Source organism: Apodemus sylvaticus, chromosome 1, assembly GCF_947179515.1.
Source record: "Apodemus sylvaticus chromosome 1, mApoSyl1.1, whole genome shotgun sequence".
Taxonomy (NCBI): domain Eukaryota; kingdom Metazoa; phylum Chordata; class Mammalia; order Rodentia; family Muridae; genus Apodemus; species Apodemus sylvaticus.
In genome coordinates, this window is record NC_067472.1 from 206,231,401 (window position 1) to 206,303,489 (window position 72,089).

The 72,089-nt window shown below is 41.2% G+C and overlaps 1 protein-coding gene across 1 annotated transcript; it reads right to left on the reverse strand.

Annotated features, from left to right (window-relative positions):
* Window positions 1-37,660: 37,660 nt before the first annotated feature.
* LOC127683994 (carcinoembryonic antigen-related cell adhesion molecule 3-like) lies at window positions 37,661-44,435 on the reverse strand. The gene is made up of 4 exons (XM_052181006.1): window positions 44,372-44,435; window positions 42,597-42,956; window positions 40,629-40,988; window positions 37,661-37,668 (listed from the first exon to the last, which is right to left on the reverse strand). The coding sequence occupies exons 1-4, from the start codon at window positions 44,433-44,435 to the stop codon at window positions 37,661-37,663; spliced, it is 792 nt and encodes a 263-aa protein (XP_052036966.1).
* Window positions 44,436-72,089: the final 27,654 nt, after the last annotated feature.

Below are 72,089 nucleotides of genomic sequence, written 5' to 3' on the forward strand. Positions count from 1 at the left end.
GCTTTCTCTCCAATTCATTTCTGTTCTGGTCAGCCATCAAGTCATAATAGGTTGAAGGGGGAAAAAATTGGGATTCTGAGGACCAACTCGTCCATCAGACCCTGTCAAGTTGTGGATCACTCTTGAGTAGTTTGCTATGCACCTGTAATGCATCCAGTTGCCCGCCATCTTCACACAACCTACTGGAAAGATGGCACAGATCATCTGTGGCAGCAGTGCAGCCCAGAAAAATACACAGAATGGAAAACAATGAAATCAGGTTCCAGAGCTTTACCTCACCAGAACTGCCACTAATGCATTTCTTCTCTGACTTCAGAGAAAAATTAAGTGCAAAAAAGAAAATGGAGCTCTTAGACAATAACGTTAGATGCTGCCACTGAAGTGTCAGACCCAGTAAATTGTTCCCTGTAAAATAGAGTTGTCAAGCAGAGTTACTGACTGGACAAGAACACTCAATGTGAAATGCCCCTAGAAAGCCCCAGTGTAATTAAAATTCAGACACATGTCATTCTGACCAATCTCCTTCACAGAAAGATGTAGCATATTTATGTAAATCAACTGGAAAGTTTAAAATAAAAAGAAAGGAGCATTCTACCAGATCTGTGTACCACACAGATTTTAAACGTTCCCACCAGCCTAATGTGCACCTATTTTGTTTATTTGGTGGCACTTTCCCTGCTAGGGTCTGGAAGATTCCAGAGCTTCTGTGGTTTAAACTAATTCAGCCTCTGATTTCACAAGCCCTGGAGTTTCAGCCTCTTGTGCTCCTGAAACTCAACTCCATTTGCCAGGGAAGGACAGAATACTTTCTCATTTCTTTTTGAAACACCTTTATAGACTCAAAAGTTAAAGGTGATTCCAAAGAATTAACATGCTCTCTAAAGCAATAAAATCAAGCCAAGGGCCATGAGTCTGATGTCATACCTCCTATGCAATAAGGTACTTTGCTCACTTTCCATACATATATTCACTATATTTAGAGAAGCCATCTGTGAGCATCTATACTCTTAACAATTCTTCACTATTCAAATTTTCTTCTGAAATACAGTATTTTCTTCTGAAATACAGTATCATGTGTGGTATCAGACTTTGTCCTTACCCTTAATAATCCATTAATGTTTATGATACTCAGCAAAGCAAGTCTTTGGTTTTGCTCATTTTTTTCTTATACTGAAAACAGATTCTTTTCTCATACCTTTAATCATATCCTTATTATAGTTTACCCTCTCTCTACTCCTCTCAGCTCCTCCCCACTGCATATACTCCATTTCTGTCTCTAATTAGGAAAGAATAGGCTTCCAAAAGACAACCACCAAATAAAATATTTGACAAAATGAAATATAATAAGATGAAGCAAAAACTACCATATCAACCTTGGACACAGCAACCCAACAGGAAGAAAAGAGTCCTAAGAGCAGGAACCAGAGTCAGAGACCCATTCATTCTCACAGTTAGGAGTCCCATAAAAACACTAAGCTAATAGCAATAGTATATATGCAAAAGACCTCTTGCAGGCATGTGTAGGCCCTATGCTTCCGGCTTCAGTCTCTGTGAGATCATATGTGCCTTACTTGATTGTTTCCAAGGGCCTTTTCTCATGGTGTCCTCCATGTTCTCTGCACCTGAGAGGAGAGATTCGATGGAGACCTCCAATTTAGACACTCTCTCTGCATATGTCTGGCTGTGGGTCTCTGCATCTGTTCCCATATGCTGACAGAAGAAGCCTCTCTGATGATGACTGGACAAGACATTTATCTACAAGTATAGCAGACTATCATTAGAAGTCATTTTATTGATTTTTCCAGTAATGTTTGAGTTTACCCCAGATCTCTCCACTATCTAGTTTTTGATTCTTGGTCACTTGAGCTGTGTTGGGTATGGGTTCCTTCTCAAGAAGTGGGTCACCGATCAAATCAGACCTTGATTGGCTACTCCCACAAGTTATATATATATATATATATATATATATATATATATATATATATATATATATATATATTTTATAGGCAGGACAGATTATAGGCCAGAGGTTCTGTGGCTGGATTGGTTTTATTTCTCTTTCAGTAGCCTGCAGAACACGTTCCCATACCAAAGAGACTAGAACATAGGAGGGAGGATCCCAGATACATACCAGCTTGATTTCTCCAAGTTCAATGAGTTGTACAGGTGTTGTCCTCAGCAATGGGGTCCTGCTGTCAGTTGGTGGAGAGCAACCTTTTGTATTAGCATTAGCCTGGGTTGTTTGGGGATGTCCATGGGACCCTCTTAGTCAACAGCTCAATTGAATGCAGTCTGGTCCCACCAATAGAAGCTTTGCCTGGCTGCAAAAGATGACCAGTTGAGATTCCATACCACCCATTGCTAGGACTCTTCATTAGTAATAATAGGTGTTACAAGCCAACGGGAACAAGAAACAAGCTGAAGTAGCAATTAAAATACTGTATAAAGTTTACTTTCAAACTAGAGTAATCAAAAGAGATGGTGTAGGACATTTCATACTCATCAAAGGGAAAACTCACCAAGACGAAGTCTCAAGTCTGAGCATCTATACCCCAATTACAAGCATACAAATATTTATTAAAAAAAAAAAAACTTTACCAGGTCTCAAAACACACATTGAACCCCACACAATAATAGTGGGATGCTTTAACATACCACTTTCACCAATGGGCACATCACCAAAATAGAAACTAAATGAAGACAAAATGAAATTAACAAAAGTTTTGAACTAAATGGTGTTATCTTCACAATTTCTCACCTAAAACAAAAGAATATACCTTCTTCTCAGCACCTTACACAACCCTTTTCAAAACTGACTATATAAACAAACACAAAATGAGCCTCACTAGATACAACATTGATATATCCCCTTGCATTTTATCAAATCACCATGGATAGTAGGTCCTCAACAACAACAGAGAAATCAAATAGCCCACATGCTCATAGAAATTGAACAACTTTCTACTTAGTGATCATTTGGTCTGTGAAGAAATGTGAAAAGAAATTAAAGACTTTCTAGAATTCAATGAAAATGAAGGTACAACCTAGCCAAAATTATCAAAAACTATGAAAGCAGTGCTAACAGAAAAATTCAAAGCACTAAGTGCCTTCATAATGAAATTGGGGAGAACTAGCAAGTTAAGTTCACACCTGAATCTTCTAGAACAAAAGAAACAAACACATTCAAATGAAGTGTACACCAGGAAATAGTCAAACTCAGGGTTGAAATTAATCAATTAGAAGCAAAGAGAACAATACAAAGAAACAACAAAACCAAGAATTAGTTGTTTTCAGGACAGGGAAGTGTGAAGGGGTTGATTGGGGAACTGGGGGAGGGAAGAGGGCTTATGGGACTTGTCGGGAGGGGGGATCCAGGAAAGGGAAAATCACTTGAAATGTAAATAAAGAATATAGTACATTTGGTGTTTTGATTATTATGTGACGGGAAGTATTTCTGTTCTGGTCCAGTCTGTTTGGAGTTCTGTAGGCTTTTGTATATTCATGGGCATCTCTCTCTTTAGGTTAGGGAAGTTTTCTTCCATAATTTTTTTGAAGATATTTTCTGGCCCTTTAAATTGTAAATCTTCACTCTCATCTATGCCTATAATCCTTAGGTTTGGTCTTCTCATTGTGTCCTGGATTTCCTGGATATTTTGGGTTACAAGCTTTTTGCATTTTGCATTTTCTTTAACTGTTGAGTCCATGGTTTCTATGGTATCTTCAGCATCTGAGATTCTTTCTTCTATCTCTTGTATTCTGTTGTTGGCGAGGATGTGGAGAAAGAGGAACACTCCTCCACTGCTGGTGGGGCTGTAACATGGTACAACCACTATGGAAATCAGTCTGGAGGTTCTTCAGAAAACTGGACATGAGACTTCCAGAGGACCCTGCTATACCTCTCCTGGGCATATACCCAAAGGATTCCCCGGCATGCAATAAAGACACATGCTCCATTATGTTCATAGCAGCCTTATTTATAATAGCCAGAAGCTGGAAAGAACCCAGATGCCCCTCAAAGGAGGAATGGATAAAGAAAATGTGGTATATTTACACAATGGAATACTACTCAGCAATTAGAAAAAATGAATTCACAAAATTTTTAGGCAGATGGTTTGATCTGGAAAATATCATCCTAAGTGAGGTAACCCAATCACAAAAGAATACACATGGAATGCAATCTCTGATAAGTGGATATTAATTAGCCCAGAAGCCCTGAATACCCAAGGCACAAGTTGCATAACAAATGACTCCCATGAAGAGGTATGGAGAGGGTCCTGATCCTGGAGAGGATCGATCTAGCATTGGAAGGGAATATAAGGACAGAGAAAAAGGAGGGAGGTGATTGGAGAAGGGATGGAGAGAAGAAGATTTATGGGACATATGGGGAGGGGGGATCCGGAAAAGGGGAAATCATTTGGAATGTAAACAAAGAATATAGAAAATAAAAATATTTAAAAAAAAGAAAATGTAGCACTGTTCATAAACAGCGCTAATTATATTCTTAGTAACTATGCTACTTGAGGAATTATCATGATTTTCCAAAACACATTTAAATTATTTGGTAGAATTTGGTTATGCCATTTGCAGGTATACTATGTACTATACAGGATTTTTTCATATAAAAATGTTAGTAGCAATGAGTCATAGGTTCTAGGGGTAACTTCCTTTGGGCTTCAACTGTGATAATTCTTTTTACCTTTTCTGATTTCCTATTTTATTTATAGATGGCTACACACTTACAAGAAGCTTACAGAACACCAAATAGATTGGATCTGAAAAGAAAATTCTTCTGCCAAATAATAATAAAAACACAAACTGTGTAGAACAGAGAAAGAACATTAAAAACTGCAAGCAAAGTAACCTAAAGGCCAAGCTATCAGTATTACATCTGACTTCCCAAAAAGGCTCTAAAAGAGAAGATCCTGAAAAGATATCATGCAGACCCTGAGAGACTACAGATGCCAGGCTCCCCAAACTCCTAATCATCATAGATGGAGAAACATATATATTCCATAACAAAACCAAATTTAAACATCTTAATACTAATCCAGCCCTACAGAAAGAGAATACTAGAAAGAAAACAAGACACAGAGGATAACTACAGTCAAGAACACAAAAGGAATTAACAGCACACCCAAAAGAAGAGACTCATACACATACCCAGTACCATCTCCAATATTAAAATAGCAGTAACTAACAATCATTGGTCACTCATTTCAGCATCAAGAGACTCATATCACTAATGAAAAGACAGAGGTTAACAAAACGCATTTTTTAACAGGATCCATCATTCTGCTGAATGCAAGAGACAAGTATCAAAGGTAGACACTATCTCAGAGTAAAGAGCTGGTAAAAGGTTTTACAAGCCAACAGGAACAAGAAACAAGCTGGAGTAGCATTTAAAATATTGAATAAAATAGACTTTCAACCTAAAGTAATCAAAAGAGATGGAGTAGGACATTTCATATTCATCAAAGGGAAAGCTCATCAAGACGAAGTCTCCATTCTGAGCATCTATACCCCAATTACAAGCATACAAATGTTTATTTAAAAAAAACTTAACTAGGTCTCAAAGCACACGTTGAACTCCACATAATAATAGTGGGATGCTTTAACATACCACTTTCACCAATGTGCACATCATGTAAATAGAAACTAAATGGAGACAAAATGAAATTAACAAAAGTTTTGAACTACATGGTGTTATCTTCACAATTTCTCACCCAAAACAAAAGAATATACCTTTTTCTCAGCACCCTCCACAACCCTTTTCAAAATTGACTATATAAACAAACATAAAATGAGCCTCACCAGATACGACATTGATATATCCCCTTGCATTTTATCAAATCACCATGGATAGTAGGTCCTCAACAACAGAGAAATCAAAAAACCCACATACTCATAGAAATTGAACAACTTTCTACTTAGTGATCATTTGGTCTGTAAAGAAATGTGAAAAGAAATTAAAGACTTTCTAGAATTCCATGAAAATGAAGATACAACCTAGACAAAACTACAGAAAACTATGAAAGCAGTGCTAACAGAAAAATTCAAAGCACTAAGTGCCTTCATAATGAAATTGGGGAGAACTGGGAAGTTCAGGTCACACTTGAAACTTCTAGAACAAAAGAAACAAACATATTCAAGAGTAGAGTACACCAGGTAATAGTCAAACTCAGGGTTGAAATTAATCAATTAGAAGCAAAGGGAACAATACAAAGAATCAACAAAACCAAGAATTGCTTGTTTGCAGGACAGGGAAGTGGGAAGGGGTTGATTGGAGAACGGGGGGTTGGGGGGGAAGAGGGCTTATGGGACTTTTGGGAGGGGAGATTCAGGAAAGGGAAAATCAAATGAAATGTAAACAAAGAATATATCAAATTAAAAAAAAGAATTTGTTGTCTGAGAAAATCAAAAACATAGATAAATCCTTAGCCAAATTAGTTAAAGGCTAAGGACACAATAAACAAATTAACAAAATCAGAAATGAAGAGGGAGACATATCAGTAGAAACCAGGGATATTTAAAAAAATCACAAGGTCTTACTTCAAAAGTTTGTAAATGAAATGGAGGGCTTTCTAGACTAATCACACTTATAAAAGTTGAATCAAGATCATATAAATTATCTAAACTGTCCCATACCCCTAAGGAAATAGAAGCTATCATTAAAAGCCTCTAAACATTGAAAAGCCCAGATCCAGATCAACATAGTACAATGTTCTAGACTTCCAAATCAGCTAACACCAATACTCCTCAAAGTAGTCCACAAAACAGAAACAGAAGAAACTCTAAGTTACTAATTCTATGAAGCCATAATTACCCTGATACCTAAACCACATGAAGACTCAAAAAGATAAAGAACATCAGACCATTTTTGCTTATAAATGTCAATGCAATATACACAATAAAATTCTTACAAACTGAATCCAAGAAGACATCAAAAGCATCATTCAGCACAATCTAGTAGGCTTCATTCCATGGTTGCTGGGATGGTTCAATATATGAAAATTCATCAATGTAATACACTATATAAACAAACTCAAAGGGAAAAACACATGATGATCTCCTTAGATGTTGCAAAAATCTTCAACAAATCCCAACTCCCCTTCATGTTAAAGGGTTTGGAGATATCAGGAATTCAAAGCACATACTTAAACATAATAAAAGGAATATACATCAAGAAAATAGTCAACATCAAATTAAGTGGAGAGAACCTTGAATCAGTCCCAGTAAAATCAAGGACAAGACAAGACTGTCAACTTTTTTTCTATATATTCAATAGTACATGGAGTTCTAGATAGAGCAATAAGACATCAAATGTAGATCAAATGGATACAAACTGGAAAGAAAGAAGTCCATGTGTAACTATTTGCAGATGACATGATCGTATATATAAGTGACCACCAAAATTCCTCCAGGGATGGTCTACAGCTGAAAAACAGCTTCAGCAATGTGACTGGATATAAAATTAACTCTAACAAATGGACTGCTCTTATATACATGACAAACAGGCCAAGAAAGAGATTAGGGAAACATCACCCTTGAGAATAGCCACAAAGTATATAAAATATCTTGGTGGAACTCTGACCAAGCAAGGTTAATGTCTGTATAACAGGAACTTGAAATCCCTGAAGAAAATAACGAGGAAGATATTAGAAGATTGAAAGCTCTACCATGCTCGTGAACTGGTCATATTCATTCTGAAAATGGCAATCTTACCAAAACCTATATACAGATTTAAAGCAATTCCCATCGAAATTGCATGAAATATTGTACAGTCTTTGAAGGAGAAGATTTTAATTTCATATGGAAAACAAAACAAAACAAACAGCAAACAAACCCCTAAGATAGTCAAAACAGTCCTGAACAATAAAAGAACTTATGGAGGAATCACCATCCCTGACCTCAAGCTGTACTAGGGAGGAATAGTAACAAAAAAATTGCATGGTATCGATACAAAAACAGAATGGTTAACCAATGGAACAGAATCAATGACTCACACATAAACACACATACTTACAGACACTTGATTTTCAAACAAAAAGCCAAAACCTTCAAATAGAAAAAAAGAAAAATAAAAGCATCTTCAACAACTTATGCTGGCCTAAGTGGATATTTACCTACTGAAGAATTCAAATAAATCTTTATTTATCACCCTGCACAAAATTCAAATCCTGGTGGATCTATGACCTCAACATAAGCCTGGATAAACTAAATATAATACAATAGAAAGTGAAAAATAGCATTGATACAGGGCAGTTTCCTGAACAGAACACCAATGGTTCATGCTCTAAGATCAACGATTGATAAATGGGACATCATGAAAGTGAACAGCTTCTGTACAGCAAAGGACACTGTCAATAGGACCAAAAGGAGGCCTAGAGATTGGGACAAGATCTTCACTAACCCTGTATCCAATAAAAAGCTAATATCCAAAAGAATTTCGACTCTAAAAAACCAAATAACCTCATTTAAAAATGGGGTACAGATCTCAAAAGAGAATTGTCAACAAAGGAATCTTGAATGGATGAGGTGCACTTAAAGAAATGTTCAACATCCTTAGTCATCAAGGAAATCCCAATCAAAACAACCCTGAGATTCTACCTTACACCAATGAGAATGGCCAAGATCAAAAATTCAGTTAATAGTGCATACTGATGAGGATGTGATGAAAGAGTAATACTCTTCCATTGCTGGTAGGATTGAAAACTTGTTCAATCTGCAAAACAATGTGCCTTTTTCTCAGAAAATTGGAAATGCTCCTATCTGAAAGCCCAGCAATACTGCTCTTGGGCATGTAGCCAAAAGATGCTTCACCCTACCACAGATCCATTGGCTCTATTATGTTCATAGCAGACTTATTCATAATGGCCAGAAATTGGAAACAACCTAGATGTCTCTAAACTGAGGAGTGGATAGAGAAAATGTACATTTACACAATGAAGTATTAATTAGCTCTTATATACAAAGACATCATGAATTTTCAGGTAAATGGATATAACTAGAACATATCATCTTGAATATGGTAGCCCAGATCCCAAAGAGAATACATGGTATGTACTTATTGATAAGTAGATATTAGCCAAAAAGTACAGAATACCCGTGACACACCCCATATTCCCAATGAAGTTGAATAAGAAGGAAAACCTAAGTAAAGATGCTTGGATCCTACACAGAAGGGGTAAAAATAGTCATGGGCGGCAGAGGAAGGAGGAACCTGGGTGGTATAAGGTAGGAGGGGAGATAGTGGGTCATGATCAGGTGGGCAAAGAGCCAGGAAAGATGCCCAGAGGGCCAGGAGTATGAATATGAATCTGTAGCTGTGGGGAGAGGACATGGCCCAGTGAGCCTAGTCATCTGAGACCTGGCATGGGGAAGGCTGTCTGGAATGCATGTGGGTAATCTTCCCCAAGATGCCTAACAGTGAAGACATGGAACCTGATCTTGCCACCGTCTGTAGCCATGCAGGGGCCCCAGTGGAAGGATAAGGACACCAACCCATCCACAAAACATCTGACACAAAATTTCTCCTGTCTAAATGAAATGTAGGGACAAAATATGGAGCAAAGACTGAAGGAATGGCCAACCTGAGACCCATTCCAAGGCCAATCACAAATCCATTACAGTATTAGTGATACTTATGATTACAGAAAGGAGCCTAGCCTAAGTGTCCTCTGAGAGGCTCTAGCCAGCATCTGACTGAAACACATGCAGGTACCCACAGAGAAACATTGGATGGATATTGGGGACTCTTAGGGAGGAGTTAGGGGAAGGATGGAAAGCCCTGAAGGGGATGGGAATCCCACAGGAAGACCAATAGTGTCAACTAATCTGGACCCTTGGGAGCTCTCAGAGACTGAGCCACCAACCAAAGAGCATATATGTGCTGAAATGAGGGCCCTAACACATATGTAGCAGAGGATTGCTTTGGTCTGTCTCAGCAGGAGAGGCTGGCATCCAGGAGACCCTCATCCTGCCTCATCCTCTCAGAACTGAAGGGGAAGGGGAGGAGGGATGAACATGGTGAGGGAATCACCTGGAGTGGGAAAACTATTTAACAGAATTAGTCAGAGAAAGGATATGCCCAACTCTCATGAGAACAGCACAAGAAAGTGAGGATAAATAAGGAGAGAGAGAGAGAGAGAGAGAGAGAGAGAAAGAGAGAGAGAGAGAGAGAGAGAGAGAGACAGAGAGATAGAGACACACAGAGAGACATACACACACAGAGAGAGAGACAGACAGAGAGAGAGACAGAGAGACAGACAGAGAGACAGAGAGACAGAGAGAGACAGAGAGACAGAGAGAAACAGAGAGATAGAGACACAGAGAGAGACATACAGAGAGAGAGAGAGAGAGAGCAGGAGAATCAGTTCAGTCAGTGAAGTTAATGCAGTGAAGTTGAGTTCACTTGAATTTGTTCATCAGTTCCATTCAGTTTGTGTAGTTCATACAGTGCAGGTCCCCAGAGTCTACTAAAGCCAGAGTCTAAGAAGGAGTCAGAAAATTAAAACAAATAGCCATAGTTAGCTTCAGGCCAAGCAGAGAAATTCTGTGATGACCGTAAGAAAGCCTATCTGAATCAGTCAGCTTGGAGAGGATTTTGCCTAAAAAAGCTGAGTTGAACCAGACAGCGAAATTCAGAAAGAACTAGAAAGGGAGGTTATATCCAGTAGTAAGGGTTAGGGTTAGGGTTAGGGTTAGGGTTAGGGTTAGGGTTAGGGTTAGGGTTAGGTTAGGGTTAGGGTTAGAAACTGAAGTAGACCTCAGAAGATAAAAAGATCTCCCATGGTCATGGATTGGCAGGATCAATACAGTAAAAATGGCCATCTTGCCGAAAGCAATCTACAGCTTCAATGCAATCCCCATCAAAATCCCAAATTAATTCTTCATAGATCTAGAAAGAGCAATTCTCAAATTCATCTGGAATAACAAAAAACCCAGGATAGCAAAAACTATTCTCCACAACAAAAGATATTCTGGGGGAATCATCACTGACCTAAAGCTCTACTACAGAGCTATAGTGATAAAAAGTGTTTGGTACTGGTATGCAGACAGGCAGGAAGATCAATGGAATAGAATTGAAAACCTGGAAAAAACCCACACATGTACAGTCACTTGATATTTGACAAAGGAGCTAAAAAAAAATCCAGTGGGAAAAAATACAGCATTTTTAATAAATGGTGCTGGATCAACTGGAGGTCAGCATGCAGAAAAATGCAAATCGATCCATTCTTATCTCCTTGTACAAAGCTCAAGTCCAAGTGGATCAAAGATCTACACATAAAATCAGACACTCTGAAGCATATAGAGGAGAAAGTGGGGACAAACATTGAACACATGGGCACAGGGGGAAAGTTTCTGAACAGAACACCAATGGCTTATGCTCTAAGAACAAGAATCGACCAATGGGACTTCATAAAACTGCAAAGCTTTTGTAATGCAAAGAACATAGTCAATAGGAGAAAATGGCAACCAACAAATTGAGAAAAGATCTTTACTAACCCTACATCCGATAGAGGGCTAATATCCAACGTATACAAAGAACTCAAGAAGTTGGTCTCCAGGAAATTAAATAACCCTATTAAAAAATGGGGTACAGAGCTAAATGGGGAATTCTCAGCTGAGGAAACTCAAATGGCTCTAAAACACCTAAAGAAATGTTCAGCATCCTTAGTTATCAGGGAAATGCAAATCAAAACAACACTGAGATTCCACCTTACACCAGTCAGAATGGCTAAGTTGAAAAACTCAGGGGACAGCAGATGCTGGATAGGAGTGGGGAAAGAGGAACACTTCTCCATTGTTGGTGGGATTGCAAGCTTGTAAAACCACTCTGGAAATCAGTTTGGCGATTCCTCAGAAAATTAGGCATAGTACTACCCGTGGACCCAGCTATACCACTCCTGGGCATATACCCAGAAAGTGCTCCTACATGTAATAAGGACACATGCTCCACTATGTTCATAGCTGCCTTATTTATATTAGCCAGAAGCTGGAAAGATCCCAGGTGTCCCTCAACAGAGGAATGGATACAGAAAATGTGGTATATATACACAATGGAGTACTATTCAGCTATTAAAAACAATGAATTCATGAAATTCTTAGGCAAATGGATGGACCTAGAAAGTGTCATCCTGAGCGAGGTATCTCAGTCACAAAAGAAAGCACATGGTATGCACTCACTTATAAGCGGATGCTAGTTCAAAAGCTCAAAATAAACAAGCTGCAATTCACCCAGCACAGGAAGCTCCAGAAGAATGACTTAAGTGAGGGAGCTATGGTTCCTCTGAGAAAGGGAACAAAATGCTCACAGGAGCAACAAGAGAGACAATGTGTAGAGAAGAGTCTGAAGTAAAGGCCACCCAGCGACTGCCCTACCTGGGGATTCATCCTATAAATAGTCAGCAAACCCTGATACTACAATGAGAAGCATGTACCAAAAGGAGCATGCCATGGCTGTCTCTAGAGGGGCCCTGCCAGAGTCTTATGAATTCAGAAGCAGAAACTAGCAACCAAGCTTGGGCTGAGCTTGGGTCCCCAATGGAGGATCTGGGGGCTTGTCCGGAGGAGCTGAAGGGGTATATAGCCCCATGGGAAAAACAATGACTTCAGACACCCAGATACCCAAGACTCCCAGAGACTGAAACATCAGCCAAGGGGTATACATGGTTCCAGCCAAAAATGTGGCAGAGGAATGCCTTTTTGGGCATCAGTGGGAGGAGTGGTATTTGGTCAGGTAAAGGCTCAATAGAGGCCACAACAAAGGGAAACAGATGGGGGAGGAGTTGGGGTGAGATGGGACTGTGTCGGGTAGAGGGGTATATACATGGAGGCAGGGGGAGGGAGGAGGGGGAGGGAATCATTGGGGAGGAGGGCTTTTGGGACGGGGAAATTGGGAAAGGTTTTACCATTGGCAATGTAAATGAAGAAGATACTCAGTAAAAAAAAAAAAAAAAGAAGAAGAAGATGTGGCAACAAGTAAGACATGGTGGTCAAATTCTTAATTTTAGACTTGCTGTATTTCAGATCTGAGATGATAGATGGGCGTATTACATAATTTATCCAGTCACAGCTATTGTTTTGGAGCAACACAAATGAACTAAGACAGTGATCAAGTACTATGACAACTAAAATTTCTTTTTTTTATTCGATATATTCTTTATTTACATTTCAAATGATATCCCCTTTCCAGGATCACCCCTCCCTGAAAGTCACATAAGCCCTCTTCCCTCCCCCTGTTCTCCACTCACACCTTCCAATTTCCCTGTCCTGGTATTCCCCTACCCTGCTGCACTGAGCCTTTCCAGGACCAGGGGCCTCTCCTTCCTTCTTCTTGGGCATCATTTGATATGTGAATTGTTTCTTGGGTATTCCAAGCTTCTGGGCTAATATCCACTTATCACTGAGTACACACCATAAGTGTTCTTTTGTAACTGGGTCACCTCACTCAGGATGACATTCTCCAGTTTCACCCACACGTCTAAGAATTCCATGAATTCATTGTTTTTAATTGCTGAGTAGTATTTCATTGTGTAAATATACCACATTTTCTGTATCCACTCCTCCGTTGAGGGACATCTGGGTTTTTCCAGCTTCTGGCTATTATAAATAAGGCTGCTATGAACATAGTGGAGCATATACCCTTATTACATGCTGGGGAATCCTCTGGGTATATGCCCGGGAGTGATATAGCAGAGTCCTCTGGTAGTATTATGCCCAGTTTTCTAAGGAACCACCAGACTGATTTCCAGAGTGGCTGTACCAGCTTGCAACCCTACCAGCAGTGGAGGAGTGTTCCTCTGTCTCCACATCTTCAACAGCACCTGATTTCTCCTGAGTTTTTTATCTTAGTCATTCTGACTGGTATGGGGGGAAATCTCAGGGTTGTTTTGATTTGCATTTCCCTGATGACTAAGGATGTTGTCCAACTATTATAAATATCATACTAAGTCAAAATTGTCACAGAATAAATAAAATGTAGGCCGGCAGTTGACCAATGCAGATGTGGCTGTTGGAGCCAACCATCAGACTGAGCTCAGTGACCCCTGTGGGGAGCTGACAGAAGGACAGGAGGAGCGGAGGGGGTTGCAACTCCATAGGAAGAACAACATGAGCTGGCTGCACTACCCAGTGCTCCCAGGGACTAAATGACCAACCAAGGAGGGATGCATGGCTCCCAATACATAGGAAACAGGATGGATGGGTTCAGTCTAGTGGGAGAACATTTTCAAACAGCTTGGGTTCAAATGCCACCAACAAAGAAAACAAAAAAAAAAGAGAGAGAGAGAGAAATAAATGAATGTTTTTTCTGTGATCACTGTGGTAGGGGATTAGTGTTCATAATCCAAGATGGTTTAAACAATCATGGACTAGTGGTCACACCTGCCATCCTAGTCTTAGGGAGCAGAGTGCAAGCAGAGTGTGGGATTGTAGCTCCCGAAAAGAAAATTTAATTGCACGGATGAATTCCCACCCCACCACAGTGAATAAATAATAGCAAACTTTTCTAAAAGTAGCAAAAGAGAGGACCTTTCCTAATTGATTCTATGATGCTAGCATTTATAAAATACCACAGGAAAGGGGAAAAAATCATAAAAAGGGGAATGTATTGATTACTTCCAACATGGAGAAGAGTACACTAACACATGGATCTAGCAGTGTTTGAAAATGATGACATGCCAGAGCTAACATGGATGTATCCTGGAAGTGGAAGGAACTCCAAGCCACATGCTCACACCACTGCTGAAATGTTTTTAGTAGAATTTGAATTATAAAGAGAAGATAAATTGAATCACCTTCATATTCCTGTGAGTTAGCCATGAGAGACCTGGCCTATCACACACTTGTAAGAGGCAAGTTGACCTAAATAAATGATGATCTAAAAGAATTTCAGAGTTAATCAAAGGTAGGTAAGAAACTTGTTGAGAGTGGTTTCACAGATGAGAATATAAAGGACTAAAATCTGTATTATGAATCATAAGATTCTGTTTTTAACTTATAAACATTGAAAACAAGCATAATTAGAAATGATTGGACAATCTGGAAGTGTCTCACAGAATGATTCTTGTGTCTCAATATTCATCTGTCAATATATCTATATATAAATTTAAGAAATATGTATCTCCCAGGCTTATATGATATCTCAGCAGGTGAAGGCGCATACCACCAAAGCCCAATGACCACAGTTCAAATTCAAATTGTGGAAGGAAAAAATCAGTTCCACAGGTTATAGTATCTGATCTTCATACTTTTACTATGGAACACACACCTATATAAACACCCACATCCACAACTACACAACTTACAAAAAACAAATACCTCCTAGGATTGAGAAGAGGGACAAGAAAAGGAGACCCCACCCCCAGTCCCATATTCTACAAACAGTACAGAAGGCTGGAGAACAAGGGGAAATTTTGACGCTTTTCCCAATTGTAAGCATGGATGATGGAGATCCAGAATGGGAACCCATCTCCTTTAAACTTCTTAAGGAATTAAAAGACAGATAGAATAAAAGGAAGTCATCAAGTGAATGCAGCTGATTCCAATCTTCCTAAGTCTTTCTGATTCTCCTGCCTCACATTTATTTATCTAGTGAGTGTATGTATGCAGGTATAGGCGTTTCCCAGCTCACAAGTAGAGAACATCTTTGTCCAGACTAAGGCTTCACAGACAGTGCCTAACCAAGCCATCTCACTGGTCCAAGACAGCATTTTTATCATGCAGGAATAGAAGCTGGAGAAACAGCACAACTATAGGTTGCTTGCCTAAAGCATGCACAAAGCCCTGGGTTTGACCTCCAGCGCAGTATAGCCAGGCCTGAAGATGCAACCTATAATCTCAGCACTCACAGGCAGAGGCAGGAAGGTCAGAAAATGAAGATCATCCTTGAATAGGGAGTTCAAGGCCAGCCTGAGATATATGATCCCCTATTTCCCAACAATAAAAGGCACAGAATATTAACAATAGCAGAACAAAACAAAACACTATTTCTCTAATCTGTAAGATATGTGGAGTCTAGTAACTGGTAAGGAATATACTCTATAAAACTACTCTCAAGTCTTGAAAAACTACTGCTAAAGAGGGCGTTTATACACTTCTGAAACACTGTGAAGGAGATCAGTACTTACTTGATAATCATTTCTCTTAATATTTGGAACATCTGTGTTGTGAGTAGAGGGACAAATATCTTCATAGTTTTTGCCAGTGAAAATGTCAATTCCAACAAGGGGTACCTGACAGAGGTCAGAACAGGAAACATGGTTAAACTCTGTCAGCTATGTCACTCCCTACCCAGGAGCACAATCCCAAAACTGTAATGGATCCTTTCACTTTCTTTCTTTCTTTCTTTCTTTCTTTCTTTCTTTCTTTCTTTCTTTCTTTCTTTCTTTCTTTCTTTCTTTCTTTTTCTTTCTTTCTTTCTTTCTTTCCTTCCTTCCTTCCTTCCTTCCTTCCTTTCTTCCTTCCTTCTTTCTTTCTTTCTTTCTTTTTTTCGAGACAGGGTTTCTCTGTGTAGCCCTGGCTGTCCTGGAACTCACTCTGTAGACCAGGCTGGCTTCGAACTCAGAAATCTGACTGCCCCTGCCTCAAGACAGGGTTTCTCTGTGTAGCCCTAGCTGTCCTGGAACTCACTCTGTAGACCAGGCTGGCTTCGAACTCAGAAATCTGCCTGCCCCTGCCTCGAGACAGGGTTTCTCTGTGTAGCCCTGGCTGTCCTGGAACTCACTCTGTAGACCAGGCTGGCTTCGAACTCAGAAATCTGCCTGCCTCTGCCTCGAGACAGGGTTTCTCTGTGTAGCCCTGGCTGTCCTGGAACTCACTCTGTAGACCAGGCTGGCTTCGAACTCAAAAATCCGCCTGCTTCTGCCTCCCAAGTGCTGGGATTACAGGCGTGCGCCACCACTGCCCTGCTTTTCACCTCTTTCAAGGTCATTTTACTACCTTTGAAAAAGTTGCAATGGCACAGAACTGATACTCAGTAAGTACCCAAAACCTGAACAGTTTCAGTAGCATCAAAACTCAACACACTACACACTCAGCACTTCATTGAACAAGAGTCCACAGAAAGTGAAAACCAAGTCTCAGAATTATAACAGGCTTGTTTGAACTAAACAAGATGTTTTAGACCACAAGGATTCAAAAAAGTTTTAGTTTCCAGTTAGTGAAATATTCTAAGGGTTCAATTAAAGGAGAGCATTATTGAGAGTAATGCCTGATCTTTCAAGAGACTGAGGTTAGAAAAAAGTTATTTTAAATATAGTAACCTCATGATGTGGAATGGAACACAAATGAACTTATCGGTGAAGCCAAAGAATGACTTGGAAGGTCCTACCTTGGCATGACCATGCTCCCTAATCTTGGAAGTTGACATCTCCATGATTTTGCATGGTCCCCCTTTAAGCACCAGGAAGGTGTTTTTGTGCAGGGCTGAGCACTGCATAGGAGAAGGGCTGGAAGTCCCTGCATCTCCAGTAGTGAAATCAATTTCCTCTGCCATGGTGGGCTGGGGAGATGTGTGGTTTTTCTGAGGTAATTATGTGAAAAGTTTGTTTGCTTTTTAATAACCGGCATGCAGGCAGGGGTATGTCTCATTTTGAAGACAGGTAACAAGCAGAGCATCACTAGCCAGTTATTTTTGCATTTATAGGACATACATTCTAGTGGTGTATATACTTTGCCATTCAGGCCTCTGAAAACTTTTCCAGCCCTTCAGAGGAGGTGAGGAGGGAAGAGTTAGCAGTAGTGTGAAGGTGACACCAGCGCCTGGCCAGCAGGTCCAGTCCCCACCACCCTACTCAAGAAGAGCCCACGACCTTCTTGTGCAGGAATGCGGGCCCGGCGCCTCCCCCCACCCCATCCCGGCTGCCAGGGCATCAGCCAGGCCGCAGGTTCAGGGAAAACTGGGACCCGAGCACCCGGCTGGTGGCACCTGGCCCTCAGCGCGCCTAGGACCCGCAGCGGTGCCGCCCTGGATCCCGGTTCCGCCCAGCGGGGAAGGGCCCGAGCCCGAGCGGTCCCGAGCTCGCCGCCCTCTAGTTCCCGTGCATCTCGGCTCCTCGTCTCGCCCGGACCCCGGCATCACCTCCTGAATTTCCCACCGCCCCCCCCAGGCCCAGCCCCAGGACTTCACCTTCCGGCCCACACCGCACATCTTTCCCACAACCTCCAGTCATGGAAACTGCAGTGGCATCTTTGGACTTGGCTGGTCCAGGTGAAGGGGCGGGGTCGCCATACTTCCCACACCCAGCTCCCCGCCCCACCCGAGCCCGCAGCGCCCGAGGCCACACTTCCGGGATAGGCCCTATGCTCCACAGGCCCCGCCTCCAGACCTTCCATTGGCTGGAAGCTTCCTGAATTCCCGCCCCATCAGGTGAAGCTTGCACTGGGAACCCCAGAGCTGAGGATTAGTGCACTTCTGGCAAGCACTTCCATTACTTTAGCTTGTGTCAAACTGGTACAAAATTAGCAGGCACAGCTGGGCGGTGGTGGAGCACTCCTGTAATCCCAGCACCCTGGGAGGCAGAGGCAGGTGAATTTCTGAGCCAGCCTCATCTACAAGAGTGAGTTCCAGGACAGCCGGGGCTATACAGAGAAACCCTGTCTCGAAAAAAAAAAAAATCCAAAAATTAGCAGGCACACTGAACCCCTTGTCAAAATGGCAAATCACTGTTCAACTAGAATCTTTCCTTTCTCATTGGTCCCCAAGATGGCATGTTAATATTAAGTAATAAAGCATAAATAACTTAAAAGTTCCCACAGACCTTAAAATTGCAAACATTTTAAAATATCAGTCTTTTAAAAATATTCAAAGTCCATATCAAAGTTCTATGTTTTACTAAAATGTCTACAGTCTCTCTAAAACTCTTAAGTCTCTTTACAAGTTCAAAGTCTTTCGGTTGCACTCTGCTGAAAAATCAAAATTAATATGTTTTTACAGCAAGTGGGAAGAACCAGGGTATCATCACAATCAAAGCAAAATAAAAATCAACATTCTGAGAAGTTCAGAGCGTAATCTGGGACTCACTCAAGACCTCTTGGCTCCTCAGGCTCTGCTTTCTGAAGCTCACACAGCTTATCTCCTAGTCCAGCCCAGCACCACACCAGCTGCTGCCCTTGGAGATGCTCTTATGGTATCTGGCATCTCTAAAATGTTGGGGTCTCCACTGCACTGCACCAATAGCCTCTCATGGGCCCTCCTCAGGGACTCAGACCCTGCCACCTGGCACTAACCTCAACTCCTCCATGACGGTGATTTTTACTGCTACTGAGTCTGCACCTTCAACACTGGCTTGTCCTGGTTTCCTATGGTGACAAGCCTCAGCTGCTCTCCATGATGCCCTCATGCCTTCAAAACCAGTACCATGTGAGAGACTCTTAACACTGCTAAGTTTGGTTGCCAGAATGAGATGCAGCTTTGACTGTCTCTGGACCACAGCTTCTGTGGGCTGACCCTGAGGAAACACTGCCCAGATAATTTCAATGGACCCAGCAAGGCAAAGCTTTCAGTGTTAGTGGTTCTAGCCTTTTCAAATTATTTAGGTCAGGCTAACTAGAGCCAGACTCTTATAAACAGTTCTGAGAACGTCTTCTATACCTCTGAAAATTTACAAGCAAAGCCTCCTTATCTCCACTGTCAGCTCTGAGCATGTGATTGCTTCCCACAACCCAAGGTTTTTAAATATATATATATTTATTTAATTATTTATTTACTTTTAATTTATTTACATTGCAAATGTTATCCCCTTACCTGGTTTCCTCTGCTCCCAGAAACCCCCTATCCCATGCTTCCTTCCCCTGCTTCTATAAGGGTGTTCCTCCACCCACCCACCCACTCCTGTCTCCCCACCCTCGGTTCCTCTACACTGGGGCATCTATCAAACCTTCACAGGACCAACGACGTCTCCTCCCACTGATGCCTGACAAGGCTTTCCTCTCCTACATATGCAGCCAGAGCCATGTGTCCTCCTTGGTGGGGGGTCTGGTTGGTTGATACTGCTGTTCCTCCTATGGGGTTGCAAACCCCTTCAGCTCCTTCAGCCTTTTCTCTAACTCCTACATTGGGGATCCCACACTCAGTGCAATGGTTGCCTGCGACACTCTGACTCTCTATTTGTAAGGCTCTGGCAGTGCCTCTCAGACACCTATATAAGGCTCCTTTCATCAAGGCTTTCTTAGCATCCACAATAGTGTCTGCCTTTGGTGACTATATATAAGCTGAATCCCCATGTGATGGCTTTTTATCTCAAAGTCCAAATGTCATCACAATCCTCCTCAAATAGTATGGTCAGGTCAACCACAGGTCTATTCTGCAGCCTGGTATCAATTTCTATTGCTGTGATAAAATGCCATAACCAAAAGAAACTTGGAGAAGAAAGTATTTATTCCAGGTATATGCGCCAACATCATAAAGGAATTCAAGACAGTGACCTTGAGGTAGGAACGGGAGCAGAGGCCATGGGAGAGTGTTGCTTACTGGCCTGCTCTTCATGGTGTGCTTAGCCTGATTTCTTATGGTACCCAGGACCACCAGAACAGACGTGGCACTTCCCACAGTGACCTGAGTCCTCTCATATCATTCTACAATGAAGAAAATGCACCACCGGCTTGCCCACAGGCCAATCCCATGGAGGTGTTGAGATTGAGGTACCATTTTCCCACACAACTTTAGCTCATGTCAAGTTAAGATTAAAACTGTTGGGTATAACAGAGACTACAAGAAGAGAATATTAAACAGTGCCTTAACATGTTTAAGGACTATCCAAAGGAAGAGTGTGTTTCTGTTGCTGGAATAATCCCACAAGCATGGTCACTTAGAAGAGAAAGCACTTCTTTGGGCTTCTGCTTCTAGATGGCAGAGTGAAGATACAGTGGCAGAAACAGCTGAAAACTCACATCTCAAATCCATGCAAGAGGCAGAGAGCACACTGGCATGAGTCTTTCGAAGCCTCAAAGGCTGCACCAGTAGCACACCATGTCCAACACTCTTCCTAAAATTTCAGACAACTCCAACATCTGGAGACCCAGTTTCCCAAACAAATGAGCTAATGGAGATCATTCTAATCCAAACCTTCACATTAAGAGAATAAGAAACTATGTTGAATTTCTTTGGTGATAAACAATATTTATTTATTTTTGTTCTTATATGATTAATTTTTAATAATGAAACCAAGGTCTAAGATTTTATTGTCTGAGATGCATTAGTCTCTCTACCTCTTGCTTTTCGATCTATAAATTAAGAGCTAAAGCCTCAATTATTTATTTAAGTATATTTAAATCCTCCCTTCTTTGGAGATTAGTATATTGTGGGTATATATGTCCCTGTTTTTATATAATTACCAATTTTATATTACCAGTCCCTGACAAAATGTGATGAAAGGCACCATTAGTTTAAGACCAATTGTACAGCCCTACCAATCCACTGGTCACTGGAAACCCAGTAAGGCCTCATGACTGTGAGTCATTCTTTCTCATCAGAGGATCAGAAGTCATTTATGCCATGACATATTTATTCTCACAGTCATGGGGTGCACAGGATTTCCATTCCTGGCACTGGGTGGCTTTGTCCACCTCCACGTCATTTCCTTCTCTCTGTGCTTAGGGAGATACTCACTGTTCCCTGAAGCTCTTCCCATGCTGCACGTTTGTGTGCATTATCATCACAGCAACCTCTTGTCTCCATTAATTTCACATGAACATCTTCTTTGCTCTCAACTCAGCAAAGCTGCTGGCCTCTTGCCAGACTTCCCAACATCTGCTGCAGCTTGGCAAAGTATCCAGCTATAAACAAGACCATATGAAATAACGCCTTCTCTTTGTCTCTGCTCTGGGCTTCTCTCTCTGCACTATACTATATTCAATATGTAAAATTTTCAAATTATTCAGTGTTTATACTATAACCCCATCATACAACAAAATACTTGTATTTAAATTGACTCTTTATCTGAACTCATGAACATTTTTTCTGCTAATTATCCATATGTTTTAGAAACTCTCATATATATATACATATATATGTATATATATGTACACACACACACACACACACACACACACACAGTCTGTGTCCCTGTTCATCCGGAATCCCACATGCAGTAATTTTCTGCCTGTGTAGTCTTTACCACAATATTATGAATTTGGACACTTTGTGACAACCTACCCAAATTTATCTTTGTGAGTGTGTGTGTGTGTGTGTGTGTGTGTGTGCGTGTGTGAATGTGTGTGTGCATGCGTGCGTGTGTACATTATTGTTTCTCTTTATATTTTCAGTGAAGAATCACCATAGTCTATCATATAAAATCAATAGTCTGATCTTCAGAAAATGAAACACAAATATGATTCTTCAGCATGCAATAAGGACACATGCTTCACTATGTTCATAGCAGCCCTATTTGTAGTAGCCAGAAGCTGGAAAGAACCTAGATGTCCTTCAGCGGAGGAATGGATACAAAAAAATGTGGTATATTTACACAATGGAGTACTATTCAGCCATTAGAAACAATGAATTCATGAAATTCTTAGACAAATGGATGGAGCTGGAGAACATCATACTAAGTGAGGTAACACAGTCTCAAAAGATCAAACATGGTATGTACTCACTAATAAGTGGATATTAGCCTAGAAACTTTGAATATCCAGGACATAATCCACAAATTAAATGATGTCCAAAAAGGATGGAGGAGTGGGCCCTGGTTCTGGAAAGACTCAGTGCAAGAGTATAGGGGAATTCCAGAACAGGGAAGTGGGAAGGGGTGGATGGAAGAATAGGGGGACGGAAGAGGGCTTATGGGACTTGCGGGGAGTGGGGACCCAGAAAAGGGGAAATCATTTGCAATGTAAATAGAAAAATAAAATAAATAAATAAATAAATAATAAAAATAAATAAATAAAACCCCTTAATACACAACAGAACATTTTTATTAGATATATTCTTCATTTACATTTCAAATGATTTCCCCTTTCCTAGATCCCCCCTCCTCAAAAGTCCTATAAGATCTCTTCCCTACCCCTGTTCAGCAATCAAATCCCTCCCAGTTCCCTATCCTCATATTCCCCTACCCTGCTGCAATGAGTCTTTCCAGGAAAGGAGCCTCCCCTTCCTTCTTCTTGGGTATCATTTGATATGTGAATTGTGTCTTGGGTATTCCAAGCTTCTTGGCTAATATCCACTTATATCAGTGAGTGTATACCATGTGTGTTCTTTTGTGATTGCGTTACCTCACTAAGGATGATATTTTCCAGTTCCACCCAGTTGCTGAAGAATTTCATGAATTCATTGTTTTTAATGGCTGAATAGTACACCATTGTGTATATATACCACATTTTCTGTATCCATTCCTCCGTTCAGGCACATCTGGGATCTTTCCAGATTCTGGCTATTATAAATAGGGGTGCTATGAACATAGTGGAATATGTGTCCTTATTACATGCTGGAGAATCCTCTGGCTATATGCCCAGGAGTGGTTTAGCAGGGTCCTCCCGTAGTATTATGGCCAGATTTCTGAGGAACCGCAACAATGATTTCCAGAGTGGTTGTACCAGCTTGCAATCCCACCAGCAGTGGAGGAGCATTTCTCTTTCTCCACAAACTCTCCAGCACCTGCTGTAACCTAAGTTTTTTATCTTAGCCATTCTGACTGGTATGAGGTAAAACCTCAGGGTTGTTTTGATTTGCATTTCCCTGATGACTAAGGATGTTGAACATTTCTTTAGGTGCTTCTCAGCCATTCGATATTCCTCAGGTGAAAATTCTCTGTTTAGCTCTGTACCCCAGTTTTAATAGGGTTATTTGGCTCTCTGGAGTCTACCTTCTTGAGTTCTTTGTATATCTTGGATATTAGCCCTCTGTTGGATATAGGGTTGGTAAGGATTTCCCCCAATTTGTTGGTTGCTGTTTTGTCCTATTGACAGTGTCCTTTGCCTTACAGAAAGTTTGGAATTTTATGAGGTCCCATTTGTCAATTCTTGATCTTAGAACATAAGCTATTGATGTTCTGTTCAGGAAATTTTCCCCTGTGACCATGTGTTCAAGGCCCTTCCCCAGTTTCTTTTTTATTTGTTTCAGTGTGTCTGGTTTAATATGGAGGTCCTTGATCCACTTGGACTTGGGCTTAGTACAAAGAGATAAGAATGGGTCGATTTGCATTCTTCTGCATGCTGACCTCCAGTTGAACAAGCACCATTTATTGAAAAGGCTATCTTTTTTCCATTGGATGGTTGTAGCTCCTTTGTCAAAGGTTGAGTGACCATAGGTATGTAGGTTCATTTCTGGGTCTTCAATTCTATTCCATTGATCTACCTGCCTGTCACTATACCAATACCATGCAATTTTTTTTGTCTTTTTTTTATTCGATATATTTTTTATTTACATTTCAAATGATTTCCCCTTTTCTAGCCCCCCACTCCCCAAAAGTCCCATAAACCCCCTTTTCTCCCCCTGTCCTCCCACCCACCCCTTCCCACTTCCCCGTTCTGGTTTTGCCCTATACTTCTTCACTGAGTCTTTCTAGAACAAGGGGCCACTCCTCCTTTCTTCCTGTGCCTCATTTGATGTATGGATTATGTTTGGGGTATTCCAGTTTTCTAGGTTAATATCCACTTATTAGTGAGTGCATACCATGAGTCACCTTTTGAGTCTGGGTTACCTCACTTAGTATGATGTTTTCTAGCTCCATCCATTTGCCTAAGAATTTCATGAATTCATTGTTTCTAATGGCTGAATAGTACTCCATTGTGTAGATATAACACATTTTTTGCATCCACTCTTCTGTTGAGGGATACCTGGGTTCTTTCCAGCATCTGGCAATTATAAATAGGGCTGCTATGAACATAGTAGAGCATGTATCCTTATTAAATGGTGGGGAATCCTCTGGGTATATACCCAGGAGTGGTATAGCAGGATCTTCTGGAAGTGAGGTGCCCAGTTTTCGGAGGAACCGCCAGACTGATTTCCAGAGTGGTTGTACCAATTTGCAACCCCACCAGCAGTGGAGGACTGTTCCTCTTTCTCCACACCCTCTCCAACACCTGCTGTCTCCTGAATTTTTAATCTTAGCCATTCTGACTGGTGTAAGGTGAAATCTCAGGGTTGTTTTGATTTGCATTTCCCTAATGACTAATGAAGTTGAGCATTTTTTAAGATGCTTCTCTGCCATCCGAAGTTATTCAGGTGAGAATTCCCTGTTTAACTCTGTACCCCATTTTTTAATAGGGTTGTTTGGTTTTCTGGAGTCTAACTTCTTAAGTTCTTTATATATATTGGATATTAGCCCTCTATCTGATGTAGGATTGGTGAAGATCTTTTCCCAATTTGTTGGTTGCCGATTTGTCCTTTTGATGGTGTCCTTTGCCTTACAGAAACTTTGTAATTTTATGAGGTCCCATTTGTCAATTCTTGATCTTAGAGCATACGCTATTGGTGTTCTGTTCAGAAATTTTCTCCCTGTACCAATGTCCTCAAGGGTCTTCCCCAGTTTCTTTTCTATTAGCTTCAGAGTGTCTGGCTTTATGTGGAGGTCCTTGATCCATTTGGATTTGAGCTTAGTACAAGGCGATAAAGATGGATCAATTCGCATTCTTCTGCATGCTGACCTCCAGTTGAACCAGCACCATTTGTTGAAAAGGCTATCTTTTTTCCATTGGATGTTTTCAGCCCCTTTGTCGAGGATCAAGTGGCCATAGGTGTGTGGGTTCATTTCTGGATCTTCAATCCTGTTCCATTGATCTGCCTGCCTGTCACTGTACCAATACCATGCAGTTTTTAACACTATTGCTCTGTAGTATTGCTTGAGGTCAGGGATACTGATTCCCCCAGAATTTCTTTTGCTGCTGAGAATAGTTTTAGCTATCCTGGGTTTTTTGTTATTCCAGATGAATTTGTTAATTGCTTTTTCTGACTCTGTGAAGAATTGAGTTGGGATTTTGATGGGTATTGCATTGAACCTGTATATTGCTTTTGGCAAAATGGCCATTTTAACTATATTGATTCTGGCGATCCATGAGCATGGGAGGTTTTCCCATTTTTTGAGGTCTTCTTCCATTTCCTTCTTCAGAGTCTTGAAGTTCTTGTCGTAAAGATCTTTCACATGTTTGGTAAGAGTCACCCCAAGATACTTTATACTGTTTGTGGCTATTGTGAAGGGGGTCATTTCCCTAATTTCTTTCTCAGCCTGCTTATCCTTTGAGTATAGGAAGGCCACTGATTTGCTTGAGTTGATTTTATAACCTGCCACTTTGCTGAAGTTGTTTATCAGCTGTAGGAGTTCTCTAGTGGCGTTTATTGGGTCACTTAGGTAGACTATCATGTCATCTGCAAATAATGATAGTTTGACTTCTTCCTTTCCAATTTGTATCCCTTTGACCTCCTTATGTTGTCGAATTGCCCGAGCTAGTACCTCAAGTACAATATTGAAAAGATAAGGAGAGAGGGGGCAGCCCTGTCTAGTCCCTGATTTTAGTGGGATTGCTTCAAGTTTCTCTCCATTTAGTTTGATGCTGGCTACCGGTTTGCTGTATATTGCTTTTACTATGTTTAGGTATGGGCCTTGAATTCCCGTTCTTTCCAAGACTTTAAGCATGAAAGGATGCTGAATTTTGTCAAATGCTTTTTCAGCATCCAATGAAATGACCATGTGGTTTTGTTCTTTGAGTTTGTTTATGTAGTGGATTGCATTGATGGATTTCCGTATATTAAACCAACCCTGCATTCCTGGGATAAAGCCTACTTGATCATGGTGGATGATCGTTTTGATGTGTTCTTGGATTCGGTTGGCAAGAATTTTATTGAGTATTTTTGCATCGATGCTCATAAGGGAAATTGGTCTGAAGTTCTCTTTCTTTGTTGGATCTTTGTGTGGCTTTGGTATCAGCATAATTGTGGCTTCGTAGAAGGAATTGGGTAGTGTTCCTTCTGTTTCTATTTTGTGGAATAGTTTGAAGAGTATTGGTGTTAACTCTTCTTTGAAGGTCTGATAGAATTCTGCATTGAAACCATCTGGTCCTGTGCTTTTTTTTGGTTGGAAGACTTTCTATGACTCCTTCTATTTCTTTAGGCGTTATGGGACTGTTTAGATGATCTATTTGGTCCTGATTTAATTTTGGAATTTGGTATCTGTCAAGGAAATTGTTCATTTCCTCCAGATTCTCCAGTTGTGTTGAGTACAGGCTCTTGTAGTAGGATCTGATGATTTTTTGGATTTCCTCAGTTTCCGTTGTTATATCTCCCTTTTCATTTCTAAGTTTGTTAATTTGGATACTTTCTCTGTGCCCTTTGGTCAGTCTGGCTAAGGGTTTATCTATCTTGTTGATTTTCTCAAAGAACAAGCTCCTGGATTCTACCATGCAATTTTTAACACGATTGCTCCGTAGTACTGCTTGAGGTTGGAGATACAGATTTCCCCCAGTAGTTCTCTTAATGTTGAGAATAGTTTTAGATATCCTGGGTTTTTCTGTTATTTCAATTGAATTTGAGAATTCCTCTTCCTTTTTTTTTTATGTTAACCTTGTTTGTTTTTTATTCCAGGATGATGTCACTTTTTTTTTTTTAGTTTTTTTTTAAATTTTATTTGATATATTTTTTATTTACATTTCAGATGATTTCCCCTTTTCTGATCCTCCACTCTCTGAAAGTCCCATCAGTCCCCTTCCCTCCCCCTGTCCTCCCACCCACCCCTTCCCACTTCCCTGTTCTGGTTTGGCCCTATACTGCTACACTGAGTCTTTCCAGAACAAGGGGCCACTCCTCCGTTCTTCTTGTACCTCATTTGATGTGTGGATTATGTTTTGGGTATTCCAGTTTTCCAGGCTAATATCCACTTATTAGTGAGTGCATATCATGATTGATCTTTTGAGACTGGGTTATCTCACTTAGTATGATGTTCTCCAGCTCCATCCATTTGCCTAAGAATTTCATGAATTCATTGTTTATGAAATAGTACTCCATTGTGTAGATATACCACACTTTTTGCATCCATTCTTCTGTTGAGGGATAGCTGGGTTCTTTCCAACTTCTGGCTATTATAAATAAGGCTGCTATGAACATATTGGAGCAGGTATCCTTATTACATGCTGGGGAATCCTCTGGGTATATGACCAGGAGCGGTATAGCAGGATCTTTCAGAAGTGGCATACCCAGTTTTCTGAGGAACCGCCAGACTGATTTCCAGAGTGGTTGTACCAATACCATGCAGTTTTTAACACTATTGCTTGGTAATATTGCTTGATGTCAGGGATACTGATTCCCCCAGAATTTCTTTTGTTGTTGAGAATAGTTTTAGCTATCCTGGGTTTTTTGTTATTCCAGATGAATTTGAGAATTGCTCTTTCTAACTCTATGAAGAATTGAGTTGGGATTTTGATGGGGATTGCATTGAATCTGTAGATTGCTTTTGGCAAGATGGCCATTTTTACTATATTAATCCTGCCAATCCACGACCATGGGAGATCTTTTTATCTTCTGAGGTCTACTTCAGTTTCTTAAGAGACTTGAGGTTTCTGTCATATAGATCTTTCACTTGTTTGGTTAGAGTTACACCAAATACTCTATATTGTTTTTGACTATTGTGAAGGGTGTGATTTCCATAATTTCTTTCTCAGCCTGTTTATCCTTTGAGTATAGGATGGCTAACAGATTTGTTTGAATTAATTTTATGTCCTTCCACTTTCCTGAAGTTGTTTATCATCTGTAGAAATTCTCTGGCTGAGTTTTTGTGATCCCTTAAGTATACTATCATGTCATTTGCAAATCGTGATAGTTTTAATTCCTCTTTTCCAATTTGTATCATTTTGACCTCCTTTTGTTGTCTAATTGCTCTAGCTAGATATTCAAGTACTATATTCAATAGATTGAGAGAGAGAGAGAGAGAGAGAGAGAGAGAGAGAGAGAGAGAGAGAGAGAAGCCTTGTATAGTCCCCGATTTTTGTGGGATTGTTTCAAGTTTCTCTCCATTTAGTTTGATGTTGGCTCCTGGTTTGCTGTATATTGCTTTTACTATGTTTAGGTATGGGCCTTGAATTCCTGATCTTTCCAAAACCTTTACCATGAAAGGATGCTGAATTTTTCAAATGCTTTTCAGCATCTAATGAAATGAACATGTGATTTTTTTTCCTTTGAGTTTGTTTATGTAGTGGATTACATTAATGGATTTTCATATATTGAACCATCCATGCATCCCTAGGATGAAGCTTTCTTGATCATAGTGAATGATCGTTTTGATGTGTTCTTGAATTTGTTTGGCAAGAATTTTTCGAATATTTTTGCATCAATATTAATAAGGGAAATTGGTCTAAAGTTCTCTCTCTTTGTTGGATCTTTGTGTGGTTTTGGTATCAGTGTAATTGTGGCTTCGTAGAACGACTTGGGTGATGTTCCTTCTGTTTCTGTTTTGTGGACTAGTTTGAAGAGTACTGGTGTAAGGTCTTCATTGAAGGTCTGAAAGAATTCTGCACTAAAACTGTCTGGTCTTGTGTTTTGTTTGTTTGTTTGTTGTTTTTGTTTTGGTTGGGAAATGTTTAATGACTGACTATTTCTTTAAGGGTTATGGGACAGTTTAGATGGTATATCTTATCCTGATTTAACCTTGGTATTTGGTATATGTCTAGAGAATTGCCCGTGTCATCCAGATTTTCCTATTGTGTTGAGTATAGGCTTTTGTAGTAGGATCTGATGGTTTTTTTAATTTCCTCACTTTCTGTTGTTATATCTCCCTTTTCATTTCTACTTTTCTTAATTTAAATATAGTATCTGTGCCCTCTGGTTAGTCAGGTTAAAGGTTTATCTAGCTTAATGATTTTCTCAAAGAACCAGCTCCTGGTTTTGTTGATTCTTTGTGTAGTTCTTTTTGTTTCTACTTGGTTAATTTCAGCTCTGAGTTTGATGATTTCCTGTCATATACTTCTCTTGGGTGTATTAGCTTCTTTCTGTTCTAGAGCTTTCAGGTGTGCTGCTAAGCTGCTAGTGTATGCTCTCTCTGACTTCTTATTGGAGGCACTCAGAGCTATGACTTTTCTTCTTAGCACTGCTTTCATTGTGTCCCATAAATTTGGGTATGCTGTGCTTTCATTTTCATTAAATTCTAAAAAGTCTTTGATTTTTTCCTTATTTCTTCCTTGACCAAGATATCATTGAGTAGAGCATTGTTCAGCTTCCATGTATATATGGGCTTTCTGTTGTTTTTGTTGCTATTGAACAACACCCTTAATCCATAGTGATCTAATAGGAGGCATGGGATTATTTCAATATTCTTATATCTGCTAAGGTTTTTTTGTGACCAGTTATATGGTAAATTTTGGAGAAGGTACCATGAGGTGCTGAGCAGAAGGTATATTCTTTTGATTTTGATGAAATGTTCTGTAGATATCAGTTAAATTCATTTCTTCCATAACTTCTGTTAGTTTCACTGTGTCTCTGTTTAGTTTGTGTTTCCCTGGTCTGTCCATTGATGAGAGTTGGGTGTTGAAGTTGCCCACAATTATTGTGTGATGTGCAATGTGTGCTTTGAGCTTTAGTAAAGTTTCTTTTATGAATGTGGTGTCCTTGCATTTAGAGAATAGATGTTCAGAATTGAGAGTTCTTCTTGTAGATTTTTCCTTTGATGAATATGAAGCATCTTTCCGTGTCTTTTTGGATGACTTTTGGTTGAAAGTCTATTTTATCTGATATTATAATGGCTACTTCAGCTTGTTCCTGGGACCATTTGCTTGGAAAATTACTTTCTAACCTTTTACTCTGAGGTAGTGTTTGTCTTTGACACTGAAGTGTGTTTCATGCTTGCAGCAAAATGCTGGGTCCTGTTTAAGTATCCAGTCTGTTGGTCTATGTCTTTTTATTGGAGAATTGAGTTCATTGGTGTTAAGAGATTTTAAGGAATAGTGATTGTTGCTTTCTGCTATATTTTATTTAATTTTTATGTTTGTGTGGGTATCTTCTTGGTTTATTGAAAGAAGATTCATTTCTTGCTTTTTCCAGTGTGTAGTTTCTCTCCTTTTGTTGGTGTTTTCCATTCATTATCCTTTGAAGGGCTGAATTTGTGGAAAATACTGTGTAAATTTGTTTTTGTCATGAAATACCTTGGTTTCTACATCTATGGTAATTGAGAGATTTGCTGGATATAGAGGTCTGGGTTGGCATTTGTGTTCCCTTAGTGTCTGTATGACATCTGCCCAGGATCTTCTACCTTTCTTCATCTCTGATGAGAAGTCTTGTGTAATTCTGTTACATCTGTCTTTATATATTACTTGACCTTTTCCCCCTCACTGCTTTTAAAATTCTTTCTTTGTTTAGTGCATGATTGCTTTGTGTTTTGATTATTATATACTGGGAGGACTTTCTGTTCTGGTCCAGTCTGTTTGAAGTTCTGTAGGCTTCTTGTGTGTTCATGGGCATCTCTTTCTTTAGGTTAGGGAAGTTTTCTTCTATAATTTTGTTGAAGATATTTACTGACCCTTTAATTTGCAAATCTTTTCTCTCTTCTATACCTATAATCCTTATGTTTGGTCTTCTCACTGTGTCCTGGAATTCCTGGATGTATTGGTTTATAAGCATTTTTCACTTTGCATTTTTTGACTGTTGAGTCAATGTTATCTATGGTATCTTCAGGACCTAAGATTCTTCTGTCTCTTGTATTCTGTGGTTGATGCTTGCATCTATGACTCCTGAATTCTTTCCAAGGTTTTCTATCTCCAGATATGTCTTACTTCATGATTTCTTTATTGTTTCTACTTTCATTTTCAGATCCTGGGTGATTTTGTTCAATTCCTTAATTTGTTTGTATTTTCCAGTAATTCTTTAAGGTATTTTTGTGTTTCCTCTTTAAGGGTGTTTAACCATTGACCCATGGTGTCCTGCATTTCTTTAAGGGAGTGGGCTTTGAGGTTTCATATCAGTTCAAGCTATGCCCAGTGTGGCATTCTCTCCCTCCTGCCTACAGATAAAGATGTAGAATTCTCAGTTCCTTCTCCAGTGCCATGTCTGCCTACATACTGCCATGCTTCCTTTCATGGTAATAAGGGAATAAATCTCTGAATCAATAAGCCATCCCCAATTAAATGTATTTATTTATAAGGGTTATCATGGCCATGGTGTCTCTTCACAGCAAAAAACATACCCTAAGAAACGTGTTATCTTAGATGCAGATACTAGAAGAGGACTAAGGAGTTAGATATTGAAACTGATGTGCATGTGTGGCCACTGTTTTTGAATATATTTTTTTGTTTAATAAAGTGATTTTTAGTACAAGTATTACTTGCTCAACAGGTACAGTGGGAACAGGCACCCTAGGTCTCATAAAAATCATGACTCTTGATACACTGACAAAATGAGGTAAAAGCCAGGAACTCACTGGATAGAGATTGTGTCATATAATAGCTGCTTTCCTTTAGCTTCCTCCTTTCACTCTTCATCTTAATTTAGGCTTCACTGCTGGGAAAATACACCATGACCATGGCAACTCTTTTTTTTTTTTTAATTTTTTTATTCGATATAATTTATTTACATTTCAAATGATTTCCCCTTTTCTAGCCCCCCAACTCCCCGAAAGTCCCGTAAGGCCCCTTCTCTTCCCCTGTCCTCCCTCCCACCCCTTCCCAGTTCCCCGTTCTGGTTTTGCCGAATACTGTTTCACTGAGTCTTTCCAGAACCAGGGACCGCTCCTCCTTTCTTCTTGTATCTCATTTGATGTGTGAATTATGCTTTGGGTATTCCAGTTTTCTAGGTTAATAACCACTTATTAGTGAGTGCATACCATGATTCACCTTTTGAGTCTGGGTTACCTCACTTAGTATGATGTTCTCTAGCTCCATCCATTTGCCTAAGAATTTCATGAATTCGTTGTTTCTAATGGCTGAATAGTACTCCATTGTGTAGATATAACACATTTTTTGCATCCACTCTTCTGTTGAGGGATACCTGGGTTCTTTCCAGCATCTGGCAATTATAAATAGGGCTGCTATGAACATAGTAGAGCATGTATCCTTATTACATGGTGGGGAATCCTCTGGGTATATGCCCAGGAGTGGTATAGCAGGATCTTCTGGAAGTGAGGTGCCCAGTTCTCGGAGGAACCGCCAGACTGATTTCCAGAGTGGTTGTACCAATTTGCAACCCCACCAGCAGTGGAGGAGTGTTCCTCTTTCTCCACACCCTCTCTAACACCTGCTGTCTCCTGAATTTTTAATCTTAGCCATTCTGACTGGTGTAAGATGAAATCTTAGGGTTGTTTTGATTTGCATTTCCCTAATGACTAATGAAGTTGAGCATTTTTTAAGATGCTTCTCCGCCATCCGAAGTTATTCAGGTGAGAATTCTTTGTTTAACTCTGTACCCCATTTTTTAATAGGGTTGTTTGGTTTTCTGGAGTCTAACTTCTTGAGTTCTTTATATATATTGGATATTAGCCCTCTATCTGATGTAGGATTGGTGAAGATCTTTTCCCAATTTGTTGGTTGTCGATCTGTCCTCTTGATGGTGTCCTTTGCCTTACAGAAACTCTGTAACCTTATGAGGTCCCATTTGTCAATTCTTGCTCTTAGAGCATACACTATTGGTGTTCTGTTCAGAAACTTTCTCCCTGTACCGATGTCCTCAAGGGTCTTCCCCAGTTTCTTTTCTATTAGCTTCAGAGTGTCTGGCTTTATGTGGAGGTCCTTGATCCATTTGGATTTGAGCGACCATGGCAACTCTTATAAAGAAAAAACTCATCACTGGCACTGGCTTGCAGTTCCAGTAGTTTATGATCATCATGGTGGGAATCATGGCAGCATGTAGGCAGACATGGTCCTGAGGAACAAAGTGAGACTTCTCCAGTTGATCCACAGCCAGCAGGAAGAGACTGCCACACTGGTAATAGCTTGAACATTTATGTGACCTCAAACCTGCCACCACGGTGACACACTTTCTCCAACAATGCCACACCTACTCCAACAAGGCCACACCTTCCTATAGTGCCACTCCCTATGAGCCATGCATTCAAATACATGAGTCTATGGGAGCCATATGTATTCAAACCTCCACACTCTCATTCAGTTTTAGTCATTGCCCCAGGGGATAATCACGTTCATGGTATGTCAATCATCCTCTCAATTAATTGTCTGCTGAAATGCCATCACAGATACATCAGAGGTGTGCCACAATTTTTTTGGGACTCTGGCCAGCTTGAGCATGGCGAACATGGCTCTATCAGGCATCACCTTTCTCTCCGTTTCCCTCTGCCTTACTAAAAACAATTCTATTACATTTCTAAAGTTAGCCTCCAGGAACTGTTCCCTTATTTGGCTGCTTCCTTCCCCCAAGGCTGAGTACCAAAGATCAGCTATTCAAGTGCTGAAGTCCAGCAATCACAAACCCCCACGTACCTCTCCTAATTAACACGGCCAAATAAACACCACATTGTAACACAGTTTTTCCTTGTAGCTTTATATACTGCCATTTGTCTCTTTTAATGCAGCGGGATTCCTTTGTCCCTCCTTCTCCCTGCCCCTTGTACCCTTCCTCTTCTCCCTCATCCTCTATTTTGTGTGTTTGTTTCTTATGTCCTGCCCTTTGTCCCTCTGGGGCAAATACATTTTTGTGGTGATAACTTGGTCTTAGGGCTCCTGAGCCAATACCATTTCTTACGCTTCTAAATCAAGGCATGGTCATAATAATAATTAGTCATCACAATTCTCTCAGGTCATAATAGAATTAAAAGGAGGGTTAGAAGGCAAAAAGTACATTCTTTTATTTTTTTTCTAATTATACTTTTTTGTGTTTGTATGCCATGTCCTCTTTTGTGTGCCTGGATGATAAGCTCTTTTGTGTGTGCGTACCTTACAGTGTGTAAATCAGTATTTTAGAACTATAGTGATAAACCAGGAGCAATTTAAATCAGTAGACAAGTCATACACTAAATTACATTTTAAAAACTGAAATATAATCAATTATGAGAAATAATTTTGTGTTTGGCACACCAAAGTAACTTGATCCAGACCAGGAAAAATTGCAATGCTCAGTTCAAACTTACAAAAACTACAGAAAATGCGAACACTACATAAGAATCACACTTACCTTTGGGGTATAGGCATAATTTTTATTTCAGAACATAGAGAATATTTTTATTATTCTTTAAGAATTTTATGACTTATACTTTGTATTTAACCTCCTACTTGCCTCCATTCTTCAAACTCACTCAACTTTGTTCTCATTATTTTAAATTTATCAGGCACAAACTGCTGCCCACAAAATTTTGGATATGGGATATCACACCCATATATAAAACTAATTCTTCTCCCTGAATCTATCAGTTATCAATAAATTCTCAATTCATGTAAGGCTTCATATTTACCACTACCATACTCTCCCTCCACACTAAGATTCTGTCTAGCTCAAATTTCCATTAAGTCTTGTGCATGTGAAGCTCAAGACCACTTTATGTTCATATTTGCAGTTTTCTAGTTTTTTCTAGAAATCATCATGTTCTGAGAGTCATCCATCATCTTTGCCTCATATAATCTATTGATTCCCTCTTTGGCAACATGCCTCTACACATTGGCGAGGTATGAGTTTCTGTGTTAACCATTTACTGCAGAAAGATGAGGGCTGAGAGATGCATTAACCTCACTTTGGGCAAGGTACCCTGAAAATGTCAGAGCTTGTCTGATCTTAGAAACTAAGAATGGATAGGCCTGGTTAGAACTTAAATGGAAGACATAGGCTGATCCATGGTTATAATGGCAAATCATTCCGAGTTGGTTTAATATATGTTCATTTAGTGTAATAGTACTAGGTATTCACAGCAGACTTGTGGCCTCTCTAGCCACAAGCTCATGCTCTTAAACACCTATATACATAAAATAAAATGTATAAAGGACAGACAGACAGTGGTTATGAATGTTTTTAATATGAGCATTTAGGAGGCAGAGTCTGGAATGGCTCTGGGATCAAAGCTAGCCTGTTCTCAGAATGAGTTTTAGGACAGTCAAGGCTACCCAGAGAAACCTTGCAGTAACTGCCCCTCCCCGAAGTTTAAAGGGTAAAAGAAAGAATATAAGAGGTAAGCTGGATCAACAAGCCTGTGAGGCTGAGGCAGAAAGTTCAAAAACTGGAAATCCAGTTAGTGCTGTAAGAGGACACTCCTAGCCTTGTCCAGAGCCTATCACTGAGAAACAAACATCCAAAAGGTAATGAATTCCATCGGGCTCTAGGATACAAGGTCACCAACAAAAATCATCATATTCAGTGAGAACAATAGTCAAAGCATGATACATAGTGCACAACCCAGTCTACACTATGACCGCAAAAGACTTCAGAGTGCTCTGACAGGCTCCAGTAAGAGGCTCCTAGGAACTAATGAAAGGATGCTGGGACTCAAAACAATACTATCAGTAAACCGATAGTATTATACTCTCAGGGAAGTGCTAGGGATTAAATTTCTTGTCAGTTCAACAGCATGAAATTATTCCACAGAAATGATAGTAAGATAATATCTTCTTCATAAATAAATCCTTTATCTTCCTTCTTTTGATAGAAGTGTTTGTTGTACAAGGGAAAGACATATAGTTGGAAAGTGGACATAATAGGGAGATATGGAAAGATTTTCATGAGGAAAATTGAGATTTGTAAGATCCCACATCATCGTGCACAGGCATAACGTTTTCAATAATAGGGAAAAAATCAGAAAGGAATTTCACCAGCAAAGAACATGAAAACCAAAGTAATGACTCTTCCCAGAATCTCAAAGTTTGGGTTTCCAACATCAGAAAAGTAGTCCAACATCAACAATCCAACACAAAGGTATCAAAGGGAGCTGGGCACAGTGGTGCATGGTCCATCAAGCTTTGCCCTTCCCTGCAGCACTGGGGAGGCCGAGGCAAACAGAAATCAAGGAAATCAAGGTCATCCTAGGGAATTCTAAAACATCCCAAGGTGTGTGCGTGTGTGTGTGTGTGTGTGTGTGTGTGTGTGTGTGTGTGTGTATCTCAAAACAAATAAGTAATGAATGACTGTAGGAATACCCAAACAAATCAAAAGAGATAAAGATTAACTGATAAATTTATTTCAAGAGAGCATGAAATATAAACAAATCAAGGAGTCATTACTGGATACGTTTTGAGAATTCAATAAAGAGAGAAAAACACTGATGACAATTTATATGCTACTGAAAAATGAACATTTGTGTAAGTCTAAAACACTATGGAAGCCCTATGGATAAAATAAGTCATGCATGGGATTATGTTATCAAGGCTAGAAGGCCAGATAGAGACGTAGGATCATTCAGTCAAGAACAAACATCAGTTAACAGAAACCCCAGCTTGGAACATCCTTGGCTTACTACATGTCTGCCCTGCAGAAGTCAGGAGCCTTAGACAGTGATAGAGTGGGGACCCCTTCACACTGGGGGGCACTGGCACATTATGCCTTGGAGAAATGGCTATTTCTAACAATAGGAATTTGTTGCTAGAAATTTCTCCATGTTGTCACTGAATTTTGTTGAATTCTAATAATGAACCTCAAGGTGGGATCAGCCACCCATCCTTAATAAGGCAATTAAAAGAGCTAAAAGAATACAGTAAGAAGAAAGCTATTTATTTGGGATAGAGAGTAAGAGGAGAAGTAACACACGTTTGCCTTTTGTCTTCAGTTCTTCAAGGGCTGCAGCTTACTTGTTGGTCTTTGATCGTCTGAAGCCTGACTTCATGGTTCTGTCTGAATTGAGATGAACATTTAAATAGAAAACCGATGATAAGTATATGTAAGCAGTCCCAACCAGGATATAACTCCACCTACCCAACTCCATCATTGTCTAAGTTCAAGTCCATCAAGTAGTGTGGTGTAATAAGGTGAAATCTCTTCCCACAGAGATCGTTCCCCTTTGGCTAGGGCCTCTTCCTTCCCTCATCATGAAACCCCTGGGGCAGATTCCCTTTTTAAGTGGAAGTTCATTGTTTCAATCATCAAATGGGCTGAGAGATACAAATGGCTCTTAAAATAGCCTCCTTTCTGCCAACTGGGCTATAATATGCAAAAATTATTGGGTACAGCCAGCATATAAGACTAATTCCTGCAAGTATTATATTTATGAGAGCATAGAAAGGCCTAAGATCAATCTCTGAGTGCGGTAGGATCCCATTTTGATTATGTAGAAGTTACAAACTGGCTTGGATCTGGTGAATCTATGAACAGTGGGAGACTTGAGTGTGAGTCTTGTTGAGGACAGCACTGGACAGAGGGTGCATGTGAGTGTAAGGTTTCACTACTGTGTAAAATAAGGAACAACCCAAACTTTACAGCAGTGTCAAATGTCGTGGTTGGAGCCTATTTAGAAGAATTCTGTCCCAGCCTCCATTAACAGTGAGATGCAGAGGGACAGGGCCAACCCCTGTGTGAGAGGTGCTTTTTTTCATCCTCTTCCTAAGACCCAGGGATCACCAAGCAAGTTGCCTCAACTGCTTCCAGATTATACAATCTAATGGAACTAATCATGTCTGGAGTTTTAGGTTGTGTCACTGGATCACAGGAATCCCCTTGATGAACTGTGACATTTTGAGATGTAGGTACATATGATAAAGCCATTAGACAGCACAGATTGTGTCACCTCCTTCTTACAAATGAGAACATAAGCCACAGGAGGACTGTGAGCCACACTAGGAGGACGGTGACATCAAAAGTGATACAGAGGAAACAAGTAAGACTTTGGGGATAGCAGACTTGTCCTGCTACCTTTAACCCCTGGGGAATCAATATAGCGTTGCAAGATGTGTTTCTTTCTGTCTCTTGCCTTACCACCCACACCAACATTACAGAAGTCAAGATACATAGAGAGAAACACAAGTGGGACACACCTTGACAGTGTTGGGGGGGGAGCGCATGCGTGTGTACGTGTGCATGGGTGTGGGTGTGTGTGGTGTACAGGGTGTGGACATATTATGGAGCCTACGAGGAAAGGTTATTCCTTCTGATTTCTATACCAGGTATGAGGAAAGGCAGAAATTGAGGTGGGAACGTAAGAGAATCAGTGACCTGGGCAGTGCAGCCACATACTTTCCTGAAATGAAGGGACAGGGGATGAGTGACAGGAAAGGGGTAACAGTAGTAAAAATGTGAGTGTCAGCAACAATGGGAGTTAAAATGACTTCCAAGACTCCATGGAGCAAAATCTAAATGACTGCCTGGGGAGTGTCACTCTGAGAACACACAGCAGCATCTCTCAGATGCTCATGCACTTGTCTTTCCAGGTGGATAAGGAATATATCAGAGAAATGGGGCAAAGGTCATAAACTCCAGGATGTGTAGGGAGTAGGCACCGTCAGAATACTAGAACTCTAAATGTAAGTTTTAGTCTCTGAAAGGGTTCTAAGACATCCATTCATAAATACATTCTCTACCCCCACCATCCATTCATAATCCAATCTACCACCACCCATTTGTCCATTCATTACTAATTCCTTTCTTCCTTCATCATAAAAGAATTGCATGAGCTGCACACTAGACTCTGTGACTTGCAGGATCTTGATGGGGGGATGAGGCAAAGCCTTCTCCTCCCTATGCTTCAAGAGGTGTGAACCTACCACACTAGAAAATCTATGACCTGAAGCTCAGAGCATTGTAGTAAGAAAATTAGGCTGGAGGGGGGGTGGGTTCAGATTTCAATTAATACTTTTATTACAAAGTCAAAACTGACTGCAATTAATACTTTTATTACAAAGTCAAAACTGATGATTGATTTGTTGATTCCATTGCCTGGACCAGACTCTCCCTGCAAGACTGTGATGCCTAAACCAGAAAATTTCTGAACCCACAGCAATCCTCTGACCCACCGATAGTAGATAGTGACTCCTGTGGTAGATAGGTTTGGACTGTGGATATATATAGTCATTTTGACTTCTGATGTGCCACACGTAGCCTGTATAACCTTCATTCAACCAGCGTCTTTGCTGTCTCTCAGATTCCCTACAGTAATACACATGGTAACGTATTTCCCTGTCTATAAGTGAAATTCAAATATTATTAATATCCTAAACTTGAGACTGAAGAGCTGTTAAAATCGGGGGTGCACATTCTTATTGGCCTAAAGAAGAGACTTCCCTGGGCTGAACTCCTGAGGACAAGCAGTTGCCAAGAGGACCTATTTTCCCTTGGGGATCCAAACTTTCCTGTGAAGACTCTGGACTATCAGGACAGTCGGTATGTGGTACGGCCACCATCCAGCTGTTCTGTCCATGCTGAATCTCATGAACAGGAAATGCTGAAATGACCTAGCCTAATCACGATTGTCATGACATATAGTGGGCTTTTCCACATGCTCCAAGACTTTGATGCAGAATGTCACATTGCTTCCACTCATCTTAAGCAGGTGGTCAAACTCAAGCAATGCCATGAAGCTTTCCCAGCGCCATGTTCAGAGTGAGAGCCCAGAGAGTCTGAGATAAGGATGACATCTTTGGATAGAGTTGTCATACTACTGTCTGCAGGTTCCAGTCAGGTCAAGGCTTCTGAGGTATTTCAGTTTGCTGCCATCATGTGTGTCTTTTACTGAATGTCCAAACCCAAGTGAGAGTCCACAGTCCAGAGAGGAGAAAAGTACAGTCCAAGCCTCACTGCCCTAGGTACACAGAGAAGAATAAACCCCACCATCACCCAGCAGTCACAGAGCATCACTTACTGTTTACTTGGAAGTCGAAAATAACCCATTCTGATTTCAAATCGACAGATATGGTTCGTAGGGTGTAAATCCCTGTGTCTTTCTGCTTGACATTCAAGAGAAGCAAGGATCCATCATTGCGTACTTTCACTCTGTTAGAATATGCATGCCCCAGCCTGGTTGAGTTGGTGAGGAATGAATGGCTTGCTATCTTCAAATGGCTAAGTGGAAGTACTCCTTTGTGCCAGGCAAAGCCTTGAAGTTTTTCCGGCATATTAAAAACCCACAGAAAAATATTGTTGCTTTTTTCATCCCAAAGTGGCACCATCTGAATTATGAGTTGAGAAGGGGTAAGATGCTTCTTGTAGAATAACAGCGGGCCTAAATGAAAAAGAGAGAGAGAGAGAGAAATAGAAAAAACCTCCCAAACGTGGTTTGTCTGCAATTGGTGGAAAGAAAGATTTCTGAGTCCTGAGTAGGTATGTCCATCACTCAGGCTTGGTGTGTGGGTGAAGCTGTGTCTATCCTACTTGGTGGAGGTCAGCACACAAATTTCATGCCCTCAGTTCCCTTGAACTTCTGTATGGGACTTTGCTCTTGTCTGTCTGTCTGACTCACCATTCACTGGCTTCAGGTCTCTGCTCACACCCACAGTGTGTAAAGGAGAGTGCCTGCACAAGCAGTTTCCTCGACGGAAGCTGGGTCTACCCACTGATGTCATTTACACGGGAGCACTTATGGTGCGTTCTCAATGCCCTTGCTCCTGTTTCTTGCCATCCAGTTGAAGACTTTGTGGCCTGGGACCAGTATGATAATCTTGGAAGACCCAATGCCCAGAAAGTGCTTAATGGATAAATGAATGAATGGATAGATAGATGTGTGCTCCGGGTCACTGTGTGTCCATGCATTAAATTAACAGATTCTCAGGTTCTAAGATAACTAAAGTTTTTATACCCTGATTTAATTTATTTTTATTCACTCTTTGTACTGAGGAAGGGAACATGCACTTAAACACGTATCAGAGTATGAGTGAGCGGGTGCATGCCACAGTATATATGTAGAGGTCAGAAGACAGCTTGTGTGACTGAGATCTTTCCTTCCACTATGTGGGATAAGAAGAATGAACTCAGGTCATCGGGGATGACAACAAATGCTGATATCCACTGAGTCAGCTCACAGTTTGTTTTTCATTTGAATAGCTTTCTTGTCACAGGGGTGGACATTAGTCTTCAGAGTACACTTGCCAAGGTAATCAATGAACTTGATAAATGAGCAATGCAACTTTTCTCTCCCTATCTTACCATTTCCTGTTCACTGAGAGCTTCCAGATGCTGAGCAGCTGTCTACCTTCCTGTGACTTCTTATCTCATGTTGCACACAGAAACACTGAGTCTCCTCTGAAGCCAGTGTCCTCTCCAGGAGACTCCAGACAATTGCTCAGCTAACCTCTTCTCACACAGGGATAGGGAATAGTAGTCAGATTTCCCACCACTGTGTGTACATTTTCAGGGAGATTAAGGGGCCAAGTCCACTGACTCTGATGGCTGCTCTGTTCTCCCTCCTTTGAGAACAACCTTCACCTCCAGAAGTGCCCTGAGCCTTGTTGTTCTGAAATCAGCTCTTCTGTCCTCCCTTACTCTGAGCGGAGTCTGGGACAGGGGTCTGGATCCAGGGTTACTGAACATCCCCTAGTTTCTCATCTCTTCCAGAACTCAGGTGCAGGTTCATGGTGGGAGGCCCAAGGGTCTGGGTTGAGGCTGACATCCTTGTCTGAGTTACTCAGCACAAGTCCACCTCTCTGCTGGTGCAGTGGAGTCAGGGATTCTAGTCTATGAAAGCTTGTCTCCAAAATGCGTGTCCTGCACTTAATCCTCAAACAGCACAAAGACACAATGCAGAGGGGATGCAGATCCAGTTCAGGATCTTTTCTGAATGTACAATGGACTGAACCCCACCAAACAATAGAGTTCACAAAAAAAATTGACTTACTGTGGACAAAGAATTCTGCACGAATCATTTCAGGTCTTGAGGTTGAATCAATTGTTCTTAGAGTGTAGTATCCTGAGTCTTTTCTGGTGACACTCTTGATCAGCAGAGATCCATTATTGAAAACTGTCTCTCTACCACTGTGCGCAAGTCCCACCACAGTAAAATTGGTAGCTACCACATGACTTGCAATTTCACTACACTTGAATGGTGCAACTCCTGTGTACCAGGAAACGGCTTTAACATTCTTCGGCAGGTTGTGCACAAACAAAAGAACGTTTTCCCCTTCAACGGCAATGGGAGGCACTGATTTAATGGTGAGCTTGGAAGTAGTAGGAAGCAGCCAGGATGTTAAAAGGGTGACTAGAAGTGAAGAGAGAAATTCCATGAACATTGGGCCCTCTTTGTTTGATGGAAAGATGAGTGAGCTCTGTGCCTTGAGTGGACAGCTCATCACTCAGTCCATGTTGGTAGGTGAGAGTGGCGCCTTTGTACTTGGAAGAGGTGAGCAACATAACCTCCACTACCCCATCAGTGGCCCTGAACCTGTTCCGTTCTGTGTATGGAACTGTATGGAACTCACTCTCTCTCTCTCTCTCTCTCTCTCTCTCTCTCTCTGTGTGTGTGTGTGTGTGTGTGTGTGTGTGTGTGTGTGTGTGTGTGTATACACATATGTATACAGAGAGAGAGACAGAGACAGAGAGAGAAAGAGAGATACAGAGACAGAGAGACAGAGAGAGGTTATATATATATATATATATATATATATATATATATATATATATATATATATATATATAGAGAGAGAGAGAGAGAGAGAGAGAGAGAGAGAGAGAGAGAGAATCTCTCTGTATAGCCCTGGCCATCCTGGAACTCTGTAGGTCAAACTGGCCTTGAATTCTGAAATCCACCTGCCTCTGCCTCCCAAGTGCTTGGATTAGAGGCATGCACCACCACTGCCCGGCTGTCCTTGGGTATATTAAGGACTCCCCACATTGCCCTCAGCTTCCTGCTTGGGCTGAGATGATGTCGCCTGTTACCTCTTACTCTAGAGATCTTCACTTTCTTTTTTCTCTGTTCTCTCTTGTTCTGAGTTCTATGATTTTACTTCTAGATGGCCTTTCTAGTCTAACTTACAGTCCACTAGTCTAGGGCTTAATTAGAACAAGATGAATCTGACCTCTTTGGAAGACCCAGAACTTATAAAGGCCTGGATACCTTTGAATGAGTAGGAGAATGCATGTGTCAGGGATATGCCTATCCAGGAGTACATTTGCAAAATTCTAAAATAGGAAACTAATGATACCTTTAGTACAAGAGTTTGGTATAGTTCGTATGTGAGGGGTAAGTGAATGCTTATATTTCTGTGCACTTGTGTGCATTTGTTTATAGGTAAATGTATACACTGTGTATATATAGAAGTCAGACAACTTGTATGTGTTTGGGAATTGAATTGATATCTTAAGATTAGCAGCGAGCAGCATGACCATTAAGTCATCTCAATGGGTCTCCCTATTTTGGTTTTTAATTGGACAGTCACTCTCATGGTTGGGGACATCAGACCTGAGAATATATCTGTCTGTGTGATTGACTTGGAATAGAAAACAATGGTCCTGTTTTGCCATTATACTATCTTGTGTCACTTACAGCTGCAGAGTGCCTGTCCCTGTCTGGGTCCTCCTCCCAAAACCCTGAATCTGTCCCCAGGTTCTTGTCTTCTTCCAGGATGTCAGCAAGGCTCTGAGCTTCCCTTAGTGCCAAAAGAGTAGCCTCCTCACCTGTGAGCAGGAGACCCTGCCAGGATGTGCAGTCTTCACAGGAAAGTACAACAGAACCCATCATGACATCTGGATCTGCCACCTTCTCCGTGAAAAGCTTCAGCTCCTGTGCTGTGTCCACACTCTGCTCTCCTGTCAGTTCTGCTGTCCTTCCTTCCTTTTATCTGAGTCTCCTCCCAGGTAGGAGCCCTTTATATGGGCTGGGGATCTTTCCTGTGTACAAGACATATCAGTTCATTTTCTCCTATCTCCTGTCTCCTACCATTCTCCCCTTTCCTCTCATTATGTCTCAGTCCACAAGGCTGCACATTGAGCAATGAAGCTGAAATATCTTCTCAGGCACTCATATAGCCTTAAATGGACATATGTTGCTGTGCGGTTTGCATACAAACAGAAAACCATGTAGGATACAAATGAATATGCTTTATATGCTTCCCAGAAAACTAATTGTTCAAACTTTCTGCTACCATGATAAACAACCTGATCAAAAGCAGCTTAAGAGGACAATGAATTTTCAGGCCAGTCACAAAGGTCAACTCCATCGTTGAGGGAAGTCAAGGTGCACATAAGAGACAATAATCTGGAGTCAGGAACTAAGGATCAATGCTGTTTTACAGGTCATTCAGTGGTACTCTCCCTTCTAATGTCCTTCTCTGTGAGTCTCTGTCATTCTGTTTCTGTCTCTGTGTCTTTCTCTCCCTCCTTTCCTCCTTCCCTCCCTCCTTTCCTCCCTCCCTCCCTCAATTTCTCTCTCTCTCTCTCTCTCTCTCTCTCTCTCTCTCTCTCTCTCTCTCTCTCTCTCTCTCTCTCTCCCTTCCTCCCTCTCTGGTGCATGTTTCACTATCTTTCTGAGACAATGCAGAGTCACCTGCACAGTGATAGCACCACTCACAGTGGCCTCTGCCTTCCTACTTTAATTAAGACACTCAAGAAAGTCCTCAGCAGAGTTCTTCAAAGTGATCTATAAACAACACTGAATGCACTGGGTCTCTTCTAGACCCACTCCTGTGACTTGAGGCTGTGTACACTTGATGGTTAACACTAACTACCACTGGAGCTCCCTGCTGTCCAAGGAGGCGCCCATCGCCATTGGCTGTGCCCGTCACATGTGCTCATGTCCACAGCCTCAGACAGCTGAACTTCCAGAGACAGGGCTCGGTTCAGAAGCAGCCTGCTCTGAGGGTCACTGTCCTACTTCCCTGATTCTCAAACATGCAACTCTTTGGTGTCAATCAGTGACATTTTCATTCATGACAAAGGTAGAGAAGGTAGTAACATGGTTTATTCTGACTCAGAACAGGCCTGCCTGGCACCGCCACTTCCCCTTCATATCAAAATGGCATGAGAGGTGAGCCAATCAGCAGGTGAGACAGGAGCAGGTCTGAAAGGAGAGCTCTCAGCTGCTTTTTGTCCCCATCTACTGAACATTTTCAAAGGTCATTTGACTGTCTATGAGCAGGATAAAAAGCAGTGGGGATTCCTGCTTGGTCAAGAAGGTCATAAAAGGAAATGCAGGAGACAGAAAGACATGGATTACTGACAGAAAGACATCTACTTGATTTATCATGATCTCCAGCTTCCCCAATAACATTCCACTGACTGCCTGAGATATTCTGTAACTCCCTACATCAGACTGAACCTGGAAGAATGGAATACTACTCAGCTATTAAAAACAATGAGTTCCATTATTGATGTCCACAGGTACTTGCTGATTGGAACCAGATATAGCTGTCACCTGGGAGGCTCTGCTAGTACATGACAAATACAGATGGGGACACTCTCAGGCAGCCATTGAACTGAGCACAGGGTCCCCAATGGGGGAGCTAGAGAAAGGACCCAAGAATCTGAAGGGGTTTGCAGTGCCATAGGAGGAACAATAATATGAGTCACCCAGTACTCCCAGAGCTCCCAGGGACAAAACCATCAGCCAGATAGTACACATGGAGTTACCCATGGCTCCAGACCCATGGCTCCAGACCCATGGCTCCAAGGCAGCCTTGTTGGACATCAAAGGGAGAAGGGCCTATAAATGCTTGATGCAGCAGTGGAGGAGAATACCAGGACAGGGAAATGGGAATGGGGGAGGGGAGATGGCTTATGGGACTTTTGAGGGGTGGACCAGGAAAGGGTAAATCATTTGAAATGCAAATAAAGACTATATCTAATAACAAAAGTATCAGCTTGGCACAAAAAAACCCACCATGAATTCATGAAATTCTCAGGCAAATGGATGTGACTTGAAAATATCAACCTGAGTGAGGTAACCTTCATAACATGGTATGCACTCACTGATAAATGGATATTAGTCCAAAAGCTTGGGATACTCAAGATGTAATTCACAGACCAAATGAAGCTCAAGAAGAAGACCAAATTATGGATTCTTTGGTCTTTCTTAGAAGGGGAAACAAAATACTCATGGGAGGAGATACAGAGACAAAGTGTGGAGCAGAGACTGAAGGAAAGACCATAAGACTGCCCCACCTGGGGGGTCCATCTCATACCAATCCCAGACACTATTGTGGATACCAACAAGCTCTTGCTGGTTTTGGCAGAAAGTATTACATGCAGGAAAGGCAAATCCATAACCAGAATAAGTATCTGCTCCAGTAAGAACAAAACATTCTCCTTTCCACGGAGGAAGTGGTCCAATGTAGTCAACCTGCCACCAGGTTGCTGGCTGGTATCCTCGTGGAATGGTGCCATATCTGGGTCTCAGTGTTGGTTTCTGCTGTTGGCAGATCTGGAATCCAGCAGCAGCTGTATCCAGGGCAGCTTTATTGAATGTAAGTCTGTGTTATTGAGCCTAAGTGTTACCTCCATCTTGGCCACCATGGCCACTTTTTTCATTTCCCATTGAGCAATGACAAAGATGACTGGGGAAAGAGACTGATGGTCCACAGAAAAGCTCATCTTATCCATTTGATTATTGAACTCCTCAGCTGAAGTCACCTTTTAGTGAACATTTACATGGGACACAAATATCTTCACTTCCTTTGCCCATTTGGAGAGATCTATCCACATAATTCTTCCCCATATGTCTTTCTCAACAGTTTCCCAATTGTGATCTTTCCAAGTCCCTGACCATTCATCCAATCCATTGGCTATAGCCCAGGTCAGTGAGCAATCATATATCTGGCCATTTCTTCTTCCAAACAAACTGTAATACCATATATACTGCCCGAAGTTCTGCCCACTGTGAAGGTTTTCCTTCACCTGTATCTTTCAGGGTTGTCCCAGAAACGGGTTGTAATGTTTCAGCTGTCCACTTCTGGGTGGTGCCTGCATAATGTGCAGAGCCATCAGTAAACCAGGTCCTAGTCTTCTCTTCTTCAGTCAACCGATCATAGGGAACACCCCACAAGACTATAGGTACGTGGTTGGCAGCAGATGGCATTGTAACAGGAGTAGAAGCCATAGGCATCTGAGCAACTTCTTGATGTAACTTGGTTGTGCCTTCAGGACCTGTTCTGGCCCAGTCCTGTATATACCACTTCCATTTGATAACTGACTGCTGCTGTGCACATCCTACTTTGTGACTTTGAGGTCTGATAACACCCAGCTCATGATGGATCATTCATCAGGTTGCATAGTAACTTGGTGTCCTATTGTCAAATGTTCAGCTTCCACTAAGGCCCAAGGCAAGAAAGATAGCAGGCCAAGAGCTATCTTTCAAAGGGAGAATTGTTACCTGCAGCTTTGTTCCAAAATCCCAAAGGTGATTCACTTATAGGGGCCTGCCAGAGGTTTCAAATAGCATCTCTATCTGCCACTGACACCTCAAGTAGCATTGGGTCTGCTGGATCATATGGTCCAAGTTGTCTCGACCAATAGGACAGTCAACAGGGTCCCTGGAACCACCTAGAGAAAGGCAAGACACAGGAGACACGAGAAAATGGACAGCAAGTCTGTTCTGATCAAGCTGTCAAACTTTAATTTTCACACAAGGCATTATAAAGACAAGCAAGCAGGTGTGCGGAGGGGTGAAGGTGGAAAGTCATTGTATTTGGGGAACAATATCAGGGGGCTAGCATCATTTCTCAAGAACAGTTTCTCAGAATTGTCTCTCAGGATCTCAGGAAAGATTTAGCAGGTGCAATAGGAACTTGGCATCGTATTTCGATCATGAGGAGGTGAGGTGGAAAGGAGTTGCTATGGTAACCTAACCACAGGTGAGCTTCATTTGTTCGAGCCCACTCGGGTGAGCTCTGTATGTACTGACCATCTAGCTTACTTGGCTAATCTTTAAACTAGTACATTTCCTTCTAAAGGCAGCCTAGAGAAAGCAGGCAAGAAATGGCTGAGAGGAGGGGTTTCAAGATCTCTGTGAGAATAGCTCCTGGCACCAAGTGGTAGAGCAGCCTGTACAGCAGCCTAGTCCTGTTGAAGAGCCTTCTCCTGTTCTAGGCCCCACACAAACCTAGCAGCTTTCTCACTCACTTGGTAAATAGGCCTGAGTAACACACCCAAGTGTCTACAGAATCCAAATAGACTCACTAAATGTTGTGCTTCTTTCTTGTTGGTGGGAGGGGCCAGGTGCAATAACTTGTCTTTTGCCTTAGATAGAATATCTCTGCATGCCCAACACCACTGTACTCCTAAGAATTCACTGAGGTAGAATGTCCTTGAATTTTGTTTGGATTTATTTCCCATCCTCTGATATGCTTATGTGTTACTAAAGAGTCCAAAGTTGTTGCTACTTCCTGCTCACTTGGTCCAATCAGCATAATGTCATCAATATAGTGCACCAATGTGGTAGAGACATATTTTGTGGAAAAGACAAATGATTAAGATCCCTTCTAACTAAGTTACAACACTGGGCAGGAGAGTTAATATATCCTTGAGGCAAAACTGTAAAGCTATACTGCTGACCTTGCCAACTGAAAGCAAATTGCTTCTGGTGGTCCTTATGTACAGGTACTGAGAAGAAGGCATTTGTCAGATCAATAGCTGCATACCAGGTTCCAGGAGTTGTGTTAATTTGCTCAAGTAACAAAACTACATCGAGTACAGCAGCTTCAATTCGAGTTACTACCTGATTTAGTTTTTGATAGCCAACTGTCATTCTCCATAATCTATCTCTCTTCTGCACTGGTCAGATAGGAGAGTTAAATGGAGATGTGGTGGGAACCACCACCCCTGCATCTTTTAAGTCCTTGAGAGTGGCAGTAATTTCTGCAGTTCCTCCAGGAATGTGATAATGTTTTTGATTCAGTATTTTCTTTGGCAGAGGCAACTCTAAAGGCTTCCATTTAGCTTTTCTAAACACAATAGCCCTTACTCTATAGGTTAGGGGACCAACGTAAGAATTCTGTCAATTTCTGAATGTATCTATCCCAATTATACATTATGGAACTGGGAAAATGACTACAGGATGTGTTCAGGGAGCTACTGGACCTACTGTGAGTTTATCATCAGTCAAAATTCTATTAATCACCTGTCCTACATAAGCTCCTGCTTTAACTGGAGGGCCACAATGTTTCTTGGCATCACCTGGCATCAGTGTCAATTCAGAACTAGTATCCAATAAACCCAGGAAAGTCCCATTGTTTCTTTTCCCCCAGTGTAAAATTATCTTTGAAAAAGGTTCCTCTGGGGAAGAATTGGAGAAAGACTAACAGTGAAACTTTTATGCATCTTATCAAGATTCTTCCTCAGGGGTCCTGGCCACCCCTTCATTCAAGGGGTTCTGGTTTTGCAAACTGGCTTGAGTCTGGAAATTGACTCACTGACTGAGATTGCCTTTGGCCACAATCAAATATAGCCTTTATTTCATTTGTTTGAGAATTTCTCTGCTTATACAGATCAAATAGATATGCAGTAGGCTCCCTGTCTATTTCATACCTGGAAACACTGTAAATTATTATCCAGCACCAAAGGTCCAAACGAGTCGTGCCATTGTAAATTTCACCGCTCCTATGCTCACCATTACATGGTATGTCATTATAAACATTGTTTTGTCTACCCTGTCCATTATGATAACTACAATCACCTTGTCTCTGTTGATTCAATGCTGCCACTTGGACCTTGTTACCTTGGGGCCCAATTAAAGCCATTGATTTTAATTCATCTAATTGAGCAGCAGCATCTCCAACCCTAAAGTCTGGCACAAGGAAAAGGGCAATAGCAAAACTCTTCAAATATGCTGGTGCCCTTCTCACCAGTTTGTGTCTTTTAGGATTTGTGAAAGGCATATCTTCTGGGCCCTCCCATTGTGGAGAATTAGGTATCACATAACATATCCACTCTATCATGTAATTTCCCTAAGCCTTAAAATCCCTTTGTCAACACTAAGCCAAGGGATATTAGGCATCTCCAACTCCTTTTCAATAGGACAGCTATTGATAAACACTTCAGCCAAGCATTCAAACAAACTTCTAACACTAGTTTTTAACTATGTGAACTTCCATATTAAAATCTAGAATCTCCACGCAGAGGGACCCGTGTCAATAAACTCAGCCTGCTCTTGTTTTATGTTCCTTGCACCATTATCCCACATCCTTAAAATCCCTTCCCACACATATTACCTAGACTTCTGCTTGATTAAATTAGCAAACTCATTAAGCTCCTTAGTAGCATAGCTCACTTCCTCATGGATTATACTTTCTACTTCCCCTCTAGAGGTCTGTTTTGCCTTGAGTCTGATTACAGATCTAGAAAAAAATATTTGTGGGCCTCAAGGAACATCAGTATATTGCCTTGTCCAGCATTTTCTTCAGTGAAAGTCACTGCTGGTTTATCAGACTCTGAGAGATTAATTTCCTCATGTGGAAAAGGCATTATTTCAAAGGGTGGAACTGAGGGTATTAATTCCTCAGGTAGGAACAAACCCTTGAGAATCTAAAGATTCAAAATTCTCAGCTTCAACGGGTCTTCACACACATCCCCATCCCAAGTTATAGAATCCCATTCTGTGCCAATTAATGCTGATACCCTCTGAAGCTGAGACTTGAATTTTCACTGTAGTTCAGCCACCCTATAAGGAAGGCTTCAGTTTGTTTTTCTGCAACTTCAGCTCTATGGCTGCTGGAGAGAATATTCTCTTCAAGGATACACTTAGCAACTTTTAGGTTGTACTTGCATATAGAGCCTTTTGATTTTATCATACAACTCCTTCTTTTCCTCCATTGTTTTTCCCAAGATGCTAAGAACAATCAGCCAGCAAAATCATTTTCCAATTTTTCCCCATCTTGTACAAAGTTTTGTACACTGAATCACCTAATTCATTAAGATAATCAAAGGTATTAACTCATTTAAGCTTGAAATATAGTTTGAAGCATGGATCTTTAATATTCTCCGAGCTCCCAGGAGGGAGAGAATCTGGAGAGGGTTCAGTAATTGAAGGTGCTGGTGAATTATCAAACCAACTCTATATTTTGAAAATATTCATCCTTATACTTATGCTTCTCTAGAGATACTCCCAGTAACAATTTCTGTATTAGTGAGGGTTCCCTAGAATCACAAAACATATGGGCAGTCTCTATATAGTAAGGGAATTTGTTGATGACTTGCAGGCTTTAGTCCAACTCCCCAGCAATGGTCAGCAGAAGCTATGGATGGAAGTCCAAGGACCTAGCAGTTGCTCAGTCCCATACAGCAAGCAGGCAAAGAAGAGAGAGAGAGAGAGAGAGAGAGAGAGAGAGAGAGAGAGAGAGAGAGAGAGAGAGAGAGAGAGAGAGAGAGAGAGAGAGAAAGCCAATGTTCTTATGTAGGTCTCCAGCAAAAGGTATGGCCCAGATAAAAGGTGTGTGCCAACACACCTTTAATTCCAGATGACATTGAACTCAGAGAACTCCCTGTCTTCATCTTCTGGAATTCATTGCCACTGTGTGTCAAGATCTCCAGGCCAAGATCCAGTTCAGAAACTTGTATTTCTCAACCTCCAGATTAGGATCACGGGTGAGCCTTCCAATTCTGGATTATAGTCCATTCCAGATATAGTCAAGTTGGCAACTAGGAATAATCACTACACTATAAAATATTTTCTTTTTTTAGAAAACATTTTCTTCATCTTACCAGAAAACCAAAAGTATTTACTGCAAAGCTTAGTTCAAATCCACTCAGGAGAGGATGGAATATAGTCCTATTGATGCTGGTTGTAGAGCTTTGGAAGAGGTAGGCATGAGCGCCCTGTTGTAAATAATGATGCACGTTGTACTATGAGACTCAGGCTCACAAGTTAGTTTTCCCTACTGTGAGGTGGAGTTCTCACTTGTAATGTTGGCCTTGGATAGCAGTACTTTGCAGGCAAGACAGAGAAGAGATGGCCCTCTGTGGGATCTCTGATCCTTGCAAAGGCCTCTTTCATCCAGTGTTGTCTCTCTTAACTCCACCCCAATAAATGCTCTTCAGAAACTAAACAGGAGACTCGGGCAGATGCAGGAAGGCCTGATTTCTACGATAAAAATGACCCCCATGTGCTGGGTGGGAGAAACAGCCCATATCATAAGTAAGCTAAGCCTCAGTGCTTGATGTTATAGACCTTGGAGCTGAAGGCAGAGCTCCATTGACACTCCTTATCCTTAATGACACACTGCCTGCCTGAAGTCAGAGAATTCTTTGTCCATCCAGCTACACTGATATCCAGTCTGCAGCCTAGGCCAGCAACTTCCAAGATTTTAGTGTTAAAAACTTTCTTACAGGTAGGACTGAAAAAACTTCCCTTTACACTTCCTGAGCAGCACCCACACATGTCCACATCACTTTATGGGTGTACAGAAATCCCACATGAGACTAGAATTTAGGTAACTATGTAGGATGAGTCATAACATACATGAGGTGTTTAAAATCAGTGAGTTTCTGAGCAGAGAGAGCCCTGAGTTAGATGAAAGATATACTAGGAGGGGCAAAGCAAAGACAAGCTGTTTATGTTGCAGAAGTGACAGTAGCACACAAGAAAACAAATAATTTACAGTCGAGTATGTGGAATGCTCCAGAAAATATCCAGAGTCATGTGCCTTAGTTCTGGAGACAAATCTAACTATCCATTTGTTTTTTTGGTTCCTGAACAAGTTATCCTCTCAAGCTACGGATGACCAAGATTGACATCAGCTCCTCCATGCTCCACAGACAGATGAGAAGTCCTCCAGGGTACAGACAGTAGACATGTGACTCCAGACAGATTACTCATGCTCACATCTGCTTCCCATGGTCAGCGTGAGCCTGAGCAGAGCAAGCCCTGTGCTAGACTTAGAGTTTGTTGGAAAAGACACAACTAAATCTTCTCCTTTACATTCTAGGAAGAGTAAAAGTGCCACAGCATATAGCATATGATTTTACCTGTAGAAGGTGGGATAGAGAGTCCTGGATTTCTGCAGAAATTCTCTAGAAGCAGGAGTTCTTTTGTATATAAGTTTCCCATATCTAAGATACATAGTGAATGTTGAAATCTCTATAATGTCTCCTTTATTAATAATGTCTCCTTTAATATAAACAAGGCATAAGCTTGAATCAGGACAGCTGTGTAGATAAGCAGCATCTGTTACTATTTGCCTGAAGGAGAGACTACATTAGACTTAATCACGGAAAACAATATGGTGTCAGGAGGACATGGGTCTTCAGTTCTTACTTTGGGAATCTTGACTATTTTGTGAAGTCTCATAAGTCATCAGAACAATTGACCAATGACTTGGGCACCTTGGCAGCTGTGCTCCTATTGCTGAGACTCAGAAGGGCATGACCTGGTGATCTAACTTGAAGCTCTTATGGCAGTGCACTGGCTGGTTCTATGAACGAGCAGATTCAGACAGCTAATAAATCAGTCAGTTCAGTTAGCTCTAACAGGTCATGTTCTATCCTTGCCCACACCCTCCCAGAGAAACTTGAACTGAGAAGTCTTGGATGCTAGTAACTGGTGACAGGATCCTGGAGCCAGGACATCCTAGTGGTGTCCCTTCTATTAAGACTTGGTATTTCCCTCAGCCAGATAATACTTGAAAACTAAAGAACATTGTTGGCCCTTGTTTATTTTATTTTTTTAATTTATTGATATATTTTTATTTACATTTCAAATGATTTTCCCTTTTCTGGACACCCACTCCCCGAAAGTCCCATCAGTCCCCTTCCCTCCCCCTGTTTTCCCACCCAACCCTTCCCACTTCCCTGTTCTGGTTTTACCCTATACTGCTTCACTGAGTCTTTCCAGAACAAGGGGCCACTCCTCTGTTCTTCTTTTACCTCATTTGATGTGTGGATTATGTTTTGGGTATTCCAGTTTTCTAGGTTAACACCCACTTATTAGTGAGTGCATAACATGATTTATCTTTTGAGTCTTGGTTACCTCACTTAGTATGATGTTCTCCAACTCCATCCATTTGCCTAAGAATTTCATGAATTCATTGTTTCTAATGGCTGAATAGTACTCCATTGTGTATATATACCACATTTTTTGCATCCACTCTTCTGTTGAGGGATATCTGGGTTCTTTCCAGCTTCTGGCTATTATAAATAGGGCTGCTATGAACATAGTAGAGCATGTATCCTTATTACATGCTGGGGAATCTTCTGGGTATATGCCCAGGAGTGATATAGCAGGATCTTCTGGAAGTGAGGTGCCCAGTTTTCGGAGGAACCGTCAGACTGATTTCCAGAGTGGTTGTACCAATTTGCAACCCCACCAGCAGTGGAGGAGTGTTCCTCTTTCTCCTCATCCTCATGTTGGCCCTTATTTATGGTGAAGGACAAAAAATCTGAACATATTCTAACTACACCTTTTCCTCTCAGCAAAGAAATTCAGAAAAAAAATGTTCTGATGTTACAATTTTCCTACACTGTGTATGTTCTCACTAAACACTCAAGTTCAGTGTGAACATAAAAAAATGACAGGTAGTCAGCAAATCCAGATGTGTCTCTGTTGTTTTACTAAGTAGAAACACCACATGTCACCCAGAGATAAAAAAAAAGAGCCATGGACTATTTATATGGTGAAATGCATGAGTTTATTTGGTTTCTACCTCAGAATCTCCATTTGTATGGTAGAAATGTCTGTTTCCATCAGTGTGGTATTCTGGATCATTCGGCACCCATTGGTGTACATTATCTCACTGATGCTGTATGAAGGCCCCAGGACATTAATTTGTGCTTATTACAAGATGGGCAAGTTCATCCCTGTCAACTGCACTCTCCCCTTTGTATCAATAAAAGTCTTCTATATTCTCTGCCACATTAAGTACAAATTGAACCTCTTCTTCTTCAGCTGCATTGACTAAGAGTGATCCAATAGTAAGTTGAGCAGTATGGGGACAGGACTGTTGAAACTGAGGCTAGGACCTTGGGAGCACTGACTATTCTTTCAAAGGAGATGGGTTTACAGCATACACATGACATGTCACCACTGCCTGTAACTACAGTCCTAGGAACCCTGGATCCTCTTCTAAACTCTGCTGGCACTGTATAACATTAACACAAAAGAACACATGCAGACACAAGAGCCATAAGTGTAAATAAACCTTTAAGCATTTCTTTTAAACAATAAAATGAAAGTGAACCTAGAATAGAGTGGAATCTTGACGACCTGTGCATTTGGTGAGAGTAGGGCCCTATGTCCTCCACAGTTGTGTTCATTTCTCTACCTCCATGTTTGCATCTGGGTGCATCAATAGGACTGGACAAAGTCTACAAGACATGGCCTCTTTTCAATCAGTGATTCTGAATACATCCTTTACTTTGTATTGAAATACGTTCTCAGGTTTCTGGATAGACTACACCTGATTACAATTCAGATCTCTGCCCGCTCACAAATGCTCACTGAAGTGAGTTAGTGAGGCATCCCTGTACCCCACAAATGCTCACCAACTCACCCACTCCCACTTCCCTGTCCTGGTATTTCCCTATACTGGGGCATCAAGCCTTCGAAGGACCAAGGGCCTCTTCTCCCACTGATGTTTAAGATTTATATTATTCCCGTGTGTGTGTGTGTGTGTGTGTGTGTGTGTGTGTGTTTCAGTACATTGTGAATTCAAGAGCCCTCTGAGGACAGGGCACTTTGTGGAATTCCCTGGAGCCTGAGATAGTTGAGGTTGTGAATTTACCTAAGATGGTTGCTGGAAACTGATCTCAGGACTTCTGGGAGAACCATAGGTACTCATAACCACCGAGCCATCTCTCAAGCCCTTCTGTCTCATTTCCATACTCTGTCACCTTTTTTGTTCTAGTCAGTCCTTAGCTGTAGCTTCTAGATGACAATTTGCTTTACAACTCATTGTTATTAGAGCTTTTTGAAGACTATCATTTTCCTTTCTGGGAAGATCTAGTGTCTGGAAAACTCTAAGATATATAGGTGAATAAATGAGGGAATGAACTAATGAATGAGTATACCAATTCACTGCCGTTAGAGTCAGATCAGGGTATAGCTTAGTGGGAGTTTGCTTGGCTGCCCCACACAGAGATCTGGTAGCACACACAAAAATCATTGAACTATACTCTCATGTGTGCACTAAGACTAAGTCCAAAATGCCCCTATTCCTCGATCGCTGGGAGTAACCTGGTTCTACTCCAAACACTAATGCCCCATCATCCTCACTCCTGTTGCAATGCAGGAAAGGAAATATTTGGCTTCAAATTTCAAAGGCTGCCAATTTCAACCTCCCTGCAACTGTGAGAGCTTTGTGGCATGAACTCATGACATGTCCATGGTTTATGAACTTGGATGGTCTACTCTTTGCTTGTAGGTAGTTACAGTCACAAAGGTCACAAATTTACTTTCAGCTAACACACAGTTTGCTTCTGCCATTTCTGTTGGTACTCAATGGGTTTCAGTTTCAGTGCTCATAAAATTATAAGTCATTCATTGTGACTGGGTATATTGAGAGTGACATTTACAGTCTTTAAAATACAAACAGCTTGTATATGTGAGAGACTTTGAATATTTGGCCATAATAAAGAGTTTGTATATTGAATTTTAGGCTCACAAGTTAACTTTACCCTCTGTCAAAGTGGTCACTTGCTTTGAAGAACATGGGTAACAGAGATGTTTAGGCAACAGGGAGACGATGGCCGACTGGGGGACCTATAATGCTTCAAACGCCTCTTTCATCCAGGATTGGTCTCTCGTACATCGACACCCAATACATTCTCTTAGGAAACTAGATAGAAGGTGACTCAGGCAGCTGAAGGAGGAGCTCAGTTCCCTGAGATGATGGGTCTCTAGCGCTGGGTGAGACAATAAGTCTTTGTCACATGTGAGCTGAGCTGCAAAGATGGATGGTACAGACATGGGAGTTGAACTTGGTGTTCCAATGTCTCTCAACTACTATGCCACCACAATTCTGTGTCCTTCTAGGTTCATCAATCATCATTGATTAGCCTAAGCCCTGAATAGTTTTACTATTCAAAGATGTCTTTGAGAATAAAACTTCCCATTAAGCTTCCTGAGCAGCACATACAGACTGTCCACAGAATTTGATGTGTGAACAGAATTCTCACACATCAGATCTGGTGCATGACTGGAATTCAGCCAATTAGGAAGGTTGGACCACAACATGGGCCAATCTTCCCAGGTGTTTGATGGTGACTGATGAGACACAGAGACAAAAAAGCAAAGGAAGGCACTCAGGGGATAAGTCTAGAATGATCTAGGAGAATAAATGGTAAGGGCTACATGCAAGCTTATAATAGAACCACTATTTTTGACATTGTCTTATAGTAACTTTTTTCAAACAGGTAAGTGCTATGAGAGATATTTTCTGAAATACAGATGGATGGTTTATTTCTTTAAATTTTTGTGTTTATTTATTTTGATTATATGTTTATCTCTATACCACATGCAAGCCTGGTTTCCACCAAAGCCAGTCCACAGTGGGTCCTGTAGAACTGGATTTACCAATGTTTTTGAGATGCCATGGGACTGCTAGAAAGTGAATTTGGATCTTCTACATGACCGTTCTTTGATCTTAAACATGGAGACAGATCTCCTGCACACCTAGGTGGATGCTTTAAGAGGCAGATCTGGGGCTGGAGAGATGGTTCAGCAGTTAAGAGCTCTGACTGCTCTTCCAGAGGTCCTGAGTTCAATTCCCAGCAACCACGTGGTGGCTCACAACCATCTGTAATGGGATCCGATGCCCTTTTCTGGACTGTCTAAAGACAGCTAAAGTGTACTCATAAATAAAAAAACAATTTAAAAAAAAGAGGCAGATCTGACTGGTAGAAGGCAGAGAACAAGAAGCTGATGGAACTATGACAGGAAGAGATGTGCATGGTCAGTAGATCTAGACTAGGGGTTTCAGATGATCTCTATGTGATAGCCTTGTTTCTATATCCAATATCTAATGCGAATACCTGAGGAAATTATTTCTTTGAAGAGCACAATTTGGTATGATGGGAGAAAGATGCTGAAGCTGTTTGAAATCAAGGACTCTCTGAGCAGAGAGAGCACTGTGTTAGATGTAGGGTCTATTAAAGTGAAGGGTGAAGAAAAACAGGGTTATTTTACCTTGCAGATTAGTGACAGCAGCATAGCAGTAAACATTATTTCCTAGCTTGTATGTGGAATTCTGCAGAAATACTCCGGAGACAAGTGCCTTGGTTCTGAAGTCAAATCTTACTGTCTAATTTTTTTGCTTCCTGATCAAGATGTTCCCTTAAACTATGGATGACCAAGACGAACATCAGCCCATCCCTTGCTCTACAGACAGCTGAGAAGGCCTCCAGGGTAGAGACAGGAGATATGTGAGTCTGCTTCATGTCTGCTTCCCATTATCTGCGTGAGCCAGAGCAGAGAGAGAGGAGAGGAGGAGAGGAGGAGGAGGAGGAGGAGGAGGAGGAGGAGGAGGAGGAGGAGGAGGAGGAGGAGAGAGAGAGAGAGAGAGAGAGAGAGAGAGAGAGAGAGAGAGAGAGAGAGAGAGAGAGAGAGAGAGAGAGAGAGAGCTTTGTATCAGACTCAGGATGTATCAGAAATACTACAACAAAGCCTTCTCTTTTACATTCCAGAAGTGACAGTGGCACACTGGATAACACATGATTTAATCTGCAGAATATAGGAAGTCCTGGAATTCTGCAGAAATTAGCAAAGAACAGAGTACTTCTGTTTATCACTTTCCTAGATATTCATGGTGAATTTTACAGTGTCTATAGGTTGAAATGTGAACAAGACCTAACCTTGTGACAAAAAATCTGTCTAGACGGGCAGCATCTGTTCTTATTTCCCTAAAGGAGAGACTGCACTAGCCTTAATCCCTGATGACATGTCAGGAGGATCTATGTCCTCTTTTCCTCCCCTTGGTAGTCCTGCTTGTCCTTTGAAATGTCTTAAGTGCATCAGAACAGTTGCCTGATGAACTGGGCACCTGTGCAGCTGTGCTCTCCATGCAGATCAGAAGGAGATCCCCAGTGAGTGATGCAGACTAACTCTGTCTCTCACAGCAGTGCACAGGCTGCTATCATGAGCTAGGAGGCTCAGAATGGTAATAAATAAGTCTGCTCTGTTAGCTCTAAGAGGTCATGTTCCAAGCCTGCCCTGACTCTCCCAATGTGACTTGAAGTCAAAGGTCTGGAACACTTACCTAGAGTCAGAATTTCCTAGTGTTCTCCCTTCTAATAATACTTGATTGTTCCCTTAGACAAACCACACCTGAAGCACAAATACCTTTCCTAGGGCTAAATTTATGATGAGAACCACACACATTAGACTTTTTCTGATTGTTTCACTGAGTGAAATTGCCACATGTCCTATTTTAGGCAGAATGAATTTGGAAGAAAAAGTTCTGATATAACTGTTTACCTACACTGGGTTTGTCCTGCAATAAATACTCAAGCCAAATGTGGGCATAACAAAATCTAACAGTGAGTAGGCAAGTCGAGACATGATGATCTTGGTTTACAAATTAGAAACACTGTACTGGGCTCACAAAAGTAAAAAACAAATACACAAATGGTTTACATGGTGAGGTACAAGGATTTGTTTGTTTTCAACTTCTGCACATCAGATTGCAGTGGAAAATGTCTGTTTCCATCAGGGTGGCATTCTGAATCCTTAGACACCTTTTGGTGTACATTGTCCCTCTGACGCTGTATGAAGGCTCCAGGACACTGGTTGTGGTTATTACACAATGGGAAGTTCATCCATGTCAACTGCACTCTCCCCTTTGCATCAGTAAATGTCTTCAATATTCTCTGCCACATGAAGTACAAATTGAACCTCTTCTTCTTCAGCTGCCTTGAGCAACAGTAATCTAATAGTAAGTTGAGCAGTATGGGGAGAGGACCATTGAAAGTGAGGCTAGACCTGGGGAGATGACCTACTGGTTGAGAGCACTGGCTGCTCTTTCAAAGGACATGGGTTCCCAGCCCATATCTGGTATTTCACCATTGCCTGTAACTCCGGTCCTTTTAATCCTGGACCCTATTCTGGGCTCTGCTGGCACTGTATACAATTAACCCAGAAGAACACATGCAGGCATAACAACCACATGTGTGAATTAATCTTTAAACAATTCTTTTAAAAATAAGTTAAATGTGAAGCTAGAATAAAGAGAGTGGAATCTTGGGTAGAAGAATAGGGTCCAAGGGCCTATGCAATTGTGTTCATTTCTCTGCCTCTGTGTGTGCATCTGGGTGTGTCTATAGAACTCGATGGAGGACAAAAGCTATGTACATGGCCTCTTATCAATCAGTGATCCTGAATATGTTCTTTACTCTGTATTGAAATCTCTTCTACACCTAATTGCAATTCAGAGCTCTGCTCACAGTGAAACTACCTGAACTCTTCCTCTAGGAACCCTACCTCAATCTTTTAACAATCTTATTATTTATTTATTTATTTTCTATTTTCTTTGTTTACATTCCAAATAATTTCCCCTTTCCTAGTCACCCCCTCTCCATAAGTCCCATAAGCCCTCTTCCTTCTACCCATTCCCAAATCAACCCCTCCCACTTCTCTGTCCTGGTACTCCCCTACATTGCTGCATCAAGCCTTTCCAGGACCAGGACCCTTTCCTTCCTCCTTCTTGGGAATGATTTGATATGTGAATTTTGTCTTGGTTATTCAGAGCTTCTGGACTAATATCCACTTATCAGTGACTGCATTCCATGTGTGTTCTTTTGTGAATGGGTTACCTCACTTAGGAGGATATTTTCCAGTTCCAACCATTTGCCTAAGAATTTCATGAATTCATTGTTTTTAATTGCTGAGTAGTATTCCATTGTGTAAATATACCATTCCTCCACTGAGGGACATCCAGGTTCTTTCCAGCTTCTGGCTATTATAAATAGGGCTGCTATGAACATAGTGGAGCATGTGTCCTTATTGCATGCCAGGGAATCCTCTGGGTATATGCCCAGGAGTGGTATAGCAGGGTCCTCCAGAAGTGCCATGCCAAGTTTTCTGATGAACCACCAGACTGATTTCCAGAGTGGTTGTACCAGCTTGCAATCCCACCAACAGTGAAGGAGTGTTCCTCTTTCTCCACATCCTCACCAACACCTGCTGTAAAAACAATTTTATTTTTTAAGATTTATATTATTTGTATGTGCGTGTTTGCTTCCGTATGTGAGTTCAAGAACCCTCTAAGGACTGGGGACTGTATGCTGTATGGCATCTCCTGGAACTGGAGATAGTTAAGGTTTTGCTGTCTTCTAAGATTGTTGTTGGGAACTGAATTTGTGTCATCTGGGAGAAACATAAGTTCTCTTAACCATTGAGCCATCTCCCCAGAGTTTCTTTCATGTTTCAGTGCTCTGTGGCTTTGTGGTTCCAGTAAACCCTTTGCTTTATCTTGCAGAAGCTAGTATGCTTTAAAATACATTGCAACTGAGCTCTGTGAAGATAGGAATCTGCCTGAATTTCTTTTTTTAAATTTAAATTATGCTATTTATTTACATTCCAGTCATTGCCTTCCTCAGTCCCTAGTCCCACAATTCCTCATCCTATTACTCCTCCTCTTTGCTTCCAACAGGGCGTTCTCTCTCTCAACAGGGCTCCTCTTCTTTGTAGCCTTAAGACTCTGTGGCATTAAACTTATCTTCTCTCACTGAGGCCAGACCAAGTAGACCTCTGCTGAATGTATTCCAGGGGCCTCAGACTGGCCAGTATATGCTCCTGGCTGGTGGCTTGCTCTCTGGGAACTCCTTGGGGGGTCTGAGTTATCTGAGACTGATGTCTTCTTATGGAGTTGCTGTCCCTTCCTGTTTCTTCAGCATTTTCTCTAATTCAAACGTCTTGGTCCCAGGCTTCAGTGCATTTGGGTGTAATTATCTGCTTCTATCTCAGTCAGCTGTTGGTAGAGCCTCTCTGAAGATAGACACGCGAAGCTCCTGTTTGTAAACACATTATAACTTTGTAGTGCTTCCTCTGCCCCATGCCCTGCCTAAGTAAGATCCAAAGATGGACAGGTCATTGGACCTCCTTTTCTTCAGTCTCTTCTGCATTTTTGTCCCTGCAGTTCTTTTAGGTATGAATGATTCTGGGTCAGGATATTTGACTGTGGGTTAATAACCCTGTCCCTTGACTTTAGGTTCTGTCTATTTCCTGGAGTTAGACTCTTCGAGGTTCCTTCCCCCAATGTTGGGCATTTTGGCTAAGGTCATCCCCAATGAGTCCTGAGAGTGTCTCTTCTCCTGGGTCTCTGATACGCTCTAGAGGATCACCCCACCTCTCACTCCTCAAGGTTATCTAATTTCATTAATTCTCCTGTCCCCTCCCCTACATATCTGATCCAGTTCTCCTTTTTTATTCCCTCTCCCCTTTCCCCTTTTGATAAAAGACAGGCAGGTAGATGAATGGAATAGAATTGAAGACCCAGAAATGAACCCACACACCTATGGTCACTTGATCTTTGACAAAGGAGCTAAAACCATCCAGTGGAAGAAAGAGCACTTTCACCAAATGGTGCTGCATCAACTGGCAGTGAACATGTAGAATGTCAAATTGATCCATTCTTATCTCCCTGTGCAAAGCTCAAGTCCAAGTGGATCAAGGACCTTCACATATAACCAGATACACTGAATCTAATAGAAGAGAAAGTAGGGAAGAGCCTGGAGCATCTGGGCACAGGGGAAAAATTCCTGAACAGAACACCAATAGCTTATGCTCTAAGATCAAGAACTGACAAATGGGACCTCATAAAATTGCAAAGCTTCTGTAAGGCAAAGGACACTGTCAATAGGGCAAAATGGCAACAAAGATCTTTACCAAACCTACATCTGAGAGAGGACTAATATCCAGTATGTGACCTCTTCATGAAATTTTCCACTGTGATGATGTGTTTGAGGTTTTTCACAGTTTCTCTCCTATTAGATTCAGTGTATCTGGTTTTATGTGGAGGTCCTTGGTCCTCTTGGACTTTAGTTATGTGCAAGGTGACAAATATGGATCTATTTTCATTTTCTTACATGCAGACCACCAGTTAGCCCAGCACCATTTTGAAGATGTTTTTTTTTTTAATTTATTTGTCAAAGATCAATGTCCATAAGTGTATGGGTTTGCTTCTGTGTCTTTGATTATATTCCAGTGACTGAACAGTCTGTCTCTGTACCAATACCATGTGATTTTTTACCACTAGTGCATTGTAGTGCAGTTGAGGTCAGGGATGATGATTCTCCTGGAAGTTATTCCATTGCTTGGAATTGTTTTGGCTATCCTTGAATTTTTTCCCATATAAAGTTGAGAATTGCTCTTTATATCTGTGAATAATTGTGTATGAATTTTTATGGTGATTTCATTATCCCCAGATGTAGATAGCTCTTGGTAAGATGGTCATGTTCACTATTTTAATCCTATTTATCTATGTACATGGAAGATCTTTCCATTTTCTGAGATCTGTTTCATTTATTTTTGCAGGGATTTAAAGTTATTATCCATTGGATCTTTCACTAACTTGATATGAGTTACACAAAGATACTTTATAACATTTGGGGCTATTGTGAAGAGTGTTGCTTCCCTGAGAATTTCTTTCTCAGTCGTTTTATCATTAATATAAAGGAAGGCTACTGATTTTAGTTAATTTTATATCCTGCCACTTTGCTGAACTTGTTAATCAGCTGGAGGAGTTCTGGAATTTTTGGGCCTGCTTATGTATACTATCACATCATCAGCAAATAGTGATACTTTGACTTCTTCCTTACCAATTTGTATCCCCTTGTTATACTGTTGTTGTCTAATTGCTCTAGCTGGAGCATAGAATAATATATTGAATAGATAAAGAGTGGGCAACCTTAAATTGTCCATATTTTATTGGGATTGCTTCTACATTGCTTCATTGATTTTGATGTTGGCTGTTGGTTTGCTTTACATTGATTTTACTATGTTTAGGTATGTGCCTTACATTCTTGATCACTCTAGTACTTTTAATATGAAGGGCTGTTGTATTTTGTAGAAGAAGTTTTCAAATTCTGTTGAGATCAGTATGTGAATTTTTTCCCCAAGTTTGTTTATATAGTGTATTATGTTGATGGATTTTCACATAGTGAATCATCCCTGCATTCCTAGGATGATGCCTACTTGATCATGGTGAAGGATGGTTTTGATATGCTCTTGGATTTGGTTTGTAAGAATTTTATTGAGTATTTTTGCATTGATATTCATAAACCAGATTGTTTTGAAGTTCTTCTATTCCTTTGTTGGGTCTTTGTGTGGTTTAGGTATCTGAGAAACTGGGCTTCATAGAATGAATTAGGTAGTGTTTCGTCTGTTTTGATTTTGTGAAATGGTTTGAGAAATATTAAATTGTTAGATCCTCTTTGAAGGTTTTGTAGAATTCTGCCCTGAGCTTTTTCTGGTTGGGAGGGTTTAGATGATAATTTCTATATCCTTATGAGTTATGGGACTGTTTAAATACCTGATCTTAATTTAACTTTATTGCATCACATCTGTCTAGAGAATCTTCCATTTCATCTAGATTTTCCAGTTTTGTGGAATATAGGCAGTTGTAGTAGTTTCTGATGATTTTTTTTTAATTTTCTTGAATTCTGTTATATCTTCCTCCCTTTTCATTTTTTATTTTGTTAGTTTTAACACTGTCTCTGTGTCCTTTAGATAGTTTAGCTAAGGTTTTAAATTTCTTGTTGATTTTCTCAAAGAACCAGCTCTTGGTGTTGTTGGTTCTTTGTATCCTTATCTTTCTTTCTTTCTTTTTTTATTTTATTGGTTATGTTAATTATTTACATTTCAAATGTTACCCCTCTTTGAAGTTAAATCCATATCACCTCCTCCATCCTCTCGTTTTCTTTTTTTTCTTATATTTTTTTATTTATTTATTTTTATTTACATTGCAAATGATTTCCCCTTTTCTGGGTCCCCACTCCCCGCAAGTCCCATAAGCCCTCTTCTGTCCCCCTATTCTTCCATCTACCCCTTCCCACTTCCCTGTTCTGGAATTCCCCTATACTCTTGCACTGAGTCTTTCCAGAACCAGGGCCCACTCCTCCATTCTTTTTGGACATCATTTAATTTGTGGATTATGTCCTGGGTATTCAAAGTTTCTAGGCTAATATCCACTTATCAGTGAGTGCATACCATGATTGATCTTTTGAGACTGGGTTACCTCACTTAGTATGATGTTCTCCAGCTCCATCCATTTGTCTAAGAATTTCATGAATTCATTGTTTCTAATGGCTGAATAGTACTCCATTGTATAAATATACCACATTTTTTGTATCCATTCCTCTGTTGAAGGACATCTAGGTTCTTTCCAGCTTCTGGCTACTACAAATAGGGCTGCTATGAACATAGTGGAGCATGTGTCCTTATTGCATGCTGAAGAATCCTCTGGATATATGCCCAGTAGTGGTATAACAGGGTCCTCAGGAAGTGACATGCCCAGTTTTCTGAGGAACCGCCAGACTGATTTCCAAAGTGGTTGCACCATCTTGCAATCCCACCAGCAGTGGAGGAGTGTCCCTCTTTCTCCACATCCTCGCCAACACCTGCTGTCTCCTGAGTTTTTGAGCTTAGCCATTCTGACTGGTGTGAGGTGAAATCTCAGGGTTGTTTTGATTTGCATTTCCCTAATGATTAATGATGTTGAACATTTCTTAAGGTGTTTCTCAGCTCTCCGAAGTTCTTCATGTGAAAATTCTTTGTTTAGCTCCGTACCCCACTTTTTAATGGGGTTATTTGGATCTCTGGATTCTACTTTCTTGAGTTCTTTGTATATATTAGATATTAGCCCTCTGTCGGATTTAGGGTTGGTGAAGATTCTTTCCCAGTCTGTTGGTTGACGTTTTGTCCTTTTGATGGTGTCCTTTGCTTTACAGAAACTTTGTAGTTTTATGAGGTCCCATTTGTCAATTCTTGATCTTAGAGCATAAGCTATTGGTGTTCTATTCAGGAACTTTTCCCCTGTGCCCATGTCCTCCAGGGTCTTCCCCAGTTTTTTTTCAATTAGTTTCAGTGTGTCAGGTTTTATGTGGAGGTCCTTGATCCATTTGGAGTTGAGCTTGGTACAAGGAGATAAGAATGGATCGATGCACATTCTTCTGCATGCTGACCTCCAATTGAACCAGCACCATTTGTTGAAAAGACTATCTTTTTTCCACTGGATGCTTTCAGCCCCTTTGTCGAAGACCAAATGACCATAGATGTATTGGTTCATTTCTGGGTCTTCAATCCTATTCCATTGATCCGCTTGCCTGATATTGTATCAATACCATGCAGTTTTTATCACTATTGCTCTGTAGTAGAGTTTAAAGTCTGGGATATTGAATCCCCCTGAAGTTCTTTTACTGTTGAGAATAGTTTTAGCTATCCTGGGTTTTTTGTTATTCCAGATGAATTTGAGAATTGCTCTTTCTAGCTCTATGAAGAACTGGGTTGGGATTTTTATGGGAATAGCATTGAATCTATAGATTGCCTTTGGCAAGATGGCCATTTTAACTATATTAATCCTGCCAATCCACGAGCATGGAAGGTTTTTCCATTTTCTGAGATCTTCGATTTCGTTCTTCAGAGATCTGAAGTTCTTGTCATATAGGTCTTTCACTTGTTTGGTTAGAGTCACCCCAAGATACTTGATGTTGTTTGTAGCTATTGTGAAGGGGGTCATTTCCCTAGTTTCTTTCTCAGTCTGCTTATCCTTTGAATATATAAAGGCTACTGATTTGCTTGCGTTGATTTTGTAGTCAGCCACTTTGCTGAAGTTGTTTATCAGCTGTAGGAGTTCTCTAGTAGAGTTTTTAGGGTCACTTAAGTATACGATCATATCATCTGCAAATAGTGATAATTTGACTTCTTCCTTTCCAATTTGAATCCCTTTGACTTCCTTCTGTTGTCTAATTGCTCTAGCTAGGACTTCAAGAACTATATTGAAAAGATATAGAGAGAGGGGGCAGCCTTGTCTAGTCCCTGATTTTAGTGGGATTGCTTCAAGTTTCTCTCCATTTAGTTTGATGTTGGCTACCGGTTTGCTGTATATTGCTTTTACTATGTTTAGATATGGGCCTTGAATTCCTGTCCTTTCCAAGACTTTTAGCATGAAAGGATGCTGAATTTTGTCAAATGCTTTTTCAGCATCTAAGGAAATGATCATGTGGTTTTTTTCTTTGAGTTTGTTTATGTAGTGGATAGCATTTATGGATTTCCGTATATTGAACCATCTTTGCCAGCATCTGCCGTCACCTGAGTTTTTGATCTTAGGCATTCTGACTGATATGAGATGGAGTCTTAGGTTCATTTTGATTTGTGTTTCTCAAATGAGAAAGGTTGCTGAACATTTCTTTAGATGCTTAGAGTGTGAACCATTGGTGTTCTGTTCAGGGAATTTTTCCCCGGTGACAATGAGTTCATGGTTCTTTCCCACTTTCTCTTTGATTAGATTTGGTGAATCTGGCTGTATGTGGAGGTCCTCGATCCACTTGGACTTGAACTTTGTACAAGGAGAAAAGAATGTATCAATTTGCATTCTTCTACATGCCCACCACCAGGTAAATCAGCACCATTTTTTTGAAGTGCTGTCATTTTTCCACTGGATTGTTAAGGCTTCTTTGTCAAAGATCAAGTGACCATAGGTATGTGGGTTCATTTTTAAGTCTTCAATTATATTTCGTTAATCAACCTGCATGTCCCTGTCCCAATACCATGCAGTTTGTAACACTATTGCTCTGTGGAACTGCTTGATGTCATGGATTGTGATTCCACCAGAAGTTATTTTATCATTGAAAATGGTCTTTTTCTTTAAGTTTGTTTATGTAGTGGATTACATTGATGTATTTCTGTATATTGAGCCATCCCTGCATCCCTGGGATGAAGCCTACTTAGTCATGGTAGATGACCGATTTGATGTGTTCTTTGATTTGGGTGGCAAGAATTTGATTGAATATTTTTGCATCATATTCATAGGGAAATTGTCCTGAAGTTCTCTTTCTTTGTTGGAGCTTAGTGTGGTTTTGGTATCAGCATAATTGTGGCTCCGTAGACAGAGGGCTAATATCCAATATATACAAAGAACTCAAGAAATTAGACTCCAGAGAACCAAATAACCCTATTAAAAATGGGGTATGCACTAAACAAAGAATTTTCACCTGAAGAACTTTGAATGGCTGAGAAGCACCTTAAGAATTGTTCAACATCATTAGTCAATGGGGAAATGCAAAATAAAACAACCCTGAGATTTCACCTCACACCAGTCAGAATGGCTAAGATTAAAAACTCAGGAGACAGCAGGTGTTGGCAAAGATGTGGAGAAAGAGGAACACTCCTCCACTGCTGGTGGGAATACAAGTTGGTATAACCATTCTGGAAATCAGTCTGGCAGTTCTTCAGAAAGCTGGGCATGACACTTCTGGAGGACCATGCTATACAACTCCTGGGCATATACCCAGAGGATTCCCCGGCATACAATAAGGACACATGCTCCACTATGTTCATAGCAGCCTTATTTATAATAGTCAGAAGCTGGAAAGAACCCAGATGTCCCTCAATAGGGGAATGGATACAGAAAATGTGGTATATTTACACAATGGACTACTACTCAGCAATTAAAAACAATAAATTCATGAAAATGTGGTATATTTACACAATGGACTACTACTCAGCAATTAAAAACAATAAATTCATGAAATTCTTAGGCAAATGGTTGGGACTAGAAAATATCATCCTAAGTGAGGTAACTCATTCACAAAAGAACATACATGGAATGCAGTCACTGATAAGTGGATATTAGCCCAGAATCTCTGAATACCCAAGATACAACTCACATATCAAATGATTCCCATGAAAAAGGAAGGAGAGGCCCCTCATCTTGGAAAGGCTTGATGCAGCATTGTAGGAGAGTACCAGGACAGAAAAGTGGGTAGGGGTTGATTGGGAAAGGGAAGAGGGCTTATGGGACTTATGGGGAGGAGGGAACTGAGAAAGGGAAAATCATTTGGAATGTAAACAAAGAATATAGAAAATAAAAAAAAGAAAGTGAAAACGGTCTTTGCTATTCTGGTTTATTTTGTTATTCCAGATGTATTTGGGAGATGCTCTATCTTTTTGAAGAATTGAGTTGGGATTTTGATAAGTGTCTTAGGTTTTACTAATGTGAACAGACACTATGACCAAGGCAAGTCTTATAAAGGACATTTAATTGTGGATGGCTTACAGGTTCAGAGGTTCAGTACATTGTCATCAATGTGGGAGTATGGCAGCATCTAGGCCAGCATGATTCAGGAAGATGTGAGAATTCTATATCTTTATCTGAAGGCGGCTACTGGAAGACCACCTTCCAGGCAGCTAGGGTGAGGGTCCTAAGCCCACACTCACAGTGACACACCTACTCCAAGAAGGCCACGGAACCGGGCGGCGGCGGAGGCGGCGGCAGCGGCAGCAGTGGCTGCTCCAGCTGAAGGGCCATCAGCAGTGGAACCAAGGCGTCACAGGGACCAGTTAGGACCTGCGCCCACGACCACTGACCTTCGCTGACCAGCCGGGCAGCAAGCAGCTGCAGTTGTGCGGCGCCTTTCCTGCACGGAGGCCACTTCAGAACTCGGCCTCCCACCAGTCAGGAGAGGTGCATCCATCTTGGTTCCGTACTCCAGGGATCGGACAGACTGAGGTACACAAACAAAATCCGAGGCCAACACCGCGGTGGTCTGAGCCCAACGGGCGTTGGCCTGCACCCAGGCCCTGGGCGGGTCGGGGGGCCATTGGGGTGCCAACCCAGCCAGGAGGTTTTTTGCCCAGGCCTGCGAGCACGCCGCCATTTTGCCTGCAGGACGACAGAGAGCTCAGGCAGGCAGACCTGTAACAGGCATAGCCTAAGGCTAACAAAGCGGGGGGCCAGGCCCCAAAAGGCACAGGACTGACCCCAAGAACTGGGCGGCTTGGTGGGCCATCTGCGAGTCAACCCGCCCAGGTGATTGTTAGCAAAGCAGACTCTCCCTGCGCTTTCAGGGAGCACGGGCGCGCACGCCCGCCATCCTAGTCACCTGGCAGACCCAATTAACAGTCATAGCCCTAGGGGAACTTTGCTCGGACCTTGGCCTCCCAGGCTTTTGCCTGGACTCAGGGACTGGGCGGCCAGGCTAACCTTGTGTGCGACAGCCCGGTTGGCGGATCGGCTGCCCAGCGGAGTGAGCGGAACACAGGGGAGGTCACAGTAGCATACACCGTCGGCACTCCCTGGGAGTGCACACAGGCTCCATCTGGTCCACAGACACAATCTGGGGCAAGGCCTCAGGCAGAAGCCCTTAGCTCTACTCTCTCCGCTTCTGGATCCAGATCAGTCTGGGCGGCAGCATTACATCTCCAAGTCCTGCAAGTGGCTAGCTGGGCTTCCGGGCGGCCAGCTGGGAGAAGTCAGTGTGCTCCAGTGAATCCAGCGGGCCCCAGCGGGAGCCTTTGGGTGCCTGCTTTGGGATCGGAACAGCCTGGGCAGCAGCACACTGTCTACAAGCAGTGCAGGAGGTAAGCTGTGCACCAGAGGCCAACTGGGAAGGGGCAGCTTGCACTGGTGAGTCCAGCACTGACAAGATAAACTAACACCAGTGAGAACTAGATGGCAAAAGGCAAACGCAGGAACGTCACTAACAGAAATCAAGGCAATATGGCAACATCTGAACCCAATTCTCCTCTACCAACATGTCCTGGATACCCCATCACACCAGTAAAACAAGATTTGGATTTAAAATCACTGGTCATGATGCTGGTACAGGAACACATGAAGGACATACATAAAGAAATTCAGGAGAAAATGGATCAAAAGTTAGAAGCCCTTGCAAGGGAAACACAAAAATCACTGAAAGAAATCCAGGAGAATACAAAAGCCAACAAGGAGGAAATGCAAAAAACACTTAAAGAAATACAGGAGAACTTTGCTCAACAGGCTGAGGTCATGAAAGACGAAACACAAAAATCTCTTAAAGAAATACAGGAGAACTTTGGTCAACAGGCTGAGGTCATGAAAGACGAAACACAAAAATCTCTTAAAGAATTACAGGAAAACACAAACATGCAAGTGAAGGAGCTAAGCAAAACCATCCAGGATCTAAAATCAGAAGTAGAAACAACTAAGAAAACTCAAAGGGAGACAACTTTGGAGATAGAAAGCCTTGGGAAGAAATCAGGGGACAGAGATGCAAATATCAACAACAGAATACAAGAGATAGAAGAAAGAATCTCAGATGCTGAAGATTCCATAGAAACCATGGACTCAACAGTTAAAGAAAATGCAAAATGCAAAAAGCTTGTAACCCAAAATATCCAGGAAATCCAGGACACAATGAGAAGACCAAACCTAAGGATTATAGGCATAGATGAGAGTGAAGATTTACAACTTAAAGGGCCAGCAAACATCTTCAATAAAATTAT

What these genes read in the sequence shown, in the direction of transcription:
- LOC127683994 (XM_052181006.1), bottom strand. Translation starts at nt 44,435, where the DNA reads ATGATGGGTTCTGTTGTACTTTCCTGTGAAGACTGCACATCCTGGCAG. An exon ending in GCAGGGTCTCCTGCTCACAG is followed by an intron (nt 42,957 to 44,371) that starts GTGAGGAGGCTA and finishes CTTCACTTCTAG; the next exon opens with TCACCCTTTTAACATCCTGG. An exon ending in TGCAGAATTCTTTGTCCACA is followed by an intron (nt 40,989 to 42,596) that starts GTAAGTCAATTT and finishes TTTTTCATTTAG; the next exon opens with GCCCGCTGTTATTCTACAAG.